Source organism: Magnolia sinica, chromosome 13 (genome assembly GCF_029962835.1).
Source record: "Magnolia sinica isolate HGM2019 chromosome 13, MsV1, whole genome shotgun sequence".
In the NCBI taxonomy this organism is placed as follows: Eukaryota; Viridiplantae; Streptophyta; class Magnoliopsida; order Magnoliales; family Magnoliaceae; genus Magnolia; species Magnolia sinica.
The window spans coordinates 41,243,508-41,315,596 of NC_080585.1; positions in this window are offsets into that span (position 1 = coordinate 41,243,508).

The window sequence follows — 72,089 nt, forward strand, 5'->3', positions numbered from 1 at the left end:
ATATGAGAGAATTATGAATGTTAAGAAGGATTCCATTATCAAACCATGCCCATGGGATGATGGTGAATAACAGGGCTCCCACATTCACAATCCCTATAATACAAAGAACATACCTGATGCTATCACAGAACCATTTTAATTTAAGTCACAATAAACCATTAAAAACTACGAATATTCCTCATAATCAAACTATAATCAAAGTCAGTTCAAAGGCATAGAACACACCCCATCACACTACAAGCTTCACCTCTTGGCCATAGCTAAGAGGTTTAGCCGATCATAGTCATGATCAAACTAAAATCTTAAGTAAAACATTAAAGGGAAGAAGAAACTAAAGAAGAAGGAACAATATGATGTCATCGTTCAAGCTTTCTCTCAATCCACGTCTTGATCTTTACGTCCCCAGATGATCCACCATTTTTCTCCTCTTATAGGTAGCAGGGGTCGATTTAGAGGTGGTGGAGAGGCTTGGAGTCCATGAAAGTGGTGCGTAAGCTCCTTATGCAGCACAACAACGTGCGCAGCGAGAAACGTAAGGAGAGCTACGTTTGATCCCATTTTTGGGACGGATGGCCATCCCATCTTCTTTTTGGCCTTCATAGTGAAGGTCGTGGCCCCCTTTTAAGTCTTCTGGACGGTTCAGATCGTCGAAACGATCATGATTGTACTCGTACAACACCCCACAATGTCCGATTTTCCCAGACGTGCGTAGCTACATATCAACCTGCGTTGAGGTGTTTGGTGGGCCACACAATGATGTTTTTGGTGAAATCCACATCGTCCATTGGATTCCTAGAGAGATTTTGGTCAGAAATGGGTGGTTTTGGTCAAGTTTTGGTGTGGCCTTCTGTATCAAATCACGTTATTGTTCATCCTACGTTTAACGGTGATCTGCGTGTGTACACATGCATGGGACCAAAAAGACTCCATGGGTATGGTTGTGGCCACTCCTTGGATCTAATGGACGGTCCGATCGTCCATGTGATTCTCAATGGTGGGCCACGACATGCTGCAGCAGATGCACATCCATCCGATTTTGCAGCAAAAACCAGATTTCTAAATCTGGTGTGGGTCACCGCCTTTAACCGGCCTGACTTGATTCGGTGCACAGCCTATGTACGTGTGTTGTGCACACGCACACCCTCAAGGTGAGGTCCATAGGGATGTTCATGAGAATCTGCTCTGTTCATCTGTTTTGCCATCTAATTTAAGGGGTCAAGACTAAAATTGAAGCATATCTAGATATCAAGTGGGCCTCAAATCAGTGTTTTAGTAGTTGATCTTATCCGTTGGACTAGTTCCACTATGATCCAATGGTTAAAATTTTACGTGTACGGTTACTTTATGATCCTCAGGCCAGATATAAACTTTCGAACCAAACGGATAGTAGGAACCCTGTGATCTTGCATTCAGGATGATTTTCAGGCCTCTTTATCATCAATCACTTGATTTTCTCGGATCTTTGGTAAGTGAATTCTTCAATCTCGGTCCCCTAAGATCCGTCTCTTGCCTTGGTGATTCTTGAGTGTTAAATCCATGCCTTTAACACCCTTTTTCAATCCAAACTCTTAAATTCACCTTGCAACACAAACATGATTAAAATAAAGCATTAAGAATTATCATGTTCGTAAAATCAGGTAATAACTAGGGTCTAATATGCAATATTTGACCCTTAACAACTTGTCCTCTATGATGTTAGATAAGCCCATAAGACCTCTAACAGAGTTCTGTTTCAAGAAAGAGAATTATCTTCTAGCATTCATTTTAACATATTCTTCAATATTTTATTCGTTGACTAGGGCTGACCATTGGGTTGAGCGCAATATGAGGTAGAGTTTAAACACTTAAACTTATAAACATCGAGAAAATCCTTCACCTGGATACCTAAAAATGTGGCCTCTTTATTAATTGTAATGATATTTGAAATTCCAAATCGGTGGATAATATACTCTTTAATAAAATCAATTACTTCAGCTTGACCAATCCCCTTCATCAGTCTAACTTTAACCCATTTAGTGAAGTAATCAGTTGCAACAATTATAAAACTATTTTGGTCAAACGACGGTGAAAATAAATTTTCCAATTATCAAATCTATGGCCCAACCATGGCAAGGTCATGGTTTGACAATCAAGTGAAGCTTCATAGCTAGTACATGTTATAATGGCCCATATTTCTAGCAGGCCTGACATCCTTTAACGTATTTCATATAATTCTTTAATATTGTTGGCCAATAGTAATTATGTCGATGGATAAGCCATTTCATCTTTTGTCTTCCATAATGAGCTCCGCAAATTTCTTTATGGACTTCTCCATAACGATCATGACTTCATTTGTTTCCAAGCACTTTAATTAAAGACCGCCAACTCCCCTACGATAAAGGTCATTATGGAGAACAAGAAAATGTGGGGCAATCCTTCCATAGACCAGTCAATTCTATTCCTCGACATTATGAGATAATGAATGATTGAACCCCTCTAAACATCTTGAGAAATATCTAAAGAGGCCATTTTTAGGGTTATGATCCTCTACTGGGTCGTTGGGAGTGATCTTCTCTAGACTATGAGAAACATTTTGGCCATTCCATCAGGCAATCAGAGTCCCACTGCAATATGTGCCGACGTTCTACTCTTGGGGGATATGTTTTAGAATTATGTCATCAAAATCAAACATTAACTGAACTCTCATCCCCTAATAAGGCATTAACATCCAATTCGAACATTTGTATAAGGTGATCAACTGGATGATTACTAGTTGAGAATCTCCAATGATTTCAATGATTCTCACTCCAAACTCCATTATAATTTCGAGTATGATAATCAAAGCTTTATACTCTGCTTGAGTATTTCTACATTTGAACTCTAACTAAAAAAAAAAAAAAAGCATAGTCTTATTTCTTTTCATTTAGAGATATAACAATAATTTCAACCCTTAATGACCAATCAGTTCATGACCCGTTAAAAATTAACCTTCTAGGAATGAGATGAATAACATATATCCTTAAAATATCAAGTGAAATCTTATCATTTATTATTAATGGGTGGTCAACTAAGAAATTTACCAAGACCTAACCCTTAATGGCCTTCTATGGAACATCCTTGAAGCGGAATTCAGATAAGGTCAGAATCCATTTCTAGTCCTCCCTCTAAGAACCGGTCACATGAGCATGTATTTGATAAGGTTAGTCAAAGTAATAATATGGACCATGCCTGTCAAGAAATAATTGTGAAGCTTAATGATGACAGAATATAAAGATAGACATAACTTCTTTATAGTGTAATAGCATTGCTCGGCATTATGAACGGTTTCAAAGAGATAATAAATTGCATGCTCTTTGCTGTCCTCATTTTCTTGGAATAATAATGCTCCAATCGATTCTTCGGCCATTACTATATATAGTCAGAACGGTAAATCCTTCCATGGGGGTGTCAACACTAGTGGTCTTGTCAAATACCCTTTGATTTGATTGAAGGCGGCCTAATGTTCTTTCTTCTATATAAATTCTTCTCTTAGCTTAAGTTTAACTAGTGGAGAGAACGTGCTAATCTTTACAGTTGAATTTGAGATAAATCAGCAGAGAAAATTCATATGATCGATAAATCTTTGAAGCTCATTGTTCTTTAGTGGATGCGCTTCTAAAATGACTTAGACTTTATTCTAGTCAATATCAATCCCCGTCGTGAACCAAGAATCTTAAGAAATTTCTCATTGTGACTCTAAAATCAAACTTAAGAGGATTTATCTTAAGATTCTGTGTCCTTATGTGCTTAAACAATCTCCTTAAGTGTTTTAAATGATCGCACAAGTCGAACGATTTGACCACCATGTCATTGATATAGACTTTCATGAATTTACCAATCATGTCTTAAAACATGACATTCAGGACTCTCTTATATGTAGCACTAGTGTTCTGTAGTCCAACAGGCATGACGACCCAGCAGTAGATCCTTATTTCCCTTGAACACCTGAAAATTGTTCTATGGACATCCCTGATGGCAATGCAGACTTGAGTATATCCTGAATGGTTATCCATGATTAACATAATTTTATTCCAGAAGCCCTATCCATCAACTAATCTATAATCGGCAATGGATACTTGTCTTTTAGAGTTGCTAAATTGAGATTTATAAAGTCAATATAGACCCTAACTTTCCCTTCTTTATGACTAATACAATGTTAGAGATCCAATCAGTGTAATGGATCAGCTGTATGAAGCCGACTTTAAGTTGTCATTCAATTTCTTCTTTTACTTTTAAAGTGACCTTAAGGATCATCCTTCTTACTAGTTGCTTAAATGGCCTGAATCCTTCTTTTATTGGGAGATAGTGCTCGATAAAGTCTCTATCTAAACTAGACATTTCATGGTAATCCTAGGCAAAGCAGTCGAAGAACTCTTTGAGCATTGCAATGATATCCATCTAAGCATTTCATGATGTGGCACTCATCAGGAAACTTAGTGTCTTGAAGGTGACTTTTTTACTTTCAGTGAGGTATCCATGGCTTTGTTTTCTTTCTTGTCTTTTATTTTGTGATCCATCAGGGAGTTTCTTCAATGAACTAATTCACAGGCGGCTGGTATGAGATGATCGCATTTGGCTCGTTTGATGGTTCCTTAATTAAGGTGGAAACACTGCTTACTACGGAGTTGACATCTGAGTTAGTGTCTATCGAGGCCATGATCCTTGTTGGGTGATCGTACTTATCTCATGATATGGGACAATTGCATTTGGCTCACTTAATGGTTCTTTAATCGGGCTATAAACCTTACTATGGAGTTGATGTCTGAGTCAGTGTCTATTAAGGTCATGATCTTTGTTGGGTGACCACACTTGTCTCGCTCAATGAATCGCAATGGACCCAGTTGTCCTTCATATAGATACATTTCGGCCACATTAGATTCGGCAAAAAAATGGTTGATTTATCGCCACTAATGCTTTCAACTTTATTCTTGCTCCACATTATTAAGAACTGGTGTAGGGAAGAGGGGATGCACTAGTTAGAATGATTTCAATCGTGGCCAAGTAGAGAATTGTAATTGGGTGTAGGCTTAATAACAAAGAAGGCATCTACTACCTTTTAGCTTCCTACTAGGTGTTTGATGGGAAAAACACCCTAGGTTGACATGATGCCATCAAAGAAACTGGAAATTGTGACTCAGTTTGGATCATATCCTGAGATGTCTTCCCAAGCTTATGAACCATGGAAAAGCAAGATATTGATGATAACGCTATTGTCAACTAAAATTCGAGTAATTGGGCAGCCGTCCATGTGTGCCAATATGTACAGGGGTTTGAGATTCTTCATCATTAAGTGAGATGGCTTTATAATAATCACCTTTTCAGCCTCATCTCCTTATTTAATTGTAACAATTAGCCTAGTTCTGTATCTTTGGCGAATTGCAAAAGACAAAGATTCAACCTAGTATGAACTCTCTCTCTCTCCTCTTCGACATTACATGCCATGTGATTGGGTTGGTCGTTCTTCACTTGGAAAACCATCGCAAGCAAAAGGACCATGTTGCAGTCCACCATAAGGAGTGGTAGGGTCCTAAACCGCACTATAGCCTTCCTAGTTTCCATTATGAGTTCTGGCGATTGACTCCCTTCTTTAAAGTCTCTAGAAAGACCCTCCCCTTAGGGAGAATCTTCAAATGACCAGTTGCCTATGAAGGATCCTTCAGGGGTGAAATCGTCTTCCCCAAAGTTTTCATCAATGGAAATATTGTTTGGGTCTATCAGAGTGGTCTGACCACTCATTCATTCTTAGGCCGACTGGTCTTTAAGCCAGGGCCGTAGACGCTCGGCTATCGACCATGACTTTTTTTGAATAATATGATCCAATATGGAGAAGACTCTACTTATGACTCTATCTTTGAAGGTAATGCTTTTGTATCCTAGTTAATCTATGGGGTATCATCAAAATTTTTTATGAATAACAATAGTCCATTAATCCCGACAGGCCTTTGTTGGTTTTATTATCCTTAGATTATTGGGGAGTCCATTTGACATATATCTATATTCACCCATAATACATATCTTTCAGGCATAACGAGGCTATTGTGAGATCCTTGGATTGTAGTTCTTTGGGGTCTGGTTCTAGGGTGGAGAAAATTTCCTTGTGGCTTCTTAGGGTACAACACAATCATAGCAAGCCCATTAAGGCCACTTCACCTTGTACGGTGGCCCGCGTTGCTATTGTTGTGTGATGAAGCCTAAATATTACATATATTTTGTACATGCAAGGTGGTTTAGAAGACAAAGATGAAATCATGCTTAAGAAGGAAGGATTAAAGCTCAAAGACTAATTAAGTAAATAATTGGATGTTTGGAAGACATTATTGAAAAATTCATGTCCCAAAGATCCAAGGAAACTAAGTACAAAGGATGGAGAAAAGACTAGAGAGATCACAATCCATTAATAGAAATAATAGATTGTTTGGTTTCACCTGAGGTTGGTTAGGTTTGAATGAAAGTGCCTAAAATAGTCCAATAATAAATTGTGATTTTCATAATTAAATCAGCTTGACAGCCGTTACGACTGAAGTTAGGTTCGGTGCTACCGAAGGAGGATTCAGTCTGACCTGTGGGAGACAGAGACTTCAGAAGGAATTTGAGGAATTTCGATTGCAATCAAGAGATAAATTCAGTCTGATCAAATTGATGTTCGATGCAACCGAAGACTACAGCTGGTGCGACCGAAGTGTAACAAAGTGTAAATTTTTTAAGTTGGTTTGAAGTCGGTGTGAATTAAGTCTATTTAAGGAGGTTTTTTAAAATATGAATTAGGGCTTGGGAGAGAGACTAAGGAGTAGCAAAGCTTCTTTGGAATCGTCCTTCCTTCTCAATCCTTCGGATCTAGTTTATTTTTTCAGTTTTTATTTTTTATTTGTTTAAGATGTTAGTCATGTTTGACTAAGCTCTTAGCTAAGGTTAAGGGATGAATCTTTTGATAGATATTTAATATTTAATTCATTTTCAATGAAAATTTTGGGTTATTTATGTTGAATTGTGATTGGATGTAATTCAATTCTTAAATTGGGCAAGGAATCAACCTATAAAGTTGATTGATCTATTGTCACCTCTAGATATGTTGGATGCTTTCAATTCCCTATGTATGATTACCTAAATCTTCATGAGAGATCAAGCCTATCATGATTCTAATATATGTTGGATGTTTATAATTGATATTATTGCATTATATTCTGATTAGAATGGATTGGAGTCTTGTTCTAGTTGAGTTATCAACTCAAGAAGACGAATTAAGTTGAAATTCCATTGATTGGGGATTCCTGGATCCTTAGTAGTTTTTTTTTATTGATTTTTTAAAAATCCTTCTACCTCGTTGGATTAAAAATCCATAAAATCTTATTAGTTCTAAGTGTGTTCTCACCAAAGTACATGTGGATCAACTTCGGTCTCACTGAGTTATTACTGTAGCCCTACACTTGGAGTTGTCCCTTGGGTTCGATCACTGCGACAATGCCATGACCGTCTATCATGTAGCTCTAGGGCATGCTTCAGATGACCATGATGGTTTTGACGAAGCGCTTTGCATGTTGGTTGGGGACGGTAATCGGTTGTCATCATGAATTTTTCTAGAACAATGGTCGCATAATGTGCTCTGCATAGATGAACTTGCGCATAAGGTTTTTGCCTTATCACTTTACTGTGACCCTTGCCAACTTGAAGTCTTTAAGACTTGGTTTAAAGATGAAATGGTTGGCTTCTTAGTATGCAGGGATGGCTTTTTGGCAAGCATGGGTGCTATTGTCATCTACTTTTCTTGAGCTTGACCCAGCATCTTCAATTCTTCTGATAAGACGTTGGCTTTAGTCATCTTTGGGAAGGGATCTCTATTGATTCGCATGGCCTCCTTCTTTTCCAGGAACTTTAGCAAGCCCTTTTCTATATTCTCTTGTATATTGTTATTTAAAATGACATACATTTTTTTTTTCTAAGTTTTAGTCCCGTGGCAATTACATGATTCTCCTTTTTTTAGTTCTTTAGCCGATGAGATTTTTTGATAGTTCAGGATCTCAATAAATTTAGCTTCCAAGAAGAGATTGAAAACTTCATTAGTCTTAGTTATGTTGAAAGACTGGTAAACTCGGGCATATTCTTGTTAAGGTTTATTATCAGAGGGGTTTATACTTTTAATCTTTTAAAAGTCAAACATTCATACGGTTGTTTAACCATCACCTCAATGGCAACCAATTCATAATTAGCATCCTGGTAATAGGTTTCTTGTGACGAATTTCTCCTCTAATTCTCTTCACGCAAAATCTATTTGAATTAAGTAGCATGGGCAAAGAGTTTGAAGAGGTCTTCGAAGTCTATGCCCTTGAACTTCTTTCAAAGTTTGATATTGATACCATCTTAGGCCAATTCAACAAATTTAAACTCGAGCAGGGCCACTAAGCATCAGTTCATTGCTTTTTTAACCGATTAATAAACTGCTTGGCCATTTTCTAGACAATTGTCTGAGTTTGGAGAGATTAACCATGGAAACTTGAAGTTCCATTCGATGAAACTGGGTATAAAACCCCTCCTCTATCTATGTCAGGTATGGATTGAGTTGGGAGGTAGATTTATGTACCATGTGAAGGCCGGTCCCATTAGGGAGTTTTCAAATAGCCTAAGTTTCATGTAGTCTTCGGTTGATATATACCTCACCACACTTTATTATAAAATGACCAATGTGTTCAATTGTGGTTAAATCACCTTCTTTAGAGAAGATGGTGAATTATGGGACCCTATACTGCTATACCCTTTGGGTAGTTCAAAGTATCAATGTACCCAGTTAGGGTAAGGTTTACGATAGATAGGTCTAGTGACTCATCATGTGAGACCTGTATTCTAACATGTACCATTCCGTATGCCTTCGCAGTCCTCCCGGTCGAATTTCGACAACCCACGATCTGCTATCAGCATTTGCACGCGATCCTGAGTCGTGTCTCGTATATCAGAGTTGGCTCGACTCTCGAAACTTGTACCCTTACGACTGTGGTGTCAGGCAGTTCCGACGCCGCGTATTACGCTCCAAGGCGATACCCAGGCCAGGAGATGTGGGCCCGCATTCAATTCGAGAAAAATACCGCGTGTTGCAATCTCGAGAGAATCCATCAAATCAATCAAGTACACATCACTCCTATCATTCACACCCATCCCCAAATACAACCACCCTCCCCAAAAGTCAACTTTCTCTTACAACAAAGTAGACCCTTCCATCACTTACCATCCCTCTCTCCCATCACTTCTCTCCCATCACCTCTCTCTCTCTCATTCTCTCTCCCATTCTCCAAGCAACCCACATCCAAGCAAGCTCTATGAGAGAGCTTTGTGTGGCCCACTTCCTATCTCTCATCCCCACCCTTCAAAACTAGTCTCGACCGTTGAATTATGTCCCATTGGAGCTAAGATGAGGAGGAGCCCAAGAAGAAGCAAGAACGGTGGGTGATTTTTTTGATTGATTTTGTGATTTGAGGGCCACATATGGTGGGACCCATCTTGATGTACGCATTATATAGGGAGGGCCCATAGTGGCAGGGTCCCTCCCCTCCATCACGATCTCTCTCTCTCTCTTGATGTGTGTGGCCCACCCGATGTTGAATGTGTTTATCCATGCCGTCCACTACATAGGATGGTGAGACCCACCAGATGTATCCAGCCGTCCATCTGATTGACGCATGTGGCCAACACCCACGTGGCAGCCCACCGTGATGCTTGCATTTCATCCATGCTGCCCACCATCCAGACCTTGGACAGTGGGGCTAGCCGTGATGTAAGTGTTTTATCCATTGTCCACGTGGACATGTGGACCCCTGTAGCTACCAGCTGCTATATTGCCATCAGCAAGTGGGCCACCATGATGAATGTGTTCCTCCATCCATCTATCACTGAGCCAGCAACCCAGACCTATTCAGCTGTTGGATGGACGCCTGCAAGTTCCTTGGGTCTGCGAGGTATGTATCAATCTGGACCATCTAGTTCGTGTGAGCCCACCTTGGTCACCACGTGTGACTCCACCGTCCAGCAGCTAAGACGGTGGGTCCCACATGGAGCTCATATCCTAGCCGTCCATTGAATAGACATCTAGTGCTGGACGTTTGATCATGTATTAATATAATATTAAATGATATTATATATATATATATATATATATATATGTATATTTCTGGTGGGCCACGTGTGAGACCCACCTGCCTGGAACCAGCTTGGTTGGTGCAGCTATATAGCTACTTCTTATTTTACAGTTCTGTGGGACCCACCTCGTTGTATACGTGTGGGACCCACCTCGGTGTATATTCACACCGCCCATTTTGTAAGTGTTATGGTCTCATGCTCCTTTGGTCGTCAAATTCTGTTGTGCCAAAACCTCTATATGTGTCTTGTATAGTTTGTTGTTATATGAATGTTCAAGACACTACATCAATGCTTCAAGTCAAGTACGGTGATCTACTTCAAGAAATGCAAGGTCATGTACTTGGTCCTCTTCTGTAAGCTTTAATATTCAGAACTACATCGATAAGAAGAGTGCTTGTTCAAGTCAAAAGAAGATGGTCAACTTAAAATGAAGTACAACCTAAGAAGACAAATCCAAGCTTTAGAAGATCTCAAGATCAAGCTACATCAAGTAAAGATCTCAAGCTTCATAAGGTTCAAAGGTCAACCATCTTCTGATTGAATGAAGTTTCAATGTTCATACTTCATGTCCGAGGTATGATAGACCTTACTTTGACCTTAGGGTAGGCCATTTTGTATACATAATTTAAGTTGAATCTTTTTATATAATTTTGGTCTATTTTAAGACTAGTCCTGGACCTTGTTCAACTAGTCCTAGCACTAGTTTGACCAGTCCAATAAATTCCACGACCAGTCCTAAGTTGTTGTAATATTTCAAAATTTTTTAGTTATGCTACGACATGTCCTGAGACCTGGTCGACCAGTCGTATGAACAGTGCACGACTCGTCCCACGACCAGTCCTGGTTCTACGACTCGAACTACAACAACCAGTCCTGGGTCTGCTACAACCAGTCGTGGATGGTCTAAGACCAGTCGTGGACATCTTAAGACTAGTCGTAGAACGGTTTTTTTCAAATAGCGCTCAAAATTTCAAAATGTCGTTGGTTCTACTACCAGTCGAAGTGTTTTCAAGACCAGTCGTAGATGAGGTTTTTGCATCTATAAATAGAGCACGAATTTCAGAATGATAACTCAATTCAAGAAAATTCAAGGCTTCACTCTGAGATAAGTTTATGTTTATTTTAAGCTACTTTGTGCGTATTTAATATTCTCTTTTTATAAGCTTATGCATTTGATTTTGTTTCTACATTCCAATCTGATTTGAAAGAGGAATTTCTGTATTCCGTCTTCTTGGAATCAAAATCAAATAAAGCTAAGCCCAACTGGTTTAATTTAAAATCGATTAGAACCTAGAACCATTTTAAAGTGAGTATTGGACATTGAACTTCTATATTCGAACTTCTACTCTGATTGGTTCTTCCGGGCTGCTTCAAAGAAAAGGAGAAATTCAGGTATTTTACATTATCGTAATTTACATTCTTTTTGGTTTCTTTTGGGATTCGCCAGAAAAATCTCATTATACTGGTTATCTGAGGAAAGCCAGAAAACTCAGAAAGATGGGTTTTTTGAATTGTATAAGCCCATTTAAAAGACACAATTGTGAAGGTTTTAGGTGAACCTGTGAAACCTATGTTGATAATGGACGCTGATATCCCCTGTGTGAGGATATTAGGAGTGGAGTAGCTGTGTGGCTGTTGTTTAACAGTTGGTGTACACACAAGCGAACCACTATAATTTCTTGTGTCGTGTGATTTGAATGTTTGTTAAATTTATATATCTTTTATAAATCAAATTTAGGGGATGTATGTGTGGATGTGAATGTTGTAATATTTACATTTCAAGCATTGTGGGAATGATGTAATAGTCTAGAATTTATTTCTTGCTATTTCTTTTATTTCCTTTTCAGTTTGAGTTTTTGATACAAAGAACGTTCTAGAAATAAGGTTGTCCTGCCATAAACCCTAGGTTTTTATGGTGTAAGGTTGTCCTTAGAATAACATTTGTATCAATGTCTCAATACTTGATTATTAAGGCTGCTTTTTATTTCAGCATTGTGAATTAATTTCCTTTATTGGCTATCATACTCTTTTACTCCGCTATTATTATTTTAACTTGGCATAGTCCTATTCACCCCCCCCCCCCCCCCGCTCGAGGACATATAGCTAGGCCGTTTCACATTTGGACAGTGTGCTGTGGACGGCACCATGCTCTGCACCCACACCTTCCAAATGGTGGAGCTCACCCGACTTTATGTGTTGCATCTGCACCGTCCATTGCTGAACAGTGTTGTGCAGGGGCCACCGTGGTGTATGGGTCTTATCCACACCGTCCAAATGGATAGGACAGTGGGATCCACCAGTATATGTATTCTATTTACACCATATAGGATCTCTATACAGTGGAAATCCACCCTGATGTATATGTTTTCCATGCTGTCCATTTGTTTTGGCAATTGTTGGCCACACCGTGATGTATTTGTTTTATCCACACCGTCCAGATGTGCTGGATGGTGCTGGAATGTTTGGAAGGTGCTGCCATACCCCGCCGTGATATATGTGATTTATTCCACGCCGTCCATCTGTCCAAGATGGTGGACCCACTATTATGTATGTGTTTTATACACGCCATCCATCCTCACCATCTAGATGGTGGGACAGCCCTTAACGTATGTGTTATATCCTAACCATCCATCCAATTGGCAAGCTCCTTTTAAGGCTTGAGACAAAATGAGGCAAATCATCAGGTGGACCACACTACAGAAAATAGTGGAGAGTCGAATGCCTACCATTGGAACCCTTTAGGGATTCCAGAAGTTCTGGATCAATATGATATTTTTTATTCCCCTTGATCCAGGTTTTTGTGACCATATGAACAGATTGGATGGAAGGTAAATGGTATAGTGGGCCCTATCTTGATGGCACGTATGGCCCACCTTGTATGTATGTATTGTATATCTAGGTTGTCCATCCCTGGACATGGACTCTACTGATGTATATGTTTTATAGGCTCACCTCTGATGTATAATTGCAGCCCGCTTGACGTATCTGAGGCCCATGGGTTGTGGCCCATTGTGATGTATTGAGGCCCATGGGTCGTGGCCCAATCTGATGTGTATGAGGCCCATGTGCAGGGCCCACCTGTTGTTTATATGCAGCCCACGAGTGAGGCCCGATGTGATGTATTTATGGCCCATGTGCCGAGGCCCACTGTGATGTATTTACGACCAATGAGTGAGGCGCATAGTGATGTGTATTAGGTCCTTGTGTGAGGCCATGGGCCCACGATACATTTGGCTCTATGTGGACCACTCCTTGGGAGCAATTTTGATTGAATGTTCACATTGATGGGCAATGATGGTTGGATGTCTACATTGTGACCTTCCCTTAGGTCTTGTTAGGCTCATTCTCACCGATCCCGATTGTCGATATCGATTCCAATTATCGAGGCCGATTGTTGAGGTCGATTTTAATTTCAATTGTCAAGGTCGATTCCGATTGTTGAGGTTGATTCTGATTTCAATTGTCAAGGCCGATTCCGATTGTTGATACCAATTCCGATTGTCGAGGCCGATTGTTGAGGCCGATTATTGAGGCCGATTATTGAGGCCGATTCCGATTCCAATTGTCGAGGCCAATTATTGAGGCCAATTCCGATTGTCGAGGCTGATTCTGATTGTTGACACCGATTCCAATGTCGAAGCTGATTCCGATTGTCGATACCGATTTCAATTGTCGAGGTCGATTCCGATTGTCGAGGCCGATTATTGAGGTTGATTCCAATTATCGAGGCCGATTCCGATTGCCAAGGCCGATTATTGAGGCCAATTGCGATTGTCGAGGCTCATTATCGAGGCAGATTCCGATTGTTAAGGCCGATTCCGATTCCGATTGTCGAGGCTAATTGCTGAGGCCGATTCCAATTCCGATTGTCAAGGCCGATTCTGATTGTCGAGGTCGATTTCGATTGTCGATACTGATTTCTATTGTCGAGGCCAACTTCGATTGTCGAGGCTATTTATTGAGGTCGATTCCTATTCCAATTGTCGAGGCCGATTTGATTATCGATACCGATTTCGATTGTCGAGGTCGATTCCGATTGTTGAGGCCGATTTCGATTCCGATTGTCGAGGCCGATTATTGAGGTCGATTCCGATTTCGATTGTCGAGGCTGATTATTGAGGCCGATTCCGATTGTCAAGGCTGATTCCGATTGTTGAAGCTAATTGTATAGGCCGATTGTCGAGGTCAATTATCGAGGCTAATTCTGATTGTCGAGGTCAGATATCGAGGCCGATTGTCGAGGCCCAATGTGATGTATATGCAGCCCGTATTTGAGGCCCGTTGTAATGCGTATTCAGCCCTTGTTTAAGGCCCAATGTGATGTATATGAGGACTATGTGATGAGGCTCATTGTGATGTATTTGAGGGCCAGGCAATGGAGCCCATTCTGATGTATGTTAGGCCCATGTGAAAGGCCTATCGTGATGTATATTAAGCTCTTGAGTGAGGCCCATGATATTATATATTTGGCCCTTATGTGAGGTCATGGGTCCACTATATGTTAGGCTCTATATAGGCAATATTGGTTAAATGTCCACATTGTCGAGGTCGATTGTCAATACCGGTTATAGATACTGATTATGAGTATGTGACAACATAACATCATAATACATGCCAGTACGCATCATCTGCATATTTGTTATGAGATGTGGTTGACCATTGCATATGTCATTGGACGGGTTGTTATGAGACTCCCTGATAGGCGGAGGTTATCTCACATGAGCGCACGGTATGCACAAGATTGATGCATGACTGAATTGTATGACTCATGCATCTTGCATTGTGTGTTGTGATTACTGTACGCCCTAACGACATCAGGGTCGTAGCCTCCACAGGCATATCATGGATGGCCAGACAGGACACCAAAAATCTGTTACTGGCATCGAGCTGCTATAGATGGCCATGGGTGAAAATTCCTAAACCCTCTTGGTATTAGAGGACGCCCCAACGTCCAGACCGAGTGGATACATGAGCGCTCGAGTGCCGAATACTAGGAGGTCGTGTCTCCCACTGTGTCGTGGTCGGTTGGGAGGGGGTGTGGCCTTACCTGCCCGAGGGTAGGGGGCATAGCTAGGCTGAGTTTGACCAGCTCGTGAATGGGTTCGCTATCGACGTGCCGGGTAGATGTTGGCTGACTACTGGTCAGGCGGATAATGAAGTCTCTTCCACTTGCATGGTCGTGCGTCAGTGGACGACGATTTGTACGTAGAGTGTACTAGACCTCGATGATGATCCCAGAGATGAACAGTACTGATATGTCTACTTATTGAACAGGAGTTGCATACTCATTCATTCACTATCCACTCGGGCTGGTGGTGCGTAACTATTTGTTACGTGTGCCTTCATAATGGCCAGGATTTCGATTGGGGCGTGCGACTAACCTGAGGTCAGGAGTTTACCACATTGAGTCCGACTATCCAAATTTAAGTATGGAACTAATCTGGATAGAAGTCCCTTGTGATGGACCCCATAGCCTGCGATACTGCATACTATCATCCCGACTTCACACCCCAGCTTGGTCATTTCATTCGCATCGCATATTGCATTACATCCGCAGGCATATGACATTTTGGGTTACATGTTTCTGCACTCATATAGCCTAGACGAACTTGGAAGGATTTACATATTGCATTGTATCATCGGCATCTGATATTTGGCTCTTTATGACTCATCATTTACATAGCTGATATATATTGCGTACTCTGATATTGTATGACTCATGGACTAGTCAGTATTTCCGCTTACTTAGATATCATATGATTCATGATTTTATCGGTATTTTCGCTTATTCCGATATTGTATGGTTTACGGCATTGTATTGCATACTTGGTACTTACCTTGTGCACACACTTTCACCACCCTCTAAGCTTTCTATAAGCTTATGCACGATAAATGCGTGCAGGTAGCGTTAGGTCGCAGCGGTGTTGAGCTTGGAGCGTGCAGCGGACTTTTGGAGCTTTGATTTTTGACATATGTATTTCCCTTTCAACATTGTATTCAAATGTTTATATTAATGGATATGTGATGATAATGATGTTGTTTTGGTAATTTGGGTATACTTGTGGTTATGCTTATTACGAGTTAAATGTATATCGAAAAATCCTCCTTGTAGGATCCCAGGATCGGAATCTGGTGTATGGATGCTAGGAGCTAAGAATGGAATACTACGGAGGCTGTCGGCATCGGATTCGCCGATCAGGATTCCTATGAGTCCGATTTTCGAGTTTGGGGCGTGACACATCGGCCATGAGGTTGGCCACCCAACTCTTGGATGATCCCTATGACGTCCTTATGGCAAAGTTGTCACAGCGGCTACGTCGGGTGATGCCTTTGTGTCGATGAATCATTGGCTATAAAGGCTTGAGGGATTAGAGGTTTTTCTCCGAATGTCTTGACCTGATAGAGCATAACCTTATGGGATTGTTTGCAATATATGGGTTGCCCTCAGATTGCTTGACTCCTACATAATAAGTTTACAATGCTTGCTCAGTGCATGCATAGGGTTTCCCCCAGGAAAATACATGTCTTAGGGGTCTTTATAATCCTATTGGTTATGGAGACGTCCATTTCAGCCATTCCTTCTTACAACCACTGGAGGTGGGAAAGAATAAGCTTTTGATTCAGTCTAGTTAATCCTCATAGTTGGGGTTTAGTCGGCCTTTCTACCTCTAAACTCATTGGGGAATTATCGATAGTTTGGAGATTCATTGATGCTAGGAATCTTTCGACGAACCTAACGAGGTTTTCTGTTTGTGCCTTGTTACTCTCTATCATCTATTGTATGGCTCTTCACACATCGTAAAGGGTCTCTACAACATCGTCTAGTGAAACATTTCCTTGGAAGGAAGATCTTGCGTCCACATCAATGGGTTCTACCTGTTGACCCTCATCATGTGGTACTTCCATAGCCTCAGGAGGATTATTAGCCTTATCTCTTTTTCCTAACCATGTTATTTGCATAGAGGAATTATGGATTTAGCACACTGTGTCCTATCAGGTGTGCTAGAAAATAATATTGTTGTTCAATCCATACACACAACCATACGTGTAATGAATGACCCATTTTCGATTAAACGTGTGTAAATAAATTAATTGTTGGGTTTGTTTAACTCAATCAAACCGAATGCTTGTGAACCTAGGTGCCGAAATATCTGTTTTAGGACCAGATCTATAAAAATTAATTTGACTATTCAGCCACTAATTGTTAAAAGCGGTAAGGCAATTTATGAAGCGGACGGTTAGTCCTTCTAAATGAGTTATTTTTATCTTGAAGACAGGGACTTTCCTTAAACAGTGATAGCATTGGTCATATTTCCTTAACAAAATCAATTAAAAATAAGAAAAATAAAAAATAAAAGATTGATTACCGATTTTATTAATATAAATATAGTGTAATCGATAATAAGAAAAGTAAATAATCCAAAGAAATTACCAACAACGGTCTGTGCTCGCAAAACATTCGCAGTTTTGATGGAACTTCGGACCTGGACGGTCATGAAAAATATCAGATGGTTGCAAGGCAGTTATTGTGTATGGTTAGTAGGACAAGACCAAAGGGTTACCAAGTAAGAACTCAATAATCTAAGGATCCAATGATAGGATCATGAATATTTATACTAACCTATAAGTATATCGCAGTGGTGCACCGGACCATAACGAAAACTTAGCTAAGAAGTTAAACTAAAGACTCCAAGCTTGTTGCAGCATAATGCTGTACAGAGAGGGAGGAAACTAGAATCGATGTCCATGAGGGAGGAAAGATATAGGCAGTGTAGAGTTTGAAGGTTTATTTATTTATTTATTTTGCATCAAGACTTGAGCCTTTCTTCGTGTGCTGATTTTATAGTTTTTTGGAGAGGTGGTAGATATAAGTAAGCTTCCATAGATTTTACAATTAGGCATTGGATTCTATTCAGTCTTGGAGTCCTAGGCATCGTACTACAATGAGAGACGATCTTTCTATCTTCAGACGACCCTTCAACTTGCTTCGGTTTTCATGATTTCTAGATGGTTCTCAAATTTTCTTCGAAGTTATCTCTATTTAAATTAGAGTCCTGGAAGGGTCATGACATGCGGTCATTGGTTATATGAGATCCAAGCAAAGGTGGGTCGTTGAGGAACTTCATCTTTACGTCAGGGTTCAAGTGACCTTGTATCATATGTCATGGGATAAAAGACCACCTTTTGAGTTATGTCCATACGTATACATATCCGAGCACCTAGCCTAGTTGGCATGATACATGTCCTCTGTAGATGGTGTATGTATATATATATACACACACACACACACACACACTATGCGCTCGACCTCACGAGCCCGTCCCATGAGGTCGATCTGTGTGGGCCCCACTGTGATGCGTTTCGAACATCTAACCCATCAGTCAGATGCACCATTCCATCGTGGGCCTAGGTCTCAAAAATCAAGTCAATCCGTGACTTTTGTGGACCACACCACATACAGAAGTGGGGAGGGGCCGTGCACCATTAAAACATTCATAATCAGTTTTTTGGGCCCACCGAGATGTGGTTTGCAAATCCAGCCCATCCATTATGTGTGTCCCACTACATGAGGGTTCAGACCAAGTTTCAGCAGTATTAAAAACTCAGGTGGACCCCACCAAGTGCTTTCATATGTTTTAACGGTGTTTCACATGATTTTAGATGGTATGGCCCACCTGAGTTCTGCATACGGCTGATTTTTGGGATATCCCATAATTTAGAGGGTACCCATCAAATGCATGATGTTGATGGTCGACATGCATCACGGTGGGGCCCACACAGCTCGACCTTCCAGGAGCTAATCGTGAGGTCGAGCGCATAGTACCTTTTCCCTATATATATATATATATATATATATATATATATATATATATATATATATATATATATATATATATGTTCTTTTTGACAACTTCTCGATCATTAATCAAGTGTAAATAATAGGAAGCAGATTAGCTACTGACAGGTTAAGTTGCAAGACTTGCTATTGAAGTGACATCATCAAGTTCTATGGGCCTACCATAATATATGTTTTGTATCTATGCTGTTCATCTATTTGGAGAGATCATTTTAGGTCATGAGACAAAGAATGAGTCAAATCTAAAGCTCGAGTGAACCCCACCACAGAAAACAGTGGGGAGTGTGATGCCCAAATACAATACATACATTATGGTGGGCCCCACAAAACTTGGTGATGTCACTTCAACAGTGAGTCTTGCTACTCAACCTGTTAGTAGAGCTTGGCATGGGACGACTCGACTCAGCAAACTCGACTTGTTCACTCATTCAAACTTGACTCATCCAAACGGAGTGGGTGAGTTGATTCGAACCGAGGAGACTTCGTCCAATCCAAACTCAAACCGAGTCAAGCTCGAGCCACCACTATCTCAACTCAACTTGACTTGAAATCCAACTCGATATTGACTCGACTCACACACACACACGCATATATATAAACTTAGATATAACGTTTCGGATCTAAATGCCATGTAGTTGATGGAGAGGCTGCAATTCTAGCAAGTGCGCCTAGGTTTTGAGCTGTGATTTTAGTCCATGGATACCAACTGCGTTAGACATGACTCGGTACTTGTGACTGGGTCAGACTCTGTCCGGATTAGTCCAAGCTAGACCTGGACTGGGATTGAATCAGGCATGCTGGACTCGGCATCAAGTCGGTCAAGTTCAGGTAATGTCCATTTCAAAACCGGATAGAGTTAGGTTAGCCCTAACTTAGTCTCGACGCCCAGCTTTACCTGTCAGTAGCCAATCCGCATCCTAAATAACATTTCGCAGACTAATCAATCTAATTACTAAAACATCATGAAATTTCATGATATTTGTGCGACCAAACACGCCATAATTTATCATATGCCCTGGTCCAATACGAGTCTTTGTATACGCTGAAAACTGGGCACCATCTTCTCGGCGGGCGCGGATTCGCTACTGAACACTTCAGTAGCCATATGGCGTTTCATTGGCGCAAAAGTTGGTCTCGGTTGAAAGCATTTAATGCTCCTCCGTCGATAAAAGAAACGCCGTGTACTGGCCACGTTTATACTCGGTCTCGGAAACAACCTCATTTTACTTTGAATCAAGGAAAGCAGATTGGGTACTGAGTAACTCCGTACGCTACAGTAAAGTCCTTGGCCCCACGGTAATATATGTATTCTATCCACTCCGTCCATCCATATTAGCAAACATTTTAAGAGAATTAGACTAAAAACGAATCATATACAAATCTCAAATGGACCACATCATAAGAAAGTGTAAATTGAATGTCTACTGTTGAAATTTTTTTCGACGGCCATGGTTGTTTTGGATCAAGCTGATATTTATGATTTCTTTTAATCCATGTCTGTGTGATCTTTTGAATAGGTTGGATGACAAATAAACATCACAGTAGACCTTAAAAAGGTTTCAACGGTGGAAATCATTATTCCCACTGTTTTCGGTGGTATGGTCCACTTGAGATCTGGATATACTTTAAATTTGGGCTCAATCACTCCAATCAATTGTAAAAACGGATGGACGGCGTGGATAAACCACATAGACTCAAGATGGGGCCAACAAAGTTCACTCAGTACAACTCAACTGAAGTTCTTCATTTTTCCATCTGCAACATCGCGCTCTCTCTCTCTCTCTCTCTGTTTTTCTGCGCGCGACCCATTGTAAATTTTAATCTATCTTTTCTTCCCAAATCTTTCAAGAGTTGGGATTTTCTTTTGATACTTAGGGTCATGATTTTCCAGTACTTCGAAGTTGCTTGCTTTGATATTTGAATTTCAAGCGGATGTATGATTTTGAAGCTACGGCCACTGGGAATGTCATAGCTAATCCGCCACATCTATCCTCAACTTGTGGAAGGCACTTTATTGTATTCTTTTACTTGGAGAAATACTGAAGCTCGAGATGTGTCCATCATAAGGAAAACAGAGAGATAGGAAGAGCCAGGACTGGTTTTCTGTGGTCGAGTACAAACGTGGCCAGTAACGGCGTTTCTTTTTTATGACGGAGGTGCATTAAGTGCTTTCCACCGAGCTCTAAGTTTTGCGCCAATGAAACGCGATCACATCACTTAAGTAGCAACATCGCTACTGAACTGTTCAGTAGCTAATCCGCGCCCCTTCTCTTCGATCTCAATTCAAAAGACCGCCTTTAAACCACACTGAAGGGACAATTTCGGTATTTGAAATTTTTGGTCCTGAGTAGTCCGCGCGTCATTGATTGCATGTAGCTCGCACTGGCACCGAATGCGTAGGAAGGGTGCCGGTGGATTTCAAAGCTTTGTCGGCCACGGTGACCGGTGTTTGTGAAATCCCATCCGTTCATAATTTGCATCAGATCATATTATTACTCGAGACCAAAATTCAGGCCCATGTGAATGTAATGGATGGCATATAAATATACCTGTAGGACCAGCAAGGTTTCGATGGTGGGTCCCCAAACCTACCGCTCCTGGAGTTGCAGATCTGTCTTATTTTTGGGACCAATTGCTAATATGCGTTGGTACAAATGATGAACGGAGTGGATGTTACACTCAGATCACGGTGTGGTCCACATCACATTCAGATTACTGAGGGGCTCCGTAGAGGTCGTTATTTTAATATTAAACAGTTCGGTGACGGACGCGGGACGTGGATTTCCTGCGAAAGGCTTTCGGATTCTGTGTGGCCACTGTGATGTTTGTGAGAAAGCCACTCCGTTCATCCATTTTTCGATCTTATTTTAGGACATGCCACCAAAAATAAAGTGTATCCAAAACTTAAATGGGCCACACAAGAGAAAACAGTAGGGATTTGGTGACCACCGTTGAACCATTTATATGGCCGCAAAAATTTTGTATTTGGTTTAAGTTATTGGTGTTCTTACTTCTTCTCAGCCAAAATAACCTTATAGACAGTTTGGATGGAATATAAAGTGGAGCCTAAGAAGGTTTTAACAATTGGAATTTCTTTTCCCACTGTTTCATATCGCATGGCCCACTTCAGTTTTGGATTCTCCTGATCTTTTTTGGTCTCAAATCTTAAAATAAGCTCGAAAAACGACCGAACGGGGTGGATTTCTCCCGAACATTACTGTGAGTTCCACGTAGAATCTTGCGCAGGAAGACTTCCTGCGAAAGCCTTTAACAGAAAATCTGCAGAGAAATTTAACCCGTTCATTCGTTTGGAGAGCTTATTTTAAGAAAAATTAGAAAAACATAAATGGATCCAAAACTCAAATAGGCAACACGAGAGGAAAAATTAGTGAAAGAAATACCCACCGTTGAAACCTTCTTGGGCTCTACCTTGTTATTTTTACGCCATAAACTGTTTATAAGGTCATTACCAAAGGAATGAAGTGTAAATAGAAAAAATATTAGCCTGAAATAGAGATTTTATGGCCACAAGAATGTTTCAATGGTTCTTACTGAATCCCCACTGTTTCCTCTCGTGTGGCCCACTTGAGTCATGAATCCACCTAATTTTTGGCTGAATAAACTAAAATGATCTCACAAAACGGATGAACCGGGTAGATTTCCCACAAATATGGCAGTGGGCCCCACGCAGCATCCTTGTGCCGCGTCCGTCTATCCATTTCGGTAGCTCATGTTAAAATGAGATCCCAGAGGCAGATCGAACTCCCAACTGGGCCGAACTGAAGGAAAGAATGTCGAGTGAAACACCCAACATTTAAATCTTCTCGGGGCTCACCGTAATGTTTATAAACCATACAAGCCGTTCGTAAGATGATTCTCACTAGGATGGAGGGAAAACACAAATATCAGCCTGATCTAAGACTTCTGTGCGCCCTAATAAAGCTTCAATGGTAGGCGTTTTTTCCCCCACTGTTTATTGTGATGAGGTCCACTTTGGACTTTGATGTCGCTCATATTTGGGCTCCCATCCCAAGATGAGCTGGGGATACTGACAGGTGGAGTGGATTTCACAGACGTGGATTTATTAGAGTCGGAACCGGGTCGGTGGAACTGTCACTGACCCACTGTGGGACCCACTGTTATATATGTTTTTTATTTCCACATCGTCCATCCGTCATGCCAGCTTTTTTTTTTTTTTTCAGGGATGAGCCAAAAAAATAAAATAAAATAGCAAATGGACCACAGTATAGGAAACAGTGGTGATTGAACAGTGTGCGTTCCATAACCTGTGGTTTGGTCCACTTAAGATTTGGACTTGCTTCATTTCTGGGCCCATGCCCTAAAATGAGGTGGCAGAACGGATGTTCCATGTGGATATAAAACAAATGCAGAATGATGGACCCTACCATCATGGATCCATCGATGGTTCCCGGATCCACCAAACGATTTCATGCGGAAAACGTAGTAGGCTCCACATGGTAAGTGTTACAGGAGATCCCCGTGCAACAAGAAACTCAAGTCCTCGAGCTCACGTACTTCCGTGAGTTTGCGGAGTCACCTGGGGCCGTAACAATTCACTTACTATGATGGAGGGCTTCATGCGGATGAGCTCCACTCCGTTCGTTGGGTGCGCTAGCTGTAAGTGAACGTTTGCCCGTAAAAAAGGTGGTTTCAATGTTTGAGATTTAATCTCAATTAGATTTGGTTAATTAAAATAATAAAAATGTTAGAATCTTGGGTATGCACTTTTTTATTTGAAGTTAAAATATTTAGAATTAAACTTTCTCTATCAAACTTTCAAAAAAGTGAAATCTTTTGAAAATATTTAATCGCATAAAAGTACTTGAAAGGTTTATGAGCTTCGAGTTTTCTAATATTTTTATTTGGAGAATTAGTAGAGAAAAATGCTAGCTTGCTTGTCCTAGCTAGTGCGCGGACTGGAACATGCGCATTATTGCACTGGTTCATGTGCATGCACAGGCAATGTGTGGTGCGGTAGTGTGATTGTAAAAGCGCTAATAATAAATTTTACACTTTCGCACATGCACATTGTGACACTCCTATGTAATCTAGTACAACTAGGCTAAGCCGTTCCTAAAATGGCCATAGTGATTAAATCCATTGCAAGACCGAACATTTCAATAATCAACTGACAAAGATGATCCATTAATATAAAAATTGGTGAGCTGATAGATATCAACTGTTGAGCCAATCAGCCCAAAGAAATCGATTGTTACAAGTTTTGACCTATGGAATCTTACCGCTGCATCTTTCGACTGTGAGAACAATTAGTTCGATTGATTTGAGTTAAATCGTGTCTTTTCCCAAAAATCATTTAATAATTAAGTTGTGTCTCTTCATAAAAAATGTTTTTGAGTTAAGACATATTTTTTCATAAAAGACGTGACTGTTATGAAGAGCTTCAATGCTTCTTCCAGAAATGCCTCTTTGCGAAAACACACGGCTCTTTATTGTCTATCAAACTCAGTGTAAATCGAGGATCAAATATAATCTTGCAGTACTCTTTCCAAAGAAAGAATTCCTCTATTCAGATTATCTTCCCTTTCTAAAAACACTCATAGTGAGTACTCTATTTTTACTAAACACAGAGTTTGCGAAAATTGTAACTGGATGGTGAATTTTTGTTGTGGAATTTTTGAATTGTTGTATGCAGATCTACTAAGACTTATCTTATCCTAAAAGCATTTCACTGGAAACCCAACAACATTTTCATACTGACGAGAGGGGGCGAAAATCACTTTAAGAAAAAGCATTTTTTACACGTGCTTCAAGCGTGATTTGTTCTTCTATTTTGTTTGATTTTGATTTCCGCCATTTACGTAATTTCTCAAGATTCAAGAATTACATGGGGTACACCATGGGGAGCATTTGAGGTAGAAGTTCCACCATTAAAACTATGCAAATTATTCATGTGGTCCAACGTGGTATGTATATATATATGCCATCCAATCTGTTTATCTATGGCATGGCCCTACAGTGAGTGGATTTCAAGGAATTAGGATTTTAAGGGCCTAAGTTCAATAAGCACAATTTCAAAATAACTTAATACCTTAAAATTATTTTAAAACATTAATTTTAAAAAATTTTGCTTTTTAACATTTTATTTTTTACATTTTCTCAGTTCTCCATGTAATAGATAATTATAACGTCTCGGAAAAATCTGTACAAAGACCTGAATACCACCTCAGGCAGAAATCATGAAGGATGAAATTCTTTAGAAATTAGACAAAAATTAATTAAGTATTAAACTGAATTGATCAGCGAATTAATTCGAATCACTTTCTATATGAACTGCAAGACTCAAAACCATTAGAATTGCTAATCCAACATTACCTAGAAATGTAAAATCAATCTCAAAACTCAATTACTCTCGGGAGCACACTAAAACTCCATATCGGACCTGAACCGTGCGTCGAAAGTCCAATTACTGTGAAATTATACGGTTATGACCGCCTTACTGGGCTTGACAACCATTTCGAGAATAAAGTCCAAATAACATATAGAAACGCACAACTTGAGCCCGGAACGAAATATGTTAGAAACACGAATATCTTTAAAAAATGAACTCAAATTTAAGTTAATTGAGCCGTTCGCTTGCAGACCAAATTTAAGGTTTCAGACCGTCAGATTCTTACCCAATTACACCCTCGGATTAGAAAATTTTCTCTACACATGATTTCATATTATTTATGACGAATATTTATCATGATTTCATAGTATTCATGACGGTGTGGCCCACCTAAGTCTTTGATTGGACTAACTTTTAGGATTCATGGTGAAAACTTGGAGGTGAACCTAACATATAGGGTGGATCTTATGCTCATTCTTCCGCCCACCCTCGGTATAACCAACATGGTTAGGGTAGTAATCCATCAGGAGTACCAGAAGGTAGGGACAAGTACTCATTAGCTTGGACGTACGACTTCAAGTTGATTTGATCCACGCCGTTCATCGGGTGCGCCACTCCACATTGCACCTTTATAGAAAATTTCACCCTGATCCTAAACTCAAGTGGGTCTCACCCTAGGAAATATAGTAAAATATACATAAAACCCCTTAATTTAGGGGTGTGGTCCATCTAGATTTTTAGAATGGCGTGATACTTTGACAATCTAGGTTCATCTTTCGTGAGAAGAATCATATATATATTAATGAATTGGATGGCATATATAAACCACAGTGAGCATCTTATCCCAACTCTTTCTTATGGTGTACCCTACGTGAGATTTGAACTAACCCAAGATTTGGTTTCCAAGGGAACATGAGGCAACGCATCTGATGGAACGGCTGTTACTTGTTTCGACGAACTCCATACAATCGTCGATCTCAAAAATCCCTTCCAAACTACCTTTCCCCTACCCTTCTTGGATTTTATGCCTTGATGCCAAAAATTAGTCAGATCCACATCTAAGCTGGGTCACAAAATAAGAAACAAAGACTAGAGGATGAAAAACATAGGTTTTTTAGGCCATCATCTACATGCCGTCGAACTTGTTCACCGTGTATAAATTATCAAGATGAAACGGAAGATGTAAAAATCAGCTCGATCCATGAGAACCACATCGCATGAATGTAGAGGTTTTAGGAGAAACCTTGCATTCTTCTTGTTAGTGTCTCCCACTTGAGTTCTAGCATAATTGGAGAAATTTAGGTAGACTTCAACACACTTAAATGGACTTTAACAAATGTCAGTGTATTAAATAACATTTAAATGAGCTTAGGCGGTCTTCAACAGACTTCGATTGACTTCAACGGACTTCAGTAGACTTTTCGTAGACTTCGGCAAAATTTTAAACAGCATGTAAATCTATTTCGACAGACTTTGACAAACTTCTATGAACTTTAGCATTCTTCAATTGACTTCAGAGGAATTTGGTTGACTTCAGCAAACTTTATTAGCCAAAGTTTGCCGCAATCAAACAAAGTTCGTCAAAGTATAATGGAGTCCATCAAAGTTTGTTGAAGTCTGCCCAAGTTTATCGAAGCTCGGCAAAATCTATCGGTACTTCATCAAAGTTCACCAAGTACGCTGAAGACCCTTTTTTTTTAGAAAAATAATCTTTATTGATGAACCAGAGGAAAGCCACATTCGGGTCAGCGCCACAAAAAGATTGGCAGCCACACCTATCATATACTCTAGGCTATATAAAAGAACCAACTTGACATCATATACTTGAGGCTATATAAAAGAACCAACTTGACAAAAGGGGAAAAACAACGCAAGTAAGCTCAGGCTCCTACTTTGAGATGGGGACCCTAGACGGGGTTGGGCTACCTCTTCCTAACCGATCCTACCCCAACTCCATCCAGGGTGATGAGACCTTTCACCTGTACGGGGACTTCCGATCTGTTGAAGGTGGCCTCGTCCCCCCCCCCCCTCCCTAACTTAGTAAGAGTGTCAGCTATCGCATTAGCTTCTCACAATGTGTGGGCTGTAATAGTGCTTAGAGATCGTTGGAGAACTAAATTGTGCCTAGCTTGCACCATAAATTCCAAGGGGCGAAGCAATGGCGGTTAGATATAGCCTCCACAAAAATGCTAAAATCGGATTCGACTATGATGTTGGATATATAGCCCCATATTTGCGCAAAACCTAAGGCCATCTAGAATAGCTTAGGCTTCCAACGTATTATTGGACACCTGACCATAGGACTTATGGAAGGTGAATATCAATTTTTATCACGCCCCAAACCCGAAAATCGGATTCACAGGAATCCTGATTGCCAAATCCGATGTCGACAACCTCCGTAGTACCCCATTCTCGGCTCCTAGTGTCCATATGCCAGATTCCAATCCTGGGATCCTGCAAAGAGATTTTTTTTTTGTACATTTAACTCGTAATAAGCATAACCACAAGATTACCTAATTCAGAAAGGCAACATCATCAACATATATCCACTAATATAATCATTTGAGTACAATACTGAAAGGAAAATACATAAATCGAAAATCAAGCTCCAGAAGATCGCTGCACGCTCCAAGCTCAACACTGCAGCAACCTAACATCTCCTGCACGCATCTATCGTACATAAGCTTATAGAAAGTTTAGAGGCTGGTGTAAGTGTGTGCACAAGGTAAGTGCCAAGTATTCAATAAAATGTCATCATCATACAGTACCGAAAATACTGGTAATCCATAAATAGTACAATATCGGAATAAACAGATATACAGACAAGATGATGAATTATCAGAGTAAGAAGAAATACTGACAAGAGTAGAAATTATCAGAGTAAACAGAAATACTGATATGATGATAAATCATATGATAACAGAGTAAGCAGAAATACGGACAAGTCCATGAGTCAATCAATATCAAAATACACAATATAGGATAGCTATGCAAATGAGGAGTCATAAAGAGCCAAATATCAGATGTCGAGGATACGATGCAATATGCAATTCCTGATGAGTTCACGAATAGCGTCAGCCATACTTAGACCACATAAATGCAGAAACATGATAATCCAAAATGCTATATGCCACAGATGTAATGCAATATGCGGTGTAAATGGAATGACCATGCTGGAGTGTGAAGTCGGGATGATAGTATTTAGTATCGCGGGCTACGGAGTCTATCACAAAGGACTTCTATCTAAACCAGTCTCATACCTAAATTTAGATAGTCAGACTTAATGTGCTAAACTCCTGATCTTAGGTTAGTCGCGCGCCCAACCGAAATCCTGGCCATGCGAAGGTACATAATAATTAGTTGCGCACCACCAGCTCGAGTGGATAGTGAATGAAATGAATGTATAAGTATGCAACTCCTACTCAATAAGTCCACAAATCAATACAGTTCCTCTCTGAGATCATCATCGGGGTCTATTACACTCTACGTCAGCTTGCCGCCCATATCCGAGCGCACAACTGAGTAATTGGAAGAGACCTCACTATCCGCCTGCCAATATTGGGCCTGACTTGTCGATAGCGGACTCATTCCTCAAACTGGTCAAACTCAACCTAAACATTGCCCCCTCACTCAGGTAGGTAAAGTCACACCCCTTCCCAACCGACCACGACACAGTGGGAAACACGACCTACTAGTATACGGCCCTCATGCACTCATATATGCACTCGGTCTCGACGTTGGGGCGTCTCCTAGCCACGGAGGTTTAGAAATTTTCACCCAGGGACATTTATGACAACCGTATGCTAGAACCAAACATTTTTAGTGTCTCATTTGGCCATCCATGATATGTCTGTGGAGGCTATAACCCTGATGTCGCTAGGGCGTATAGTAATCACAACACATAATGCAAGATGCATGAGTCATACAATTCAGTCATGTATCAATCTTGTGCATACCGTGCACTCATGTGAGATAACCTCCGCCTATCAGGGAGTTTCATAATAATCTGCCCAATGACATATGCAATGATCAACCACATCTCATAGCAAACATGCAGATGATGCGTATGGGCATGTATCATGATGTTATGCTATCACATACTCATAATTAGTATCAATAACCGGTATCAACAATCGGCCTTGACAATGTGGACATTAAACCAACATTGCCCCCAAGGAATGGCTCACATGGAGCTCAACATATAGTGGACCTATGGCCTCACATAAGGACTTAATATACAATACTATGGGCCTTACTCAAGGCCCAAATGTACACAGCAAGTGGGCCCTACTCGTGGGCCCCAAATACATGACATGTGGGCCTTACACATGGGTCTCGAATATATCAAATGGGTCATGCATCATGGGCCTAATACGTATCACAATGGGCCTTGCTCATAGGTCATGAATACATCACAATGGGCCTTACCCATAGGCTTTAAATACATCACAATGGGCCTTGTCCATGGGCCTCAACTACGGGTCATATATACATCATATAGGTCTCAATAATCAACATCAACAATCGAAATCGGTCACGACAATCAAAATCAGCCTTAACAATCTAAACCAACACTCGGAATCGGCCTCGATATATAATTAGCCTTTCAATCAGAATCGGCCTCAACAATCGACACCAATGATTAGCATCGACAATCGCCACCGATAATCAGTATATAAACAAGGTAAGGTCCATAGATGAACAGTCGATCACCCATAATATAAAGATCGGCCCTCGGCCGTGGTTATATCAATTCCGATAGCGCGAAACCATCCTTCTATGGCGAATAAGGCCCACTTATCTGGGTTAACCCACAAGAGGATTATGAGAATGGGCCTAACAAGGCCTAAGGGAAGGTCACAATGTGGACATCCAACCATCATTGCCAATTAATGTGGACATCTAACCAATATTGCTCCCAAGGAGTGGCCTACATAGAGCCAAACATATAGTGGTACCATGGCCTCACACAAGGGTCTAATATACAATATCATGGGACTCATACAAGGGTTACATATACATCACTATGGGCCACATCACATGGGCCTCGAATACATCACGATGGGCCCCGATCATGGGCCTCATATACAACAGGTGGGCTACATCAATGGGCCGCACTAATGGGCCTCATACACATCAAGTGGGTCACATCAATGGGCTGCACTAATGGGCCATTAGTATATCAAGGTGGGCCTCATCACCTAAGCCACACATGCCTCACATTAGTCCTCACACAAGGCCATATGTAACATTATAATGGTCTCTATATACGGGCCACATGTACATTATAATGGACCATATCCCATGGGCCCCGAACACATCGTAATGGGCTACATCCCATGGGCCTCACATACATAACATCGGGCCTTACCATCTGGGCCGGTTCATACATTACATCAGCCCTTGCCATCTGGGCTGTAAATACATCACAATAGGCTACAACCCATGGGCCTCTCATACATACGGCCTTACCATCTGAGCCGATTCATATATAACATCAGCCCTTGCCATCTGGGCCGAAAATACATCACAATGGGCCACAACCCATGGGCCCTAATACTCAATGGTTGGGCCTTACACATGGGCTTAATATACATCACAGGTGGGCCCTGCACATGGGCCTCATACACAACGAGTTGGGCCTATCAATGGGCCCAAGTGAGAGTGACAATGTGGACATTTACCCAACATTAATCTTACAATGTGGACGTCAAACCATCATTGCTCCCAAGGCACGGCCCGCCATAAATATCATTACACAAACCATGGTTGAATCACACATTGCAATGGGCCGTATGTACATCCCACTGGGCCTCGGCCCATGGGCTTCAAATACATCAAATGAGTTGTAACACATGGGCCTCATATATATCAAGATGGGCCTCAATGGATGGGCATAACTATATCAAGATGGGCCTCCTTAAATGGGCCTTATATATATCAAGGTGGGCCTTAACAACGGGCCACAGATACATCAAGATGGGCCTAATCACATGGGCCTCATGTATATATCAAGGTGGGTCTCAATGGATGGCCACAGGTACATAACAATGATTTCCATCATTAAAATCCTCAAGGCCCACTGTATCATTTATTTTTCTATCCAATCTGGCCATAAGGTCACACAGACCTGGATTAAGAGGAAACAAATTTCCTAATGATCCAAAACTTATGTGAAATAAAAGGTTTCAATGGCAGACACTCACTCCCCACTACTTTTTGCTATGTGGTCCGCTTGATCCTAGATCTATCTAATTTTTAGTCTCAAGCCTGTAAGACAAGCTGGCCAAATGGTTGGACGGTTTGGATGCAACACATGCACCATGGTGGGGGTCCACATGAACTGTGGATCTGACTCATTCTTTAACTCATGCCATAAAATGAGCTTTCAGGTGGTTGGACAGTTTGGATGCAACACATGCATCATGGTGGACCCCACCATTTAAATAGTGGACGACGCGAATACAACACATACATTATTGGGTGGGTCCCACCGTCCAGTGCTATGGACGGTGCGGACGGAGCACATACACCATGGTGGTTCCCACCATCCATAGCTATGAACAGTGTGAATAAAACACATACATCAATGGTGGGTTCCACCATAATGTTTATTTGCAATCCAACCTGTTGGTAAGGTCACACTGACTTGAACGAAAGGAAAAACAAATTTCATATTAATCCAAAACCCCTGAGAAGTCCCAAATGGGTTTCAATGGCAGCCATTCAATCACCGTCATTTCCTATAATGTGGGCCACCTGAGCCATGTATAGGGTTGATTTTTGGGAGGGGGGCCCACTGCCCTAAGGGGCATCAAATGCACAGTGTGGATCGTCCAACACATAGCACGGTGGGGCCCACAGCTGAGACACAGGTCCCAGGTCCCAACCGTCCACGTCTAGCGCAAGACGCTGCTGCGTCCCTGACGTCAGCAGCAAAGGTGCTGCTTATTTTTTTATTTAAAAAAAAAGAGTTTTTCTGAGGTTTTTCACAAGCGGGGCCCGCATCAACAAAATCCACCCCGCCCATTGGTTCTTACTGGTCAAGACAGACCAAACGAGCCTAATATAGAGCATGTTTCGGGGTACAGAAACCGCAGGGTGATTTTCAACGGTAAAGGAACTGTTTGCTATGCTATGGTCTACCAGAACTTCGGATTGACTCCATTTTTCGGCTCAACGCCTAGAATGAGGTAGGAAAGGGGATGGACGGCTTGGATTGAAATGATATATCAAGGGGGGGCCTACACAAGTGACCCACCCAAATCCCCCCCTTTTTTTTCCTTACTGGCGTTAGTGCATCCACTATCAGCTCACACTTTACTGTGAAGCCCATCCAGCGTCCAGGGACGCTGGACGGCTGCATATAACACATTTAAGGTGGGCCCCACCAATAGACGTGTTACTAGGGTGGGCCACCAAATGTTTGGATGGTGTGCATAAGACACACATCATGGTGAGGTCCATTTGATGAATAGTTTGGACATCTCACAACACATTAAGTGGCCCACACAATCACATCTTCACACACAAAACAAATGAAAAAGAAAGGGAGAGAGAGAGAGAAGCACCCACCTTTGATCTTCTCTTCCTTCATCCTCCTATAGTCTCTAGAGCTCCAAAGAAACGATTCTAACGGTTGAGATGGGCTTTGAATGGTGGAGATGGGAGGTAGGAAGGTGGGCCACAATAACTCTCTCATGGGGAGCTTGGACGTGGGTTGCTTGGGAGGAAAAATGAGAGAGAGAATGAAAGAGAGAGAGATGATGGGAGAGGAGTAATGGGGTGTGTAAGAAATGGGATGGAAATGTTGACTTTGGGGATGGTGTAGTGTACTTAGGGGATGGGATAGGGTACTTAACTTGATGGGTGTGTACTTTGACAAGTGAAGTGATTGATGTGATGGATTCTCTATGGATTTGCAGCGCGCGGCTTTTTCTTCGAATTGAACGCGGGCCTACATCTCGTAGCTCGGGTATCATCTTGGCGCATGAGACGCGGCATCAGAACCGCGACGACGGCGCAGTAGCAATGATACAAGTCTTAGGCCAAACCTACTTAGATCAACAGGATGCAACTCAGCGTCGCACGTAAATGCCGATTATAGGTCACGGGTTGCCAGAATTCGACCTAGAGGACTGCGGAAGCCTACAGAATAGTACAGTTTAGGATACGGGTCTCACAATTTTCCTCTATGATCTCTGCAAATAGCCCCACCACCCCCTTCTCCCAAATTTCTTCGAGCGGATCCATCCACATTGAGTTTTAGCCAGCCATTAGGACGAGGGGACCATTTGGTGACATAAACCATTCCTTCAGCCCCTGTCATGCCCCAAACTCGGAAACCTGGCTCACAGAAATCCCGATCACCGAATCCGATGCTGACAGCCTCCTTAGTATCCCATTCTTGACTTCCAATGCCCATACACCAAATTCCGATCCTGGGATCCTACAAAGAGGGTTTTCAGTGTGAAATTTTATTTCTAAAGGAGCGTAACCACAAGTGTACCTAAATCACAAAGATAACATCATCATCACATATTCACTAATATAAAAAACTTGAGTACAATACATAAAGAAAAAATACAAGATAAATGCCAAAAGCTCTAGAAGCTCTGTTGCACGCTCTTGCCTCAGCTCAACTACATCCTATCGTCACCTACACGCATCTACCATGCATAAGCTTATAGAAAGCGTAGAGGGTGGTATATGTGTGTGCTCAAGATAAGTGTCAAGCATACAAATATTAACATAAGCAGAATACCAGCAAGGCTATAAGTCATTCAATATCAGAATATGCAATGCAGATCGGTTATGCAATGCGGAGTTATAATGAGCCAAATATCAGATACCGAGGATGCAATACAAGATGCAATTCATGACAAGCCACGAATACCATCAGCCTCATAATACCATATGCCACGGATGTAATCAAATATGCAGATCCTAACGAGTTTGTAATACCATCAACCTTATTCAGGCTAAACAATACAGAAGCATAGTAAACTAAATGTGATTTGTTGAGGATGTAATGCAATTTGTGGTTCGAAAGAAAATGACCAAGCTAGAGTGTGAAGTTGGGATGATGGTACGTAATATCGCAAGCTGTGGGGTCCATCATAAAGGACTTCTATCCAAACTAGTCTCATACCTATTTTTGGATAGCTAGACTCAATGTGGTAAACTCCTGATCTCAGGTTGGTCGCGTGCCCGGACCGAAATCCTGGCCATTACGAAGGTACACATAATAAATTAGTTGCGCACCACTAGCCTGAGTGGATAGTGAATGAATAAATGAATGAGTAAAATGTTGAGTATGTACTCCTGCTCAATAAGTCCACATATCAATACTGTACATCTCTGGAATCATCATCGGGGTCTAGTACACTCTACGCCAGCTTACCGCCCCATCAAGCGCACAACTGGGTAAGTGGAAGAGACCTCACTATCCGCCTACCAATATCATTCTAGCTCGTCGATAGTGGACCCATTTACGAGCTGGTCAGACTCAGCCTAATATTGCCTACTCCTTCAAGCGGGTAAGGCCACACGCCCTCCTGATATTCGGCCCTCATTCGCTCATGCATCCACTCGGTCTAGACATTGGGGTCATCCCCTGGCCTCGAGGGTTTAAAAATTTTCACCCAGGGACATCTATGACGCCTCGATACTAAAACCAAACATTTTTGGTGTCCCATCTGACTGTCCACTATATGCCTATGGAGGCCCCGACCCTGATGTCACTAGGGCGTATAGTGGTCATATCATAAAATAAGATATGCATAAGTCATACCATCTACTCATGCATCAAACCTGCACGTACTGCGCGCTCATGTGGGGTAACTCCGTCTCTCAGGGAGTCCCATAAACAATCAGCCCAATGGCACATGATATGCTTAATCTCCCCTCATAACAAGCATGCAGATGATGCATATGGGCATGTATCATGAAGTATACTAAGCATAATTATAATCATATGCATGATAGTGAGCTGGTATAAGACGGCCCATGGCCCGTATAAGTGAATAGGTGGTGTGCACATAATCATCTACACATGGTGGGCTTTACACCATCGCAATTGGGCCTCACACATACAATAAGTCTCATGCATATAATGGTCCTCACACCTATGATGGGCCTCATACATCACAATTGGGTCTCATACAATCATAATAAGTCTCGTACAATCACAATGGACTTATATAATCACAGTGGGCCTCATACCATAATAATGGGCCTCATACAATCACAATGGGCCTCATATAATCATACAATAGTCTCATACAATTACAATGGGCCTCATGCAATCACACAATGGGCCTTATACGGTTACGATAGGCCTCATATAATCACAATGGCCTCATACAATCCCAATGGGCCTCATGCAATTACACAATGGGCCTCATATAATTGTGAAGGGCCTCATATAATCATAATGGCCTCATACAATCACAATGGGCCTCATATAATCACTCAATGGCCTAATACAATCACAATGGGCCTCATGTAATCACACAATGGGCCTCATACAATCACAATAGGCCTCATATAATCACAATGGCCTCATACAATCACAATGGGCCTTATATAACCATAATAAGCCTCTCAATGACCTTATACAATTATAATGCTATGCTAACGTATACTCAGTGTGTATACTAACATAGTCGTAATCAATAATCGGCCTATATATGGCGAGGTCCATAGAAGGATAACAAATCTAATCTATAACATGAGGATCGGTCCTCAATAGTGGATATGTTAAACCTAATACCACAGTTTCTTCTACCTATGGCTAGTGGTGATGATGCATCCTCCTCATAACAAGGATGGGTCTAGATGGCCTACTCATGGGCCTAAAAGTGGGCTTCCAAGTTTGGGTACTTCTAATAGCATCAATGGGGACCCAAAGAATTGGGATAGCCCAATAAGACGAGATGGATTATACTAATAATAATAGGGGCCCGTCAATTTGGGTTAGCCCACTAAGGGAAAATGAGAATAAGCCTAATAACGGGCCCTAGGGAGAGTTATAATGTGGGCATTTAACCATCATTGCTCTTACAATGTGGACATTAAACCATCACTGCTCCCAAGGCATAACCCATTTAATACCAACTAGGAAGATGAATGGGCATCATGAACATCATTACATACATCATGGTGGAATCACATATCACAATGGGCCTCGTATCCATCACATAGGGCCTCACATACAACATGGATTTGAACATACATCAAGGTGAGTCCCACGCCTAGATGGACGGCGAGGACAAAACACATATCATAGTGGGCCCATTATCCCATCTGGACGGTGGAGTTGAAACACATAATTAGAGGGCCCCCACAAGTTCAGACGGACGGACGATGTGGATATAATAAATAAATTGTGGTGGGGTCCATGTCCTAAGATGGACGGTCGGACGGCGTGGATGTGAAACAAACACATCATGTGGGCCCACCGTCCAAAAATGTTGGACGGTGGATATAAGACGTGCCACATGATCAGACCCACTGAACATGCTGACGTCAATACAGTAGCTATATAGCTACTACACACCAACCAATTCGCTTCACAGAGGTGGGTCCCACATGGGGCCCACCATAACATTTATTTTCCATCCAATCTAATTATAAGGTCACAAAGACTTGAATTAAGAGGAAAAAAAAAATTTCATATAGATCCAAAAATTATATGACCTAACAAGGGTTTCAATGGTAGACGTTCAATCTCCTATTGCTTTTTGTAGTGTGGACCACCTGAGTTCCATGTACTACTAATTTTTGGGGTATCCCAATACCAAGAGGGGACCCATCAAATGCACGGTATAAATGTCTGACACACATCACGGTGGGACTTATGGTGGGGCCCACAGTTCCTGCCTTGATTTCAAGCACCAGGACGTTGATTGCTGCAGCGTACTCTAGACGGTGGCAGCAACAATGTCTGTATATTTTATTTATATTTTTTTGTTTAATGATGTATTTTCATAGGTGGGGCCCACATTAAGATGATCCACTTCGTCTGTTGGGTTCTCTGGCTCGTGATGGGTCCAATGAGCCCAATATTGTATATGTTTTAACAGACAGAAATATCACAGCGGGCCCTAACAATTTATCACTATTAAAATAATCTTATCAATGGTGTGGCCCACTAGAGATTTAGATTGGCTTCGTTTATCGGCTCAAGGGCTAAAATGAGCTAGGAAATTGGATGGACGGTGTGGATTAGATACATACATCAAGGAGGGGTCCACGTGAGTGGCCCACAGTTTGAATCAAACTGATATTTGAGTTTTGCCTTTGTCTAGGCCTGCTGGGTGGTTTGGACAGCAACCCGTCCAATAGGTCCTAGCCCATCTGGCCCACCCTAATCAGGGCCATTCCAGCTGGACGGATGGTGGATACAATACATCATGGTGGGGTCCACGCCAGTGTGGCCCACCCGCCTTGGATCAGACTGATATTTGTATTTTCTCTCCATCTAGGCCAGTCTAAATGGACAACAAGTGGGCCTTAAACATGGTAGCGAGGTGGGTCCCGCTTAGACAGTGGTGAGGTCCACCAAATGTATAACATGGATAAGATACTTACATCATAGGTGAGCCATACAATCAAGGGAGGGAGGGAGGGAGAGAGAGAGAGAGAGAGAGAGAGAGAGAGAGAGAGATGGAGAGAGAAAGATACATGCGATGGAGGGCTCCACCACTATGAGCCCTCCCTTTCATACAAAACATACATTAAGTGGGTCCGAATACATGTGAGCCCGATAATCAAAATCAACGATGGAGATCCCTTTTTCACCAAAAATGCAAGGTCTAGATGACCTTTCTACAATAGGAAAATAAACATCATGATGGGGTCCATGGAGAATGGCCCCATCATGGGACGAATATATGAATCAAGGTAGGCCATCGGCCACATCTAGGGTCCAAAGTAGGATCCATACTATCAATCGGTAGGCCTCACTTGGCCCATCATCAAAAACACAATCTAATCCTGCAAATCACCCACTGATGGTCTTCTTCTTTAGCTCCTTGGACTCTTTAGTTCCAAGGCTTCAAATTTAAGGGTGGATGATGAAGATTGAAGGGTTGGATGGTAGGATTATGTCACGCCCCAAACTTAAAAACCAGGCTCACAAAATTTTCGATCACTGAATCCGGTGCCAACGGCCTCTGTAGTACCCCATTCTCAGCTCTCAGCGTGCATACGCTAGATTCCGATCCTGAGATCTTATAAGGAGGATTTTCCAACATACATTTATCTCATAAGAAGCAGAACCATAAGTTTACCCAATTCACAAAGGCAACATCATCATCACATATCCACTAATATAAATATTAAATACAGTGCTGAAAGGGAAATACATATGTCAAAAATTAAAGCTACAAAAGTCTGCTACATGCTCCAAGCTCAACGCTATTACGACCTCACGCCACCTACACACATCTATCATGCATAAGTTTATAGAAAACTTAGAGGGTGGTGTATGTGTATGCACAAGGTAAGTGTCAAGTATGCAATACAATGCCATAAATCATACATTATCGAAATAAGCAAAAATACTAACAAGATCATGAATCAAACGATATTAGAGTAAGCAGAAATACTAACAAGTCCATGAGTGTCATCAGCTATACCAAGGCTATGCGATGCAAGGCATGAATATTAATGGCCATATCAATGCAGAAACATGGCAACCTAAAATACTAAATGTTGTGGATGCAATGCAATATGCAGTACGAATGAAATGACCAATCTGGAGTGAAGTCGGGATGATAATACGTAGTATCGCAGGCTATGGGGTCCATCACAAGGGACTTCAATCCAAACCAGTCCCATACCTAAATTTGGATAGCCAGACTCAATGTGATAAACCCCTGACCTCAGGTTAGTCACGCGCCCCAACTAAAATCCTTACCATTGCGAAGGTACACAATAATTAGTTGCACACCACCAGCCCAAGTGGATAGTGAATGAATGAATGAATGAGTATGCAACTCTTGTTCAATAAGTCAACTCTTACTTAATAAGTCCACGTACTAGTACTGTACATCTCTGGGATCATCACCGGGGTCTAGTACACTCCAAACCAGATTGCTGCCCCATCGCGTGCAACTAGGTAAGTGGAAGAGACCTCACTATCCGCCTGGCCAGTAGTCATCCAATACCTACCCGGTACATCGATAGCGGATCCATTTATGAGCTGGTTAAACTCAACCTAGTTTTGCCCACTACGAATCGGGCGGATAAGGCCACACCCCCTTTCAACCGACCACGACATAATGGGAGACATGGTTTACTGGTATTCGGCACTCGGGCGCTCATGTATATCCACTCGGTCTAGACATTGGAGCACCTCCTGGCAATAGAGGTTTAAGGACTTTCACCCAAGGACATCCAAAGTACCCAGATGCTCGAACCAAATATTTCCAGTGTCCCATCTGGCTATCCATGACATACCCATGGAGTCCTTAGCCTTGATGTCGCTAGGACGTACAGTAATCACAATCACATAATGCAAGATGCACGAGTCACGCAGTCTAATCATGCATCAATCCTGCGCATAACGTGTGCTCATATGGGATAACTCCACTTATCAGGGAGTCCCATGAACCACCTGCACTATGGCATATGCAATGGTCAATCACATCTCATAACAAACATATAGATGATGCACATGGTTATGTATCATGATGTCAAGCCATCATAAACTCATAATTGGTATCAATAACCGGCCTCAATATCCGTCCTCGAGAATTGGCCTCGACAATCAGCCTCGACAATCGGCCTCAACAATCAGTCTCGATAATCGGCCTCGATATCTATCCTTGATAATTGGCCTCGACAATGGGCCTCGATATCCAGCCTCGACGATCATCCTCGACAATCGTCTCGATAATCGGCCTCAACGATCAGCCTCAATATCCGGCCTCAACAATCAGCCTCAATAATTGGCCTCGATATCCGACCTCGACAATCAGCCTCGATATCCGACCTCAACAATCAGTCTCGATAATCGACCTCGATATCCATCCTCGATAATCAGCCTCAACGATCGGCCTTGACAATCGACCTCGACAATCGGCCTCGATATCCGGGCTCGATAATCGGCCTCGACAATCAGCCTCAATAATCGGCCTAACAAAGGGCCTAAGGGAAGGTCAAAATGTGGACATTTAACCATCATTGTCCATTAATGTGGACATTTAACCAACATTGCTCCCAATGAGTGGCCCACATAGGGCCAAACATATAGTCGGGCCCATGGCCTTACATAAGGTCCTCACATATCACAATGTGCCTCACATATCATAATGGACCACATCTCATGGGCTTTATATACAACACATCGGGCCTCATCGTGTAGACCTCATATACAACACATCGGGCCTTACTCATGGGCCGCATGTATATCACAATCGGCCTCGACAATCGAAATTGGCCTCGACAATCGAAATCAATCGGAATTGACCTCAATAATCTGAATCAGTGAGAATGCGCCTAATAAGGCCTAAGGGAAGGTCACAATGTGGACCTTCAACCATCATTGCCCATCAATATGGACATTTAACCAACATTGCTCCCAAGGAGTGGCCCACATAAACATCATTACATACATTATAGTGAAATCACACATTACATCAGTCCGCACATTCATCACATTGAGCCTCAGTCAAGGGCCACATATACACCACATCAGGCCTCGCCACACGGGTCATAAATACATCACAACAAGCCACATACCTGGGCCTAATACACATCACAATGGGTATCATAACATGGGCCCAACATATATCACAATGGGCCGCATGACATGAGCCTAATACATATCACAATGGGCCGCATGACATGGGCCTAATATACATCATATCGAGCCTCACATCCATCTAGTGGGCTGCATCAATGGGCCACACTAATGGGCCTCATATACATCAAGTGGGCTACATCAATGGGCCACTACAATGAGCCTCATATACATCAAGTGGGTCGCATCAATAAACCGCACTAATGGGCCTCATATACATCAAGTGGGCCGCATCAATCGGCCGCACTAATGGGCCATCATATGCAACAAGTGGGTTGTATTAATGGGCCACAACAATGGGCCTCATATACATCAAGTGGGCCACATCAATGGGCCGCACTAATGGGCCATCATATACAACAAGTGGGCCACATCAATGGGCTGTAACAATGGGCCTCATATACATCAAGTGGGCCGCATCAATGGGTTGCACTAATGGGCCATCATATACAATAAGTGGGCTGCATCAATGGGCCGCAACAATGGGCCTCATAAACATCAAGTGGGCCGCATTAACGAGCCGCCCCTATGGGCCTCATAAATGGCAAGTGTGCCACATCAACGGGCCGCACCTATGGGCGTCATAAATGGCAAGTGGACCACATCAACGGGCGGCATTACATGGGCCTCATAAACGGCAAGTGGGCCACATCTATGGGCCTCATAAACGGTAAGTGGGCTGCATCAACAGGCGGCATTACATGGGCCTATATACACATCAAGTAGGCCACAAATATATATAGCAGGTGGGCCTATGAAACATATACATCGGCAAGGTCCACATCTAGGGATGGATGGCCTAGATATACAATAAATATATACAAGGTGTGCTCCACGGCACACCGTCCAGATGGACGGTGTGGAATACAACACATCATCAAGGTAGGACCCACCATAATGCTATTTTCCATCTAGTCTGCTCATAAGGTCACATAAACTTGGTTGAGAGGAAAAACAAATATTATATAGATCCAAAACTTTTGCACTCCCAAAAGGGTTTCAATGGTGGACATTCAATCTCCACTAATTTCTGTAGTGTAGCCCACCTGATAGATCTGCCTCATTTTGGTCTCAAGCCTTGAGATGAGCTTGTCAATTAGATGGACGGTTAAGATATAACACATACATCAAGGTGGCCCACCGTCCAAGTAATGGACGATGGATACAACACCTACATCATGCAAGGCCCCGGAACTTACTAGCATTGTCACGGCAACTAAATAGCTGGTGAGGAACTCCAGCCAATCAACTCCCATCAAGTGGGTCCCACGTGGGGCCACCATGATATTATATATAAAATATATATTATTTATTTATTTATTTATTTATTTATTATTATTATTATTATTATTATTATTATTATTTTGCTGAAAGGTGGGTGGACAGTGTGATACAATACACATATTCAACAGGTCCCACCATCCATATCTGGACGGTGGACAGCATGGATGGAACGCATACTTCTAGTGGGCCCCACCTCCACACGTGTAGCACGTGTGGACTGGGTCCCACACGGACGGTTGGGATGTAATACATACCTCATGTTAGACTGTAGAACCAGCTGACATCTAAGCAGCAGCATCTGTTGTTGTCAGCAGACGGACGGTCTGGATATGCAATGTATGCATTCAAGGTGGGTTCCACGTCAAAATGGGTGGACGGTTAGATATAGCATGTACGTCGTGATGGACCTAAAAAACTTGTTGCGTCCTGGGGCCCACTGATGGACAGTAAGGATGAAACACATATGTCATAGTGGGCCACACCATCCTTAGCTGGACGGTGTGAAGGAAACACATACACCATGGTCAGGGGTCCCATTGACCTACTAATGTTAACACATAACTATATAGCAGGTGAAGTGGCCAAGCCCACTGATGGATAGTAAGTATGAATCAATACATCATGGTGGGCCCTGCACAGCACCACCAATGCTGTCCAACATTGTCCAGCACTGTCTGGACGGTGTGGATATAAAATACATACATCTAAGGTGGGTTTCCACCGTCCAAATCTATGGACAGTATGAATGTAAGGCATAAACATCACGATTGGCCCCACAACATGGATGAAACGCATGCATCATTGGTGGGCCACACATCAAAAGAGAGAGAGAGAGAGAGAGAGAGAGAAACGTGAGAAGGGGAGGGACCCCACCACTATAGGCCCCTCTCTGTCCAATGCATACATTAAGATGGGTCCCACCCCCTTTAACCTCCTCTTTCTTCTTCCGTCTATAGCCTCTAGAGCTCCAAGAGAACGATTTCAACGGTCGAGATGATCTTTGGATGGTGGAGATGGGAGGTAAGAAAGTGGGCCACACCTAGCTCTCTCATGGAGCCAGGACGATTCTCATGGTTGCTTAGGAGAATGAGAGAGAGATGAGAGAGAGGTTGTAAGAGAGAGAGAGAGGGGGGTGGGTGAGTGAGTGATGGGTGTACTTGATGGGTGGAAAGAGAGAGAGAGAGAGGGAGAGAGAAAGTTGACTTTAGGGGAGGGGTGGTTGTACTTGCTTGAGGTGATGTGTACTTAACATTTGATGGGATTGATGGGACATAATTTGAAATATCTCTTGGGTTGGTAAATGCACAGCGTTGTTCCTCAAACTAAACACAGGCCCACATCTTCTAACCTGGGTATCGGACCAACACACGAGTCACAGCATTGGAACTGCGGCGATGACGTGGTCGCTAGGGTACAAGTCTTGGGTTGAGTTAACTCGGGTTAATAGGGTGTTACTCAGGGCCGCTCGCAAACGTCGATTACAGGTTGCAAGTCGGTGGAATTCGACAGGAAGGATCGCGGGAATCTATGGAGTGGTACGATCTAGGATATGGGTCTTACGGATTGGGTGGTAGGGAGGTGGGCCTTCTCTTTTCTCTCCTTAGTTGCTTGGGAAATGGAGGGAGATAAGATAGAATCGGTGAGAGATGAGAGAGAGGAAATGTGTTGTGTAAGATGGATGGGATGAGAGGGATGGGTAGTGTAAGAGAGGGATGGGTGGAGAGAGAGAGAGAGAGTTGACTTTAGGGATGGCTTATATAAGAGAGGGATGGGTTGTGTACTTGACTTGTGATTGAATGATTGATGTGAAAGGTGGTAGAGATTCTCTCAAAATTCACAACGCGCGACGTTTCTTTGAGATATATGCAGGCTCACAACTCCTGGCATGGGTATCACATCGGAGTGTGAGACGCAGCGTTAGAACCGCGATGACGACGCGGTCCGTAGGGTACAAGTTTCGAGTTGAACCGACTCAAATATATAGGATACGACTTAGGGTCATGCGTAAATACTGTCTATAAGTCGCCGGTTGCCAGAATTTGATAAGAAGGATCACGGGGATCTAAGGAATGGTATGGTCTAAGATACGGGCGTTACAGCCCCACCTTCTAAAATTGTCAGATCTAAGGTTTTAAGGATGACCCTGTCTAAGAGAGATTCATTACTACTCACAAGTAGAGTGTTTCTAACCTCTCATAACCATGTGAATACCATGTTTATTACTGAAGCCGAATTGGCAGACTTATCATCAAACCTCCTAGCATTTCTTTCCAGCCAGATCTCCCACATAATAAAAGCTGAGACCAACCCCCTTAATAATATGAATCTAGAAGATTTGTTGGCCCTTGAGGTCCATTAGATAATTCTTTAAGAAATGGATTGATTAGGTTGCACGTTCATATAAAAAATGAGCGATAAGTGAATCCAAACTTGAGAGGTAAGCTCAGTTGAGAAATAAACATAAATTTTATAAAACTATTATGGTGTGGTAAACTAATAGTGTAAGAGTAGAAGCTTTAAGAGAGTCACTTAAAAACTTCAAGAGAGTTATCTAGAAGCTTCATAATTTAAATTCGTATAGAAAATGACATGGGCAGTTGGAGTAGATAGAATCTCATTAAATGTAAAGACTTGTGTAGAAGGGACCCTAAGGGGCTATATATACATGTAGGGGTCTTCATTGTAACACAACAAGTGAAGAATATCCAATACAAGTGAACTTTTTCATCTCCAAGACCTTTCTCTTGTCCCACTTCTAACTTGTTTAGAAATCTAAGAGTGTTAAAGGCCTCTTCACATACAACATAGTGGCATCAAAGCTAAAGGTTTGTAGATGGCGAATGGGATGATGTCGTTTCAAGTTCCTCGACTCACCAAAGTCAACTACGAAAATTGGTGTATTCAAATGAAAGCATTGCTTGGCTCTCAAAATGTATCAAAGATCATTGAAAAAGGGTACGTTGAAAAAGGGTATGCTGAGCCACAAGATGAAGCCACATTGCCCCAAAATCAAAGAGAGACTCTACGAGATGTGAGAAAGAGAGACAAGAAAGCTCTCTTCCTCATCTATTAAGGACTAGATGAGGACCCTTTTGAGAAGATCGCATGTGCTACTCCCTCAAACAAAGCATGGAGCATCTTACAAAACTCATTCAAAGGAGTTGATAAAGTGAATAAGTTACATCTTCAAACTCTTAGAGGTGAGTTTGAAGCTTTATATATGAAGGAGTCAGAATTAATTTTGGATTACTTTTCAAGAGTATTGACTATTGTAAATCAATTATGAAAAAATGAAGAAACTTTGGATGAAATTCACGTGGTGGAAAAAATCTTACGATCTTTAGATCCAAAGTATCATTATATTGTTGTAGCCATTGAAGAATCAAAAGATTTGGATTCCATGACCATTGATCAACTCATGGGATCTTTACAAGCTCATGAAGAAAGAATTAACAAGAAGAAGCAAGAGTCATTGGAGAAATTACTTCAAATAAAGCTCACATTAAAGGATGACCATGAATATTCTAAAAGTCAAAGACTGTAAGTGCTATAATGTATAAAGCACACTCTTGTTTGTCAAATTTCGATGAGACAAAACAACTTATGATAAAGTTCACCTTCAAGTAAATCAAGAAGATGAAAATTTTACCTTCAAGTACAAGTCATGAAGTTGGAAAGTTCAAAGCTAAAATGAGTTCAAGTTTTACTGCACTTATAGTAGAAGATCAATCTCCACCTTCAACTACATTTCAAGTATAAGATTAACTATTGAACATTCAAGAAGAAGATTCAAGCTTTACACTTAAATGTCCAGTCTTCTCAGGTATAATAAACCCTAGAAAGACCTTAGACTTAGGTGCTTTCAAAAGAAAAACTTATATGGATTTTTATACTTTGGTTAAGCTTAAGTTCAACTAGTCTAGACCTTAATTCGACTAGTGTAAGTTGTGCCTCAACCAGTCTAAGATAATTTTTAACTAGTCCAAATTTGAAATACAAAAAATTGGATATTTCTGGTGGTTTCTCGACCAGTCGAAGAGGGACCTTCGACTAGTCGAGGGTTACTCGACTCGAAGTCCAGCAACTAAAATCAGGCACCCTCGACCAGTCAAAGCCCATGCTCGACCAGTCGAATAGGGCCCTTGACCAGTCGAGTAGGGCCTTCGACCAGTCGAAGAACGGTTTTATCCGATCGTGCCCCAATTTTGAAATTTTGTTAAATCTTAGACGAGTTGAAGGGGACCTTAGACGAGTCGAAACAACAACATTTCTAACTATAAATAAAGGTCTTCTCTCATTCTAAAATTATTCATTCAAGCTAAGAAAAGCCTTCACCAAGAAAGAGAGAAGTCCCCACTATCTTTAAGTTATTGCATGGTATTTTAATATTTTGTTTATATAGCTATTTTGTTTTAATTCCTTGATCTCTTTTTATGAATCTTATTTTTTAAAGAGAGTAATCACTCTTCTTTTGAGATCTGAGGAATTCAAACAAGTAGCCTTTGGTTTGAATTAATTTAAAATCAATCTAGAACCTAGAACGCTTGTTTGCATTACTGGACATTGAACATTCTACTTCAAGCGAAGCGATTCTACAGGCTATATCAAGAACATCTTCAAAGAGAAGATAAGTACAATTATATTTCCTTATATTTTAGTTTCTTTGAGATAACCAGAAAATCTCATGTATTGGTTTTGACTGAGATAGCCAGAAAATCTCAGTGTGGAGTTTTTATTTGTGATAGCCCTTCTAAAATCACAATTGTATAGGTTTTAAGGTGAACCTGTGAAAACCTTATTTTTAGTGAATGCCAATACAATGTGGGTTGTGATTAATAGGAGTGGAGTAGGTGTGGCTGTTTGAGAACAGTTGGTGTACACACCGAACCACTATAACTCCTAATGTTGTGATGAATGATTAATTTTTTGTATCTGTGGTGAATGATTATAACATTATTTCTGTACTGGTGAATGATTGTAATAGATAGGTTTATTATCTCTTACTTGGTTTGAATTCTTGATCCTTACATACGTTCATGAAATCAGGTTGTCCTATCTAAAACTTTGTTTTTGGTGTAAGGTTGTCCTACAAACTAAGTTTGAATCAATTTTCAATACTAGAGTTATTGAGATTTATGATTTATTCTGATTTATTTATTATTTCAATACTATAAGTTTTTATTTGGCATAGTCCAATTACCCCCCCATGACTATTAAGCTCGCATTTTTCAAGTGGTATCAGAGCTAAGTTGCTCATATTTTTGGATTAAGTTCCTTGAGTTTAAAGATCTAGGGCTTTCATTATGTCAAATTTTGATAGCTTATATATTACCAGGCTACCACCTTTTAATGGCTCCAACTATGTATATTGGAAAGGTAGAATGAGATTTTTCTAAAATCCTTATAAGAAAGCGTGTGGCAAGCCATTGTAACCAAGTGGAAACTACCTATGTCTGAAGTTCTAGGCAGTGATGGAACTAAATCTTTGAAAGAAACTCCATTCTATTTGTGGACTACACCTCAGAAAGTAAAAGCAGTGTAAATGCTAAGACCTTAAATGCCATTACTTGTGCTTTATCACCTGATGAATTCAGAAGAATCATTTCATACGATATGACTAAACAAGTCTAGGATATTCTTGAAATGACACATGAAGGAACTACTATAGTCAAGAAATCTAAAGTTCAAATCCTCACTACAAAGTTTGAGAAAATTCGTATAGAAGAAAATAAAATTTTCATAGACTTCTATATGAAATTAAATGATATAGTAAATTCCATGTGGGGTCTAGGAGATGGAATCCTAAAAAGCAAAGTTTGTGCTAAAATACTACGATCACTTCCTGAGAGATTCAATTCCAAAGTAAGCCATTCAGGAACTAAAAGACACTGATTTAATGAAGGTTGAGGAGTTAATTGGTTCTCTCCAAATATATGAGTTAAATTTTAAAGCTCCTAAAGGTAAGTCCATTGCTCTTAAATCATCTAAATCTATTTCAAAAGATAACTGTGTTGATTCTGATATTGAAGATACAAAAGATGATATGGCTTTATTTACTAAGAAATTTTATAAAATTTTCAAAAATAAGAAAAGATTTGATTTTCAAAGACCATCTAATAAAAGAAAAGGAAAATCTAAACCCTGAAAAACTGTAAAAGACAGTCAATGTTTCAACTGCCATGAATATGGGCATTTGGCGAATATATGTCCTAAAAGGGATAGATCGAAAAGAAAGGGTATGATAGTTACTTGGAATAAATCATCCAGCTCTGAAAGCTTTTCTGAGTCAGATGAATGAGAATAAGAAAATTTAAATAAAGTAAAAGCCCTGATGACTATAGCCAGAGTTACCTCCTCAGATAGATGTAATTTATCTGATTATGATAATCTCAGAAGTGACCCTGAAAATGAGAATGAAGATGATCTTTAAGACGCCTACAATGCCTTATACAAGGAAAGTTGTAAAATTGCTATCAAATTAAAAATTCAAAGGAAAAAATATTTTAAACTAAAAGAAGAACTTGAAAATAATATTTTAAAAAAATCTCATTTTTCTAATTATTTTGAAAAAACTAAACTTGATTTAAATTTCAAAACCTCAGAGTTAAGAAAAACTCTAAATTAAAAATGAGAATCTAAAACTCGAAGTTTCTTCTCTTTTGAGTTCTAAGGATACTTGGAGATATGCCCATGGAGACCCTAAGCTAGAAAAACTATTAACTGCATCTAGAAAATGTTATGATAAATCGGGTTTAGGCTATATCAAAGATAGTTCACTAAAAAATAAAAATGCATCTCTTATATTTGTAAAAGGAGAACCCTCAAACTCTAAAGGTAAGAGCTTGACAAATTTTGGTCGAAATGATTTTAAAAATTCAAAACCTTTTCAAGTTTCTAAGGTTAATTTTAATACTATCAGCTATAGAAATCAAAATTTTAATAAACCCCCTTTGGTTGAAAAAATGGTGGACTTACTCAAAGAGATTCTTAAACCTAACTCAAATGGAATCGGAGTTAATAGACACTGAAATTATTCCAACTCCCAAAAATGGAGAAAATCCAATGAAATTACTAAACCTAGAACTATATTGAAATGGGTTCTAAAGGTTACATGTCTTGTTGCCCACACAGCCTTCAAAGCCACTAGCTATTCAAAATGGTACCTGAATAGTGGATGTTCAAGACATATGACTGGTGACAAAGAAATATTCACCAACTTCAGATAAGTAAACGATGAGTCAGTTACTTTTGGTGATGGAAACAACCGTAGAATTATAGGCCAAGGTACTATTCAACTCTCTAATCTCCCACCCTTTAAGAATGTATTGTATGTTGAAGGTTTAAAACATTACCTCCTAAGTATATCTCAAATCTGCGATAACAAACATAGCGTGAAATTTACAAATTATGGATGTGAAATATCAAATGAGAAGGGAAGTGTGATACTAAATGGTCGTAGAATTTCTGAGAATTGTTATATTATTAATGACTCATGCTCTTCTAATTTTTTGTGTTACATGGTCCAAACAGATGAAAGAGAACTATGGTCTAAACAGACGAAATAGAACTATGTCATAAACATCTTGGACATGTGAACTTTAGAGATCTTTATAGCTTAAGCAAGAGATATCAAATTCATGGCCTACCTAAATTAAAAAAGGTAGAAAAGATTTGTGGCGCATATCAGATTGGCAAGAAAATCAGGAGTAGTCACAAGAAAGTGAACTCCTTAGCCACATCTAAACCCCTTGAACTACTCCATATGGACTTAGTGGGACCAACAAGAACGGAGAGTAGATGTGGAAAGAAGTATCTTTTACTTATTGTAGATGATTTTACTAAATATACTTAGGTAGCCTTCATGAGAGAAAAATCTAAAGCTCTTAATGAAGTTAGAAGAATTCTAAAATGAAATCAAACTGAAAAAGAAGTACATGTGATCAAGATCAGAAGTGATCATGGTACTGAGTTTGAAAATAGCAGTTTTGAGAAATATTGTATAGACCATGGTATATCACATGAGTTCTCAGCTCCTAAAACACCTCAACGGAATGGGGTTGTTGAAAGAAAGAATAGAGTGTTACAGGAAATGACCAATGTAATGCTAAATAACATGAATTTACCGAAAAACTTATAGACTGAAGCTATTAATGCGGCTTGCTCTATTATAAATCATGTATATGTTAAAAAAGCAAAAGATAAAACAACCTACAAGCTATGTTTAATAAAAAGCTAACTGTTAAATACTTTCAATCTTTTGGAAGTAAATGTTAAATTTTACATGACCGAAAAAATTTGGGTAAGTTTGAAGCAATGAGTAATGAGGGAATATTCTTGGGTTATGCTCTGAATAATTGAGCATATCATGTTCTTAATAAAAGAACGGGAGTGATTCAGGAATCAATTAATGTTATAATTAACAATCACCTGATCACACCCTTACCAAGTCAAGATGATGATGAAGTCAACATTATCGACAAACCTGACTCTTCATCCAAATTAGATAATTCTGAATTAAGATCAGTTACAGACCATCCAACTGATCAGATATTAGGTACTCTTGTACTAGTGTTTAGACAAGAAAACAGTTAGAGAATATTTATAACTATGTCTGCTTCACTTCCCAAATTGAACCGGTAAATGTAAATGAACCACTTGGCGATGAAAGTTGGATTTTGGTTATGCAAGAAGAGTTAAATTAATTTGTTAGAAATGATGTTGGGTATTTGATTCCCAAACCTTCTGATAAACATATAATTGGAGCCAAATGGATTTTGAGGAATAAATCTGATTAAATGGGAAATATTATTAGAAACAAGGCTAGACTGGTTGAACAAGGCTACACTCAGATAGAAGAAATTGACTACGATGAAACCTTTGCACCAATTGCACGCCGTGAATCATTAAATTATTTACATCAATTGTTTGTTATAAAAAAATTAAGATGTATCATATAGATGGTGATTTACATGAAGAGGTATATGTTGAACAACCTAAGAGTTTTGAAGACCCTAAACTCTCAAATCATGTATATAGTCTTAAAAAAGCACTTTATGGATTAAAACAAGCTCCCAGCGAATGGTATAAAAAGTTGATTAAATTTTTGCTTAGTCACAACTTTATCATAGGAAGTGTTGATAAAACTTTATTTGTTAAAAAATATAATGAACATTTGTTGATTGTATAAAATTATGTTGATGATATTATTTATGAATCTACAAGCACTAACTTGTCCATTGAGTTTGCAAATATGATGAAATCTAAGTTTGAAATGAGTATGGTTGGAGAATTGAATTACTTTCTTGGTTTACAAGTAAAACAACAGGAAGATGGTATTTTCATTTAGCAAACCAAATATACTTTCAATTTGGTAATGAAATTTGGATTCGAGAATGGTAAAAAGTTTAATACTCGTATGAGTACAACTCTCAAACTCTCTAACGATAAAACAAGTAAAAGTATAGACTCTCGCTTATATCGAAACATGATTGGTAGTCTTTTATATTTAACTGCTAGTAGACCAGATATTGTTTTTAGTGTTGGAATTTGTGCTACATATCAGTATGACCTTAAGGAATCTCGTCTAATTGTTGTTAAACGGATAATTCATTATGTCGCAAGTATAACTAATTTTGGTCTATGGTATCCGCATGATATAAATGTACAACTTGCTGGATATTCCAATGCTGACTGGGTAGGAAATATTGACGATAGAAAAATCTACCAGTGGTGGATGTTTTTATGTTGAAAATTGTTTGGTTTCCTGGCTTAGAAAGAAATAAAATTTTATATCACTATTTACAGTTGAAGCTAAATACATCGCAACTAGTAATGCTAGTACCTGGCTGGTCTGGATGAAAAGAATGTTAACTGATTACAAGATTGCACAAGATACTGTGATACTACATTGAGATAACTCGAGCGTTATTAATATTTTAAAAAATCTAGCAATGGGCCCAATGTTGCCACCCCATAAATGTCTATTTTGGGGCAGTATGGCCCACTAGATTTGGAAAAGATTTAAGTTAGTTATCTTACAATTTTAATTTTATTTTTGGGCTTAATTAGTGCATGATTAAAGGCCCATTCTAATTGGATTCTTCTCAGGCTAGTCTTCTAGTTAATGGGCCTTATAGCCTTGGTTGGGCTGAAACTTTTGATAGGCCCGTTGGGCCCTTGGATCCTATATTTACTTCACCATTGTGATGGGTCTTATGGGCCAAATACTCAAGTAGTTGGGCCCTTGCTTACCCATTATAATAAATCCATACTTGGGCCGAGATGTGAGGCCCAACTTACTTGAGTTAAATATAAGGATTTCCCATATGTTAGGAAAATGGGTTGTCCATTGGGCCCACCATAATGAGTGAACCCATGATCCTTATAGTTGGGCCCAAAATCACTTGAGGGCCCACTTCATGGCCTATGATTTAGGCTTAGGGTATGGCCCACTAGACTATACATTGCTTAAACTTTAGATCTCTTATCATATGTGTAGCGGGTTATCTTTTTGGGACCCAGTGAAGGTTGGATGTCCTCCTTGGTGGCCCTAAGGTAGGCCTATAGAGGCCTTTATAGGTGGTTAAAGGCCCACCTTAAGTTGGCTAGGACCTTCCGTCTTTAGGGTCATGGCTCTCTCTTAGCATGTGGGTCATCCCAAATTACTGGGCCCCCACTAGAGGATTTCTTTTCTTCTTAGAATACCTGTCTACTTGCCTAGACCTTAACCCTCCTTAGGATGGAGGATTCCATAATTTCCACAAGTAGCCCACTTACATTTCATGACCCATATGCATCATCTGTATGAATTGATTGCATTATGTGGTGGTCATTGAGGGATGGAGTTTCTCCCCTCGTGCACATTGTGTGCCTGCGGCTAGTGCATGATTTGTATGTGTGACTCATGCATTGTCATTACATTTCATGATGATACCCCCCTTGCTTTATTAGGGCCTTACCTCTACAGGAACATTCGTGGATGGTCGTATGTGTGGACACCAGAAATATTATTTGAGCATATCGGGTGCATAGGATGCCCATGAGTGAAATTCTCAAAACTTCCATGGTACTAAGGATTTTCTCCAACGCCGTGACCAGGTGGATTATATGAGCGCATAAGGGCTTCATACCATTAGACCGCGACTCCCACTGTCGTGTAGTCGATTGGATAGGGGTGTAGCCTTACCTGCCTGGTGTGAGGAGGCATTGCTGGGCTAAGTCCAACCAACTTGTAAATGGGTCCGCTACCGTCGGGCTTTGCTGGTGATTGGCTGTCCACAGGTGGGTAGTGAGGTCTCTTATGCTCGTTTGACTGTGCGGGGTCTATAGAGCGGCAGTCATTCAGTAGTGTATTAGACCCCTGTGATTTCCTTATGATTGAAAATATACTTGATATGTGGTTTGGATATGAGCACTGGCATTAGTTACATCGCATTAGCATTGGCTGTATAAGCCCCTTCATGCATTACCTTGGTATGACGTCCAGTATTCATGATAAGCCTTGGTAAGGCTAGTGATATTCTCATTGAGTATGTTCCTTCCTTGTACCTCCTGTTATTCTTCTGTGCACCATTGACACACACTTTCACCACCCTCTAAGCTTCTATAAGCTTATGCACGATTGATGCATGCAGGTGATCCTAGACAGGCATTGTAGAGGCAGAGCGTGGAGTAGAGTGGAGCTTGAGGACTCTAATGTTGCTGATTTCTCTCTTTTCCTATTATCTGATGTATGTCCTTTTAGGCCTGATGTAAACTTGTAAAAGTTCAAATTCTTAGTGGATTTTATGATGTGTGCCCTTTATTATTCTCAGATATACTTGTTGTGATCTTGGGTATGCTCGTATTGGAATGATTATACTATTATGAAAATTCTCTTGTTGGATCCTAGGATCGGAACTTACCTCAAGAGTCGAGAATGGGGTACTACGGAGGCTGTTGCGGCCAGAATCAGCAATCAAGTTCCTTATAAGTCTGGTTACCGAGTCTGGGGTGTGCCAACCTTCAAGTGAATCAAAAAGATGGAAAGTTCACCTTCAAGTACAAGTCATGAAGTTGGAAAGTGCTAGCTTAAGTACAAGTCATGAAGTTGGAAAGTTCAAAGTTAAAATGAGTTCAAGTTTTACTACACTTATAGTAGAAAATCAAGCTCCACCTTTGACTATATTTCAAGTATAAGATCAACTATTGAAGATTCAAGAAGAAGATTCAAGCTTTACACTTCAATGTCCAGTCTTCTCAGGTATAACAGACCCTAGAAAGACCTTAGACTTAGGTGCTTTCAAAAGACAAACTTATATAGGTTTTTATACTTTGGTTAGACTTAAGTTCGACAAGTCTTGACCTTGGATCAACTAGTGAAAACTAGGCCTCGACCAATCTAAGATAATCTTTGATTAGTCCAAATTAAAAATGCAAAAAATGGATATTTCTGGTGGTTTCTCAACTAGTCGAGCACACTATTCGATTATCGAATAGGGACCTTCAACCACTCAAGGGTTGCTTAACTTGAAGTCCAGCAACTAAAATTAAGCACCCTTGACCAGTCGAATAGGATTCTTGACCAGTCGAGCAGGGCCTTCGACCAGTTGAAGAACAGTTTTATCCGATCGCGCCCAAAATTTAAAATTTTATTAAATCTTAAATGAGTCGAAGCAATAACATTTATAACTATAAATAGAGGCCTTCTCTCATTCCAAAATTATTCATTTAAGCTAACAAAAGCCTTCACCGAGAGAGAGAGAGAGAGAGAGAGAGAGAGAGAAGTCTCCACTATCTTCAAGTTATTGCACGGTATTTTAATATTTTGTTTATATAGTTTTTTATTTTAATTCCTTGATCTTTTTTTATGAATCTTACTTTTTAAAGAGAGTAATCATTCTTCTTTTGAGATCTGAGGAATTCAAACAAGTAGCCTTTGGTTTGAATTAATTTAAAATCAATCTAGAACCTAGAACACTTGTTTGTGTTACTGGACATTGAACATTCTACTTCAAGCGAAGCAGTTCTATAGGCTACATCAAGAACATCTTCAAAGAGAAGATAAGTATAATTCTATTTCTTTGTATTTTAGTTTCTTTGAGATAACCAGAAAATCTCATATATTGGTTTTGACTAAGATAGCCAGAAAATCTCAGTATAGGGTTTTTGTTTGTGATAACCCTTTTAAAATCACAACTATATAGGTTTTAAGGTGAACCTGTGAAAATTTTATTTTTAGTAAATGCCAATATCACGTGGGTTATGATTATTAGGAGTGGAATAGGTGTGGCTGTTTGAGAACAGTTGGTGTACACACAGAACCACTATAACTCCTGGTGTTGTGGTGAATGATTAATTTTTTATATCTGTGGTGAATGATTTTTAACATTATTTTTGCGCTGGTGAATGATTGTAATACATAGGTTTATTATCTCTTACTTAATTATGATCCTTACATACATTCATGAAATCAGGTTGTCCTACCTAAAACTTTGTTTTTGGTGTAAGGTTGTCCTACGAACTAAGTTTGAATAAATTTTTCAATACTAGTGCTATTGAGATCTGTGATTTATTTTGATTTATTTATTATTTCAGTAGTTTAAGTTTTTATTTGGCATAGGCTCACCTTTTTCAAAGAGGTCGAGGACGAGGCCGTGCTAGAGGAAGAGGAAGAGGAGGACACATTTACAACTTTGAAGAAAGAAGCCAATTCTCATCCTACAAGGGGACATACAGAAGGAAATTTCATGAGGCCAAGGTATGAAAGATTTCAAGACAAATCTCAAGTTCAATCTTTTAATTGTAAAAGGTATGGCCATTATGCTTCGTAATGTAGAAGTCACACTAACCATGTTAAATAGAAAGCTAATTATGTTGAAAGGAATGAAAATGAGAAGCCAACTGTATTGTTGACTTATAAAGGTGATGAAAGTGGAGAACAAAACTCATGGTATCTTGATACCGGGGCAAGCAATCACATGTGCGAGATAAGAAGCATTTTCGTCGAGCTAGATGAATCAACAAGAAGCCATGTCACATTTGGAGACTCGTCTAAAATTTCGATGAAAGCAATGGGTAAAATCCTAATCCGTTTAAGAAATGGAAATCACCAATTTATCTTTAATGTTTATTATGTGCTGGATATAAATATAAATATATATATATATATATATATATATATATATATATTGAGCTTGGGACAATTCTTAGAGAAAGGCTATGATATTCATATGAAAAATTGTAGTCTTTTAATAAGAGACCAAAGAAGTAATTTGATTGCTAATGTGGCCATGTCAAACAATAGAATGTTCTTATCGAACATTTAAAGTGATGTTGCAAGATGTTTAGATGCTTGTTTAAAAGATTCATCATGGCTTTGGCACTTAAGATTTGAGAATCTAAATTTTGAAGTACTAAAATTATTATCCAAGCAAAAGTTGGTGAAGGGTTTGCCATTGGTTGATCACCTGGATCAAGTTTGTAAAGGTTGCATACTTGGAAAACATTTTCGAAGAAGCTTTCCAGAAGAGGCATCAAGAAGAGCCATAAAGCCACTTCAACTCATTCATACAGTTGTGTGTGGGCCAATCACTCCTTCCTCACTTAGTAAGAATAATTATTTCCTCATTTTTGTTGATGATTTCAGTAGAAAAACTTAGGTTTATTTCTTAAAAGAAAAGTTCAAAGTTTTTGGCGCTTTTAAGAAATTCAAGGTTTTTGTTGAAAAGGAAAGTGGATTACATATTAAAGCTATGAGATCCGATAGAGGGGGCGAATTCACATCAAAAGAATTTGAAGCAGATTGTGAAGAACATGGGATTTGACAGCCTTTAATGGTCCCATACACGTCTCAACAAAATGGGGTGGCCGAAAGGAAGAATAGAACAATTCTTAACGTTGCTCGATGCATGTTGAAGAGGAAAAAGATGCTTAAAAAATTTTGGGCAGAAGTGGTAGATTGTGCGGTTTATTTGATGAACCATTCCCCCACAAGAAGTGTATGGAACAAAACACCACAAGAAGTGTGGAGTGGAAGAAAGCCAGGCGTTTCACATTTACGGGTTTTTGGAAGCATCGCTTATGCACATGTGCCTGACCAAAATAGATCTAAGATAGATGACAAGAGTGCAAAGCACATCTTTATTGGCTATGATGCTCACTTCAAAGGCTACAAATTGTATAATCCAAGTAATGGAAAAATGATTGCAAGTCGAGATGTTGAATTCAATGAAGAAGGCACGTGGGATTGGACTACAAAGGAAGAAGACTATATGACATCTTTCCTTTTAAAGAAGAAGATGATCAAGTGACATGAATACTAGTTAATCCGCCTCCATCTCCAGCTTCATCCGCTCGTGGTGAACCAACATCATCATCTTCATTAGAAGAAAGTTCAAGCGAAAGGCCAAGATGCATGAGGAGACTATGGGAGATTTATAAGGTAACTAAAAATCAAAATGGCTTTACATTATTTTATCTCTTTGCCAATTGTGAACCAGTAACCTTTGAAGATGTCATACAAGACAAAAGGTGGAAAAAAGCTATAGATGAAAAAATCAGCGCAATCGAAAGAAACAACACATAGGAGTTATCCACTCTACCAAAAGGACAACATTCAATTGGAGTCAAATGGGTGTACAAGGCAAAGAAGAATGCGAAAGGAGAAGTTAAAAAATACAAAGCAAGACTGGTTGTGAAAGGGTATAGTGTAACACCCTAAAAATCAAGGGTCAAGCAGAGGCTTAACTCTCGAGTTCCAACGCATCACTTATACAATATAGATGATAATGATTAAATGTTGTCCATATTTGTGCATTAAACATGAGTAGGATTATACCAAATCAGCATATCATACTCCAGAGATGATTAAATTTAGCAAGAGGAAGACTGTGATAGATACATAGGCATATAAGTGGTTGTAAGTCCCCAGAATATGAATGTATTACTAAGTTAAATAATTGCATGTATAATTCTAAAATTTACAAAGTGACAAGGTGTAATGTTCAACTAGTCCATATTCTTGCGATCCCTGCAACGCAATTCTAGGTCTACATAGACCTACCAGAGAGTTGCATGTAGGAGAACTCCTCGTCGTCGTAGAAGGCCGACTCTAACTCACAAGCTGAAACTACAACGGAGTCTGGTTGGTGTTTTAAAACACCGTCCCAGAGTGAGAGTGACTGATCAACTTAGTGGAGCTATAAGACAAAGGTTAACATGTTATCAATTCAGTCAAGCAGTAATGATAAAGAAATACAACAAGCATTCATAAATACTCTGGTTAATGCAAGGATGATATGTATTAATGATGCATGTCCTCTCCTGCACTCCCTCTGCGACATCATCTCACGGTCGCGCATGCTAAACTCCCACTGTGCTCAACTCCCACGCTAAAGGCACATGCAATGCGGTGCATGGTCGTGCTAGCCAAATCTTTAATTAGACCTATTTATATAGCAAATTTGGGAAGCTAAGGTACCTCCTTTTATATCAATTGCCCAAACGATGATCCATATAGGGTCGTCAATCCTAGTTAATCACATACAATAAGCAAGTTATAGGGAAACATCACCCCAGATTTAAACACAATGGATAGGCAAGTTCAGGTCACTACGGGAGGCTCGTTACCTTGGTGTAGGCCAAGTTTATACTCGAGGTCATTACGGGAAAGGCTCGTCACCTTAGCGTAGGCCGACAGCTCGAATACAGTGTCTCATACCACCATATTCAGCTCACGAGTTTAGGTTGCTTAATGGATAGTATTGAGAGGCTTGTTACCCCAGCGTAGGCTGACAGCTCGACCATAGTGTCCCATACCACCATGCCCCAATCATGAGTCTTAGCGGATCGTAGTACCAAGGTTAAATGGGCTTTTCACTGGTAAGTGATACCTTAAATTTAAGCAGTAGCATCCATACATGGTGAACATACATTAGGCGAATCGGGTTACTTAACAAGATCGACTGGTACGAGCACATGTTGAATTAATCAACATAGAGTGCATACGTACTCTTCGTAGCCTAACCACTGTCGATAACCACCGTACGGCTCAGATTCATCGAACATATCCATGGTGGCAAAAGTAGGTCGACTACTAATCGTAAACCATTACCGATTACCTGGACTACGTTGTAGTCCCAATCACACTCTAAAACAATAGCATTTACACATAGTAGTCGTAACAATGTTGAACAAACAATTCAATCATTGCAATTATTGAAGCCTTTTATTAAAAAAACATAGTGAACCTAACACCATACATATGCATTTCATATCATAAATCACATAGCGGAATTTAAATTATATGAAGGAATCTATTCATATAGCTAAGGTAATTGAGAATCTCATCTCAACACCTTTAATAAATACATTTCATCAACCAATTGTTCATTCAAACATTTTATCAAACACTTAGACTACATATACCAACATACATGTAATAATTTAGTTATAACATATATTATGGCAAATCCTCTCGAAAAGGAGTTGTCATACATACAAAAATCATGCATTCTCAATTAGAAATCAGGGCAAGCACAAATCCTAATTCCATATTCATTCAAACATTTCAACAAATACATAGAATGCATTATATTCAACATAGTTCATATATATATATATATATATATATATATGCAATACACGGAAACATCGCATCTAAGTACATGTGACAGCAATCAAGTCAGTTATAAATCATTAACTGACATTGAAAGCCTTGAAAACCATAACCTAAATATTTATAGTCTGCACCTTTTGTCGGTACGCCGATTACGAACTCGGCTCATACACTACGCCTTTGTTTACGGCACAACGGCTACCTATAACATGAAATAGGTTAGTTATGTTACTGATCTACCTATTTGGATACCTAAAACAAATTTGGGTTAGAATTCCTTACCCAAAAAATGGAGTCAAAATTGCCGGTATAGTGACACGGAAGAGGGGATTCAGCACGTGGAGTGGCGGGAATGAATCCTAGCAATAAACCAACTCTCTCTCACTTCTCCTCACCTTCTCCTTCTCTTTTCTCTTTTCTCACTCCTAAGGTGGGTTAAGGGTCTTATATAGGCCCAGAAGTGAAGTCAATGGCCCCAGGGTCATAGTATACTTAGGTTATAGCCAAAAGTCATATGTTTCAGGCTAACAGAGCTCATCTGGAGGCCCATTGCTCGCATACGATTTGAAAAAAGTTCCCTGGCAGTGGATCTATGCCAGTTTAAAGTTTCAATCCGATCGGACTTGTGGATCAACCATGGAGGAGCAGTTTCAGTTCAACGACCATTATCACTCGTTTAGGGCCACAAGTGCATTGACATGTGTAAGGAAATTTTCCTAATCCAAGGGTGTAATTGGGTCAAAATCTGACGGTTTGAAACCTTGAATTTGGCCTGTAAGCGAACAGCCCAATTCACTTAAGTTTGAGTTTATTTTCTAAAGATATTCGCGTTTCTCACACACTTCACTCCGAGCTCAAGTTATGTGTTTTCAGATACTATTTGAACCTGATTCCTAAGATGGTTGTCAAGCCTAGTATGGCGGTCATAACCATACAATTTTATGGTAATCAGACTTTCGACGCGTGGTCCAGGTCCGATACGGAATTTCAAGATACTCCCGAAAGCAACTGGGTTTTGAGATTGAACCTAGGCTTCTAGGTAATGTTAGGTTAGCGATTCTAATGGTTTTGGGTCTTGCATTCATATAGAAAGTGGTTCGAGCTAATTCCATTGATTATTTAGTTTAGTACTTAATTAATTTTCGTCTAATTTCTATAGAATTCGATCCTTGGTAATTTCTGTCTAAGGTGATACTCAGGTCTTTGTATGGATTTTTCTGAAACTTTACAATCTACCCTCTTAAAGAAAAATTTTGTCCTCGAAATTAGTATCTTTCGTACTCCTTGAGAATCTGAGGGTAGTTCTTGCGGACCTTGGCTTCTATTTTCCAAGTAACCTCTTCCTCAATGTGGTGCGTCTACAGTCCCTTCACAAGTGGAATCACTTTACTACGTAGCACCTATTCCTTCCTGTTTAGGATACGTGTGGGTCGCAGTACATAAGTAACATCCTCACTCAACTGTGCCTGCTCCCATTTGATAATTTGGGAAGGGTCAAGTACATATTTATTCAACATCGATACATGAAATACGTTGTGCATGCAGCGAGTGGTGTAGGCAAAGTAAGGAGGTATGCTACCACACTCATTCGGTCTAGTATCTGAAATGGGCCAATGAATCTCAACGTGAGTTTCCCTTTCTTTTCAAACTGGAGGACTCCCTTCATCGGGAAAACCTTTAGGAATACAAGGTCCCCGACCTCAAACTCTAGCGATCGCCACCTCGTATCGGTGTAACTCTTGTCTACTCTGCGCTGCAAGAAGTCGACGCCTGATAATGTCGATCTTCTCTGAGGTCGCCTGCACTAACTCTGGGCCAATCAAACTCTTCTCGCCAACCTCTGCCCAGTAAGGCCTCGTAGGGAGCCATGCTAATACTTGCCTGAAAGTTGTTGTTATAAGCGAACTCAGCATAAGGAAGACAGTTATCCCAACTGTCCTTGAAATCAAGCATACAAGCTCGCAGCATATCCTCTAACACTTGATTCACCCGTTCCGTCTGCGCATCCGTCTGTGGGTGGAACGCGGTACTAAACTTCAGTTTCACACCAATTACTTCCTGGATACGAGTCTAGAAGATAGATGTGAATCGCGTGTCTCGATCTGATATAATCTCCATAGGCACTCCGTGCAGACGTACTATCTCCTTGATGTACAGCCTGGCCAAATCTTCTGCTGAGTTGGAGACTCTAATTGGGAGAAAACGAGCTGATTTCATCAACCGGTCCACAATCACCCAAATGGAGTCATGTCCCTTCCTCATCTTCGGTAACCCTGAGATGAAATCCATAGAGCTGAAATCCCATTTCCATTCAGCTATAGGCAAGGGCTGAAGTAAACCAAGAGGTCGGCGATGTTCGCCCTTGACCTGCTGGCACGTGAGACAATGGGATACATAGTCTGCTATGTGGGCTTTCATGTTGTCCCACCAGTATGAGCACTTCATATCTCGATAGACATAAAGCGTTCATACTGGTGGGACAACATGAAGGCCCACATACAAGATTATGTATCTCGCTGTCTCACGTTCCAGCAAGTCAAGGCCGAGCATCGCCGACCTCCTGATTTACTTCAGCTCATGCCCATAACTGAGTGGAAATGAGATTTCATATTTATGGATTTCATTTTCAGATTATCAAAAACGAAAAAGGGGCATGACTCCATCTGGGTGATTATGGACCGACTGACGAAATTGGCCCATTTCCTTCCAATCAGAATTTCTAACCCCGCAGATGATTTAGCCAAGCTATACATCAAGGAGATTGTTTGGCTGCATAGAGTGCTTATGGAGATTGTATCGGATCGAGACACGCAATTCACATCCATTTTCTGAACTCGAATCAAGGAAGCCATGGGAGTGAAACTGAAGTTCAGTACTGCGTTCCACCCACAGACCGATGGGCAAACAGAACAGGTAAAATAGATATTAGAAGATATGTTACGATCATGTGTGCTCAATTTTAAGGACAGTTGGGATGACTGTCTTCGCTATGCTGAGTTTGCTTATAACAATAGCTTCCAAGTGAGCATTGGCATGGCTCCCTATGAAGCCTTGTATGGGTGCCCATGTTGAGCACCACATTGTTGGGCAGAAGTTGGCGAGAAGAGTTTGGTTGGCTAAGATTAAGTACAGGCGACCTCAGAGAAGATTGATATTATTAGGCGTCGACTTCTTGCAGCCCAGAGCAGACAGAAGAGTTACGCCGATACACGACAGCAGCAGTTGGAATTCAAAGTAGGGGACCATGTCTTTCTTAAAAAATTTTCCATGAAGGGAGTCCTCCGGTTTGACAAGAAAGGGAAGCTTACGCCTTGATTTATTGGTCCATTCCAGATTTTAGACCGAGTGGGTGTGGTAGCATACCATCTTGTTTTGCCCAACCACTTGCAGGCGTGCACAACGTATTTCATGTATCAATGTTGAAGAAATATGTTCCTGACCCTTCTCATATTATCAAATGGGAGTAAGTACAGTAGAGTGAAGATGCTACCTATGTACTGCGACCAACACGTATTCTTGATAGGAAAGAACAAGTATTAGGCAGCAAGGTTATCCCGCTTGTAAAGGTACTGTGGACGCACCATACTAAGGAAGAGGCTACTTGGGAAACAGAAGCTATGTCTATAAGAACTACCCTTAGATCCTTGAGGAGTACGAAAAGGTACTAATTTTGGGGATGAAATTTTTCTTTAAGGGGGGTAGATTATAACGTCTCGAAAAAATTCGTACAAAGACCCGAGTACCACCTCAGCTAGAAATCCCTAAGGACCGTATTCTTTAGAAATTAGATGAAAATTGATTAAGTACTAAACTAAATAATCGATGGATTTGGCTCGAACTACTATTTATATAAATGACAAGACCCAAAACCATCAGAATCACTAACTCAAAACTACTTAAAAACTTAGGAGGAATCCTAAAAGCTGGTTACTCTCGGGAGTACACTGAAACTCCATATCAGACTTGGACCACACGTCAAAAGTCTGATGACTGCGAAACTATAGGGTTATGACTATCTTATTGGGATTGACAACCATCGTAGGAATCGAGTCCAAATAGTATCTAGAATCGCACAACTTGAGCCCTGAGCAAATTGTGTGAGAAACACGAATATCTTTAGAAAACGTAACAAAACTTAAGTAAATTGAGCCTTTCGCTTACGGTCGGAATTGAAGATTTCAGACCGTCAGTTTCTGACCGAACTGCACCCATGGATCAGAGAAATTTTTCTGCATATATCTGTATACCTGTGGCCCTGATTGAGTCACAACGACCGTTGATCTGATACAGCTCCTTCACGGTCGATCGGCCTATCCAATCGTGCCGAATCATAACCTGGCTTAGATCCATGGTTAGGGACCTTGCTCCATGTCGTAGGTGAGTATTAGGCCATCCTGTGAGCCCTGTTTGTCAAAAACAGTCGCCCAAAGGATGCAACGTGTATATATATATATATATATATAGTGGCCCTAAGGCCATTTGCATCACTTCTAAGCCTATATAAAGGCCTTATTTCACCCCATTTCTCTCCCATACGAATTTTCTCAAAACCTTAAAGGAGAGAGAGAGAGAGAGAGAGAGAGAGAAAGAAGAAGAGAAAAGAGGAGGGAGAGAAGTGAGGTTCAGAGAGATTGTTGCAGGAATCTTCCCACATGATTCTACGTGCTAGATCGCCGCTTTCTTACGCTATCCGACCTGTTTCGGCTACAGATTTGGGTAAGAAACCCTAACCCTATTCTTGTTATAGAGATCCAGGTTGGTAGTTTGTCGAGCTAACTAACCTATTACGACATGTAGGTATTTAACGTCTCGTTTTCGAAAACTTACAATTGGACCGAGTCCGAATCAAACTTTCCGATGAAAGGTGCGGACTATAAATGTTTAGGTTTTAGCTTTCAAGGCTTTCAATGTCAACAATGATTTGTTTAACTTGATTGCTACTATAGGATCTTAGTTACAACGTTTTCGATAAATCATACATGTGTGAACTATGTTGAATATGAGATGCATTCCATGTGTTTGTTGAAATGTTTGAATGAATATGAAATTGTGATTTGTGCCTGTCATGACTATAAATCTAAGAATCATGTTTGTAGTATGTATTATGATCTCTTTGTGTGATGGATTGTTATAGTTCACGTCGTAATTAACCTAGTCTTTGTATTTAGTAATGTGTAGTCTAAGTGTTTGATAATATGTATGAATGTGAAATTGTTGATGAATTGTATGTAATAAGAGTATTGAGATGGGATTCTCAATTACCTCATCTATATGTATAGTTTCCTTCATGTAATCTTAATTTCGACTATGCAATTTATGGATGAAATGCAAATATTTAGTAACGTGTTCAATGTGTTCGACGAAATGTTTAAATGAGAATTGTATTTAGAATGTTTGATAAATGCTGATATGCTTGTCACATGTTTTTATTTATTGCATCTGAGTAAGATTGGGACTACAACGTGGTCCAGGCAATCGGTAACAATTCCCATTTGGGTGGCCGAATTAGTCTCGCCACTTTTGATACGTGGTGAATTCGAATCGTATAACGATTGTCGACAGTGGTTAGGCCATGGGGAGTACTTACGCACTCAATGTTGATTAATTCGACATGCGCCCATACCAATCGAACTTGTCTAATAAACTGATCGGCCTATTATGTGTTTACCATGTATGGACATTACTGCTTGAATCTAAGGTACCAGTTACCAATGTACAGACCCACTTCAACCATAGTACCATGATCCGCTAAGACTCATGAGCTGGGCATGGTTATATGGGACACCGTGGTCAAGCTGTCGGCCTACGCTGGAGTGACGAGCCTCCCCGTAATGACCAGTGAGCAACCCAAACTCGTGAGCTGAATATGGTGGTATGGAACACTGTATTCTAGCTGTCATCCTGCACTGAGGTGACGAGCCTCCCCGTAGTGACCTTGGGTATAAACTCTCGAATTTGCCTATCCATTGCTTTCACTAGGGGTGATGCCCTACAACTTGCTTATCGTATGTGATTAACTAAGATTAATGACCCTAGATGGATCCCTGTTTGGGTTAATGATGTAAAGGGAGGTACCTTAGCTTCCCTAATCTGTTGTATGAATAAACCTAACTAAGTACTTGGCTAACACGACCATGCACCGCGTTGTATATACTTTGGCGTGGAAGGTCACGTTTAGAGAATTTTTCATGCACGAATGGTTGACGAAGTCCCTTGTGAGGGAGCTTCGTGCAAGGGTATGTATCATTACAGCATACCATCCCTGTATTAACAAGAGTACTTAGGATATGATTATTATACTGCTTAATCATTATTACTTGACTGAATTGATAACATGTTAATGCCTTATAGTACCACTGAATTGATCACTCACTCCCACTCTGGGACGGTATTTTAAAACACCAACCAGACTCTGTTGTAGATGCGTGTGACGACGGAGTCTATGCCGTTGATTTGGATTTCTTAGACGAGGAGGAGGAATTCTCCTACTTTCAACTGTCAGGCGGGTCTATGCAGACCCCGTGCCGATTCGACAGGATCACAGCGTTATATGGATTAGTAGGACACTTATATTTTGACATTTTGTATATTTTGGAATAAAACATGTGTATCTTCAACCCGATAATATACTCATACTCTGGAGGTTATGAAACACGTATATACTTTATATATCTATCTCAGTATTCCGCTCGGTTAAATAAATTAACTCTAGAGTATGATATGCTGATTTAGTATAATCCCTCTCATGTTTAATGCTCTAATATGGATAACATTTAAACATCATTATCTATGTTGCATAAGTGATGCATTGGATCTTTGGAGTTGAGCTTTACTCGGCCCTTGAAATTCGAGGCATTACATTTCTGGCAAATTAATTCTAATTAAGCCGCTAATGTGATGCAATCCAACTACATTCAGGCCGAGCACGGACCATAGGGCCGGTCAGGTCCAATAGTACTTGGTGGCTGCCTGTATGAACCATGCACCGCCCGAGGTAAGACAGAAAATTCTGAAACTTAAGGAGGCCAAGGGACTCATTGGGCTTGTGGTCCATCATAGACGTCAAGCTCAGATAATGCCTATAAATGGACAAGTTGTGTTGTCCATTCGACACTTGTATACCGCGAGTCGCCCAACTCAAAACCAAATTACTGAAATTTTAATCAATTGACCCTATAACTTGAGTCAATGAATATAAACTTTTCAACCATTGGATCTCTTCTAAATTAACACCAAAGGTTAGAAATATTTTATGGCACTCGCCCACAAAATCTGACTCTTGATCGAGGAACGGTGACCGTTGATCACAAATCGGACTATTCTGACAAAACCTTGCCTAACCCTTCATCGGGCCATCAGGCATGTGTCCCACGAATCAGATGGGTCAGGAAGACATCAGGGCAGCCCCAATAACCAGAATGGGCCCCACAAGGCCATTGGAAGCAATTACTAACGTGCAGGGCCAACTGAAATAAATTTCTAGATAGTTATATCTAGCCCTCTCTCTCACTCCCATAAACTCCAGCAGCTAAAAGAGAGAAAGAGAGAGGGAGAGAGAGAAAAGGGAGAAGAGAGAAAGGTGATAGGGTGGGTGATTGTGGGTCAGTGGTGCTTGGGATTTGGAAACCCCCACACCTACGCATTCCATTGGCCGGAAAATGCTGACCCAATCGCCGTTGGAGAAAAACCCCATTCAAACTGAGGTAAGATTGAGCTCCAATCCATCTACATCTAGTTTTTAACAACATGCATGCAACTTACCCCTACTCCATGTAATGCAAGGCCCCGGCACGTCGAGTTTGCGAACCCGCCGATGTTACGACGATTTCAACGACTTCCGGTCAACAATAGGTGAGGACCATTACCTTTAGATGACCGATTATCATGCCTAGCGTAGGTCTAGTGAATATATGTGGTGCATTAATTGTTATTGCATATTGCTGGAATTTCTTTGGAATCCATGATTGGGACTATAGGTCAGGGATTTCCTAAAAATGTGGGAAGAGGTTTAGGCTTGAGCATCCCCAATTGCGTGAAATGCTGAATTGCATGTCTAATTAGGGTGTAAACCTTCAATTTCTCTGAGTATTGCTGATTTGCTGCTAAATCTTGTTGTATGTCATTTATGCTAAAAATTATAGGAACGAATGTTGACAAATTTCTAGATTGCCGAATTAATTGCATACAATTCCCACTACATGACTGATTTGTATGATTCATGCTGGCATATGTGAAATTGAATTACTGTGAATGGGTGTATGGTTGTCCATCTTGTTAAATAGTTGGAACGTGATGAACATGACCCTTACAAATTTAGTACAGTTTAGCATTTGCTGTCTGGGTACTTAACTCCCAGAAATTATATTTATCATGTGTGAAATATCCCTAAATTTAATGATACATGATGACTATTAGTGCATACACCCTTATGGATTGGTCGATTAACTGGAATCACTTGGGCGACCTTCCGTTGGATCAGCTCATAAGTAAATCTAGCCTGACTAGTTAAACTGTAAGTTGTCGATCATAGTTGGACTACACGAGATGTCGTTCTCAGGCCGATCAGTTTATGGTTTAGCTCTTCGGGGTATATTAGCTCATAAATCGGCCACCCTTGTGTGTTAACCTTGATTGAACAAGCCTGTATGAACCTGAAGTACCGTAAGACCTTTGCGCCCACTGTTAATTGTGATTTATGGCTACAAGATTCATGAGCTGGGGATGGTGGTATGGGACACTATGCCCATGTTGTCAGCCTATGCTGGGATGATGAGCCCCCCGTAATGACCAGTGAGCACCTAGACTCCTGAGCCGGGGATGGTGGTTTGGGACACTGTGCTCATGCTGTCGTCCTATGCTGGGGTGACGACCTCCCCATAGTGACTGCGAGTAGGACATTAAAGTCTCAACTATCTTCGTCTGAGTTTAAGAATTTTGAGATTGACGAACCCACGAGGGCTAATGATCACGAGAGTTATATGACCACGGCCCTTGTACCGCGCGGTCATGTTAAGGTAATACTTCTGCTAAGGGTATTCCGATTTCCCTAACCTACTGGGTGAATGAATCTAATTAATCAACTGGGGTAACTATTACATGACATTGCATTATCTATTATGGCGATTCGGCAATCGAGGTCGCAACTGAGGGAGTTTTAGTCATTGCGATTGTTAGATGTCATTGCTTGAGGGAGTGTTGGTGGTGAGGAGCATGCATCATGTTATTAAGCCATGCATTGCATTAATCAACAGTACTTAGAATTTTATGATGTATGTTGTTCACTAAATTTATCTTATGTATGATAATTTGTGTGGCCTATTGCTAATAGTACCACTGAGTTAGCTACTCACTCTCACTCTTGGACAGTGTTCTAAAACACCAACCAGAATATGGCGTAGATGCAGGACACTAGAGCGAGACGCGCTGAATGATGTCAGTGCGGATGACGAAGAGGAGCGAGTGTACTTTCAGACTTTTGGTATACCCTACTAGCTTGATGGATGACAGCAGGATTGGGCTAGAGCCCTAATCATTTTGGGGAATGATGTGAGGATAGGGCTGGATCCCTACTTAATGACATTGCAGAAGTTGGATTTATGTTATAGATGATGAATTTAAGTTAGATAGTTTATTTCATTAGTGGCACAGGGATCTTTTACTTAGCTCATATGTTAAGCATGCTTAGTTTAATTCTCTATTGCCTTCTAGTACCTGATATTTATATGCCTTTGAGGCTCTTTAGGGCACACGTGGCACTTGGGAAGTCGGGAGCCGAGTTCCTAATTGGCCCTTGAATTTCAGGGCATTACAACTTGGTATCAAAGCATGATTTGGATTAAACTGGGTCTAGGGTAGTGGGCCTAACATGACGCAATTTCGACTTAGAAGAGAGCAATCGAACTTAGAGACTGTCGTAGGATCCTAGCTAGTATCACGCCATTAGTGAGCCTAAAAATAAAATACTAGACTAGGGCTCATGAATAAAAAAATTTAGACTACGCGAAGTGATCCAAATCACTTCTAACCTGAAGCTCGATGAACTGAATTGACTAGGATTAAACTTTATCGGTCCGAGCTGTGCAAGTAACTCAGGGAATCTCCACAGTCCAGTTTACGGGTTCGGCAGTCTTACTCAACGCAGGATCAATTGGATCCTAGCTAGGATGGGACGAAAGGTTGTTTGTATCAAGTCTAAGAGGTTTAAGCCCATCTGAGCTAGCACGCTTAGCTTAAAAGTCCCCATTTGTGCAAAAAAATCAAGTCCTTGAACCGCGATGAGTGGACCCAACAATCACAGAGCCTAACCAAAACACACAGGGAGCCTATGTGGCCAAGGTGGGCCACCGCCGAATGGTGGCGCACTGCCGAAGATACCAGAGGGTGGCGGTGCGCCACCACTGGTACCAGAGCATGGCGCCACCGCCACCGAGCCGACGTCCATGTGGGGCCCTTCCCACGTGTGGGGACCCCTAATAACCCTTACTTTCTCCTTTTTAAGCTTAAAAACCCTCCTCCAAGCCTTTTCCAACCCTTTCTCACCCTCCAAACTCTTCCCTCTCTTCCAAATCCTCATTTCTCACCTTTTCAACCCATCTCCTTCCTTGCATGTGACATTTTTATCTTCTTTCAACCCCTAATCATCTCAAACCTTCCTTATACCCATAGATTCATGACCCTTGGAGCTCAAAACCCCTCCACTAAGGGACTCACAACCTTCATTCTTCAAGATTCTTCACTTGGCCATCCCCACTTCTAAGGATTTCCATTACATGGCCCTTTTTGAGGTTGCCTCCTCCATTTTCTCCATTTCCATGCTCTTATCCCTCATAGGGAAGAAGCAGTCGGCCCCCAATGAAGTAGAGCCAAGCCGAGAGAGAAGACCCAAGAGAAAGATAGACGCAGAGCAGAGGTCAAAATGGGACCTTGATCCCCAAATTCCACCAGATAGGGCTTTACCGTTGAACATTAAGTACGATAGATACAGAAACCGTATTCAAGGCCCATGTGGATGAGAAGCTTTTCTGTGAGCATCCGCTTCTAGACCACCTTCTCGAGAATGGTTAGGGTCCGATTTTTTAAGGGAAGCATTAGGCAGTGAGGACCTCATATGGACCTTCTATGCTCGTATAAAGAAGCCCTCCCTCGACCCCCTCGGATTTATCATTCCTCTAGGCAGATAGGAGGCTCGGGTCGATGTAGATATTATTGCATGCATCCTTGGGGTAAAGCGCGGTGTCGTTCATGCTAGTGAGGATATCGTTATAGATAGGTGGGACAGAGACCGCCGCACGCGCCACTTGTGCAGCCAATTGGTCGAGTGGAGACGTGAGAACAGCGTCAAACCGACGGATATGACCCCCGACTACCCATACTCCACTACATATGCACCTACAATGTGTATCCGAGGTCGAGCAATCGTACGGCATGCACTAGGTTCATGATAGACTTCCTCTACCGAGTGGGACAGGGAAAGAAGGTTTGCCTGCCCACACCTATACTGACTCAGATTGTGAAGGCGGTGCAATCCCTTTGGGAGAATCAGTCTCTCCCATTTGGCCAACTGATCTGCAAGATTACCCATAATTATGGGTACAGGCAATACGCAGAGTGCCACATCCCAATCTGAATGATTGATGAGAATACCCTGAACGACATGAAGATAGGCCCTAAACAGCACAGGGCCCGATTGGAGGAGTTCGGGGATGAGATAGAAGAGGACAGCGAGAAGGAAGAAGAGAGTGAAGCTAAGGAAGAGGAGGAAGTCAAGGCCCAGGACTCTAACTGGGAGCCTCTAGCCGCTCATGTTGAGCGCCAGGGTTGGGTCACTTTAGACGCCCGCCTGGCCAAAATCGAGGAGAACCAAGAGAACATGAGGCAAAGACTGAAGAAGATGTCTCGCACGATGAAGGCTCTCCTGTGTTGCATGCAGGATAAGGGAACACCTCCACTTCAACAGAGTTGGAGGACTAGAAGAATAATAATGTGGTTGTGTTTCTTTTTGTAATAGCCTTGGATAGGCTTAGTTTGTTTG